General features: G+C 40.4%; 1 protein-coding gene across 1 annotated transcript; it reads right to left on the bottom strand.

Moving 5' to 3' along the window:
• Nucleotides 1-16666: 16666 nt before the first annotated feature.
• Nucleotides 16667-39056, bottom strand: PLEK (pleckstrin). Its single transcript, XM_084900842.1, has 9 exons — nucleotides 38891-39056; nucleotides 29048-29203; nucleotides 28608-28789; nucleotides 26990-27081; nucleotides 26223-26407; nucleotides 24463-24567; nucleotides 20863-20946; nucleotides 19965-20034; nucleotides 16667-18634 (listed from the first exon to the last, which is right to left on the bottom strand). The coding sequence occupies exons 1-9, from the start codon at nucleotides 38930-38932 to the stop codon at nucleotides 18495-18497; spliced, it is 1056 nt and encodes a 351-aa protein (XP_084756968.1). The 5' UTR covers nucleotides 38933-39056; the 3' UTR covers nucleotides 16667-18494.
• Nucleotides 39057-55863: the final 16807 nt, after the last annotated feature.

Genomic DNA, 55863 nt, shown 5'->3' with positions numbered 1-55863 from the left:
TAATGGAAGTGTCAGAGATGAAAGAAAATTAGTAAAATGTACGGTATATGAAAATCTCCCTCCTGTCAGAGTCTGGGGCGCACTGCTGGACCCACAGTCAAGTCCCTGCCTACCTGTGTGCGCCTCGAAATCATGCGAGACCCAGACCCAGCTGGCCCTACTCCATCATGCCCCTCAGTGTGGGGGCACGGCCTCAGGTCCCCCAGCCCTGGTGCGAGGGTGTGACGACCATTTGCATATTAGCTATATAGGATAATAGCTACCTTAATGTGAATGTTTATTAGATGGTATCCTTCCATTTCTGCAGCTGCTCCTTATTAACTATGTGAGCAATTTATCTGTGCTCCAGATTTTCAGCTGTAAAATGAAGATTATGGAAATATGTACGTCATGGAACTGTTATGAGAGTTAACAGTTATCCCCCTCTCCCCATCCCTTTAACCTGGGATTGAGAACCGAGACACTCCACCATTCAGAGATGAAGAGAAAGAAGAAGAGCCAGCCAAAGAGACTGAGAAATGAAATAGAGGGGAAACTAGAAAGTAAGTGAGATGCTTAAGGAGGCAGGAGGGACCTACCAATGGCACCTGACTTCTGGGACCACTGCTTTTAACAATGCGGATGGAAGTTATTTAATAAGTTTACAGGTACAATGTGTTACATTTCTAAATCTAATTGAAAATATTGCTGCTCAGGAGTTGAGAAAAGGCCTGAGAACTTTTAGAATGCACAGCATGGAAAATGTTACATATTTGTGGCATTTCCTGAAATGATCCCACATGACCTGGACTCCACTGCTGCTTTGGTCTTACCGTGCAGGCCCCTTCGCTCCCCCCCTCCCGCTCATACTTGCTTTTACCGCACTGGCATCCTTCATGTTCCTCAAGCCCAGCCCACCTCGGCCCTTCGCACTTGTGTCATCTGTCTGGATGATTTCCCCCCAGATATCAGCGTGACTCAGCTTCATCCTTCAACCTCATGTCACCTTATTAGAGAGGACTGCCCTGCCTTCCTTCCCTAAAAGTTATCTCACTTTTCATGTAATAGTTACCACCACATTAAAATGTCTATTTAAAAAGAATATAAACTCAACAAGATCAGTAGCAAAAACAGTGCCTGCCTGACATGTAGTGATTAATCAATAAATATTTTGAATAATATTAAATAAATAAATAAATAAATAAATAAATAAATAAATAAATAAATAAAATGGAAAACCAATGGCCAAGACATTTCCATGGTAACTAGATACCTCAGAATTATTAATGTCCCAAGAAGGGTAAAAACTCCATCTTTGATTAAGGGACATAGTTTTAGAATCTACAGACAAATATCTGCAAACAGCCCCCCTTCCTACACACACACACACATGCACACACTTACATACACTTTTATTTAACTAAACAAGAAAGGCTACCTGAGAGCATTCACTTCAAAACTGTAGTGTAGATTTTATTTCTAAAAACAGTTTCTAATGACAACTGTTTCTGAAGTTTCTGATTTCATGCGAATAAATTAAAAAATACATGCTGAATAGGATTCCCACAATAATATCAATGTGTATATATTACTTTAAATTTTCTTCTATTTAAAATAATAATTTGGTTTTTTATTAATTTATTGAGGAGACACTGGTTAATAAAATATCAAGACTCCTTCCATCACCATTTATCCTCCCTTTACCCTCTTCTGCCTCCCCTACCTACCCTTCCCTCTGGTAATCACCATATTGTTATTTGTGTCTATGAGTTTGGGGTGTGTGTGTGTGTGTGTGTGTGTGTGTAGTGGGGGAGAGGTTTGCTCAGTCCTTTCACCTTTTTCACCCAACCCCCAAACCCCTCCCTCTGATAAATGTCAGTCTATTCTGTCTTTTTGCATCTGTTTCTATTTTGTTTGTTTTGCTTATTAGATTCCACATGTAAGTGAAATCATATGGTATTTGTCTTTCTTAGACTGACTTAATTCATTTCAAATACTACTCTCCAGGTCTACTTATACTGTCACAAAAGATAAGATTTTTTTTTTATGGCCAAGTAAGTATTCCATATGTAATTGTACCACAGCTTTTTTATTCACTCATCTACTGATGGACACTTGGGCTGCTTCCAAATCTTGGCTATTGTAAATAACGCCACAGTGAGTATAGGGGTGCATATATTCTTTTGAATTAGTGTTTTGGGTTTCTTCAGACAAATTCCCAGAAGTGGAATAGCTGGGTCATAAGACAGATCCATTTTTAATTTTTTGAGGAAAGTCCATCCTGTTTTCCACAGTGGCTGCGCCAGTCTGCATTTCCACCAACAGTGTCTAAGTTAACTCTTTAATAAATTATATTTACTACATTTTGATTCCTCGCTTTTAAACTAACCCTTTCATTGATTTTAGAAATTTCAACTTTAAAAAAACCTTCAGGCTTTGAAAGAGAAAGTAGGCAAAGCATTCAACCAATTAGCATTTGTAACTAACATTCGGTGTCCAGATGGAGCAGAAAAGATAACTAACTAGACGCCTTTACGTACGTGCGCCATATGTGCCGACACCATAGACTTTGCAACCCTGGTTCCTTGGCTGCAGTACGACACTGAAGCACATGAAACAAGCCAAATAAGGGAACAGTTACATCTTTGCTGACTCATTTGACAAAGACAAGACATTCGTAGACAGATGCAAATAAAGAGTGAATGCAGGGGGAATCAACTGGAGAAGATTTTTCCGTTTCTGACGCCCTGAAGAAGCATCCACATGGGGAGAGAACACTGAGAACAGATGCATGAATGCAGAAGGGTGGCCATATGAATGTGTATAACATGTTCAGGTAACAGGATAGTGTTAACCACTTGCATGTGCCTGTCCTTGTGCCTTCCTGAGAATGAGAACTTGACCTTGACCTTGATCCGCACAGGAAGAATAGGGTAGAATTAGAAGTGCCACTGCATTGTAATAGAGGCCATAGGGGCTTACTTTTGTTATTTTCTCAGCCTGGCTAAACAGCGGCAATCAATAAGCAGCCATTGAAAGACTGAATGAGTAAGACAAGGAGAAAATCTTTCCATTGTTAGAAAGCAGGGAAAGGTCTTTCTATACCTAATTGCAGGTTACCCCAAAACAACAAGAAAAAAGAGAAACAGCAACATAAAGTGCATTTTTAATATGACTAAGGAGATGTGTAATTGAAACACAGTCTGAAAACAAAAAGTCGATGGAAGAATGAGAAATGATTTAGCAGAGGAAGAGAAAGGTCAATTATAGTACATGCAGGGAGAGATACAAAAAAGAATCTAAGTGAAGTGCATCGTGGAAACCCAGAATGGTCAGGAATTGAAGGAGCAATGCCTTTAAAAAGCCACATATAGACTTCCAGGTCAAAAATAAATTTTACTCAGAGTTTTGAAGGCAATGATCTATTCATTGATATTTCTATACCCCTCTCCCTCTCCCTTCCTTTCTGAAATCAATAAAAATAAATAAATAAAGCTTCCTTTTTTTTTCTGTCATAAGCTCTTTTCCTTCTTAAAGAAAAGTCTGAGTCAAATCCAAGCTTGGCATTTTTTCAGCCTTCACCCCACTGCTTTGTTTTTGATAAAACTTCATGTTGGTGTTCTACCTATATGTTGCACAGTTTGATTCTCCATCAACTCCGGTGTCATGACTGCAGAGCTTCACCAATGGAAAATAAGAGAGCATAAGTAGAAGTTAAGAGAATGAAGACTTACCAATCAATCTTCTTTAAAATTAAAAGCACTACGAACTATATGAACCTCCTTAATCATGTGCCTTGTCCTACCCAGAAAGTGGCTTTTACAAGAATTGTCTAAAAGTTTGGAATATGCCCCATGTACACTGGATCATTAACAGTTTATAATATTTGCTGGACTGTCTCACCAGGAGAACAGCATTAACTGGCCAAGTGCAGAATTTCTAGAAGTCAACAAACAGAGCCAGCCTTCTGGGTAGATGAAGCCGGCTGCTGCAGAGGTAGCATATATTTGTTGCTTCTGGAAAAGTCTTTCCCCATCAAAGGGAAAATTATTTTTTATAGTGAGAGGTGAGGTGACCTCTGTGTTTCTTGAGATAGAAGTCACAACTGATCTTTTTCTCTCTCTTAATATGCATTTTTCCATCTTCTCCCTAAAAACCAGTGTTTCATATTCATGATAGCTGAATTTTCTATTAGATTTCAGAGAATAGCCAGGACAGGAGACTGAAACATCGTAGGGCATGTTATAAACTTGTGAGCACTAGAGTAAGCAGATTCAGGAATATTAGAAAAAGCCCATCTGGGGAGATGCCACTTGAAAATGGGATGATGGTTTCATTGCAAATAGTTTTTAAACTTGTTTTTTTGTTGGGAAATGATCTTGAAAACTTTTATTATAAATTAAGAAACTATAACAGAATAATAATTGTGGTGAGCAGCCTTCTCCCAACCAAAAGACACTCATATCCTAGTTCCTGGAGACTGTAAATGTGTTAAATTACATGGTAAGGGAGAATAAAGGTTGCTAATCAACTAATCTTAAACCAGGGAGATTATACTGGATTATTCAGGTGGGACAAATACAATCACCAGGGTATTAAAATGGGTAAGAAGGAGGCAGAAGGGTCAGAACCTTAGAGATGTCAATACTTGGCCAATGTTGGCTTTGGAAATGGAAGGGGGGTCCAAGCCAAAGAACCTAGGAAACCTTTAGTAGCTCAAAAAGGCAAAACAAAGCACAGCCTGGGTTCTCTCCTACAGCCCCTGGAAAGGAACACAGCCCTGCCACACCTGGATTTTAGCCCAGGGAGACCCATTTTTTCAATGTTTATTATCTATAATAATAAAAGAGTAATATGCTAAGTAGACTGGACAGCCAAATGACCTTTCAGACAAAGCCAGGGCTGCGAAGGCCGAGGCAAGCCACCACAGATGCGAGGGCCAAGCTCCTTGCACAAATTTTGTGCATCTGGCCTCTAGTAAGATAATAAAGATGTGCTCTTTTAAGCCACTAAATTTGTGATGATTTATTACAACATCAATAGGAAACTAACAATACATTTTTATTGAAAGACAATATACAATTATATTTAAAAGCACACTAATCTTAAGTGTACAGATAACAACTTATCTTCCCCATATTAATACACAATTCCCAGATCAAGTTATAGAACATTCCAGCATCTTATGGGAGTTTCTCCTGCAGTTTCCCAGATGATATAGCATACCCCCAAAAGTATTCAATGTTCTGACTTTTACAAACTTTAGTTTTGCCTGATCTTAAACCTCCTGTAAAATAAATCATACATTATATTCTTTGGGAGACTGGTTCCTTTTATGCAACATGATATCTATGAGATAAATCAATGCAGCGTAATAATTTGAAATATTATTACAAGTACTTTTTATTTCTGGTAATTTTTATTACTCCCTTAGCCTCTTCAGAGGGGTGAGCAGAGCTAAGCTACAAAAAGGGGAAACAATATTCAGCTTTTAGTTCCAAACTAGAATTTTGATGTCCATTTTAGAGATAATAGTTATGCAAACCAGTGTTTTCATTAGTAAATGCCAAATTTTATTGGGAGAATAAAGGATTGTATTGTTCAATTGAGCCAAAGCTACAGGCCTAGAGTTCGTATGAAAGCTAACTAGACACTAGGGAGATCTAAGGGTGGGATCTATAAAAACCTTATCTGAAATACAGGAAAGGCTCTTTTTAAAGTCCATATGGACCAAATACCTCTGTTCTTAAGGAGTAAGTCATGGTGGAATAGGAGGACTTGGCCATTTCTCCTCACCGTGGGAACAGGCAATCTTTTCTCTGGAGCCTCCCAGGATGTGGACTGAGCCATTGTCCTACTTGCACCACAATGTGAGGTGCTCCCTGCCTAATCCTCCCACTTTTATCTTTCATACGTATTGCCTCCAATAAATACCTTACATTGCTAATTCTGTTTCAAGTTACTGACTCCACTTCTTGTGATCTGGTCCCAAGACACAAGGAATTCAACTTATAGTTTAGTGAGAACTTTGCTGTGTCCTCTAGCAAGAATGTGCTCCCTGGGGATAAAGACCTCTGACTTAACAGAGTCCAGAATTGCAAAGACCAGTAGCACCAAATCACCCATGGGTCATTGGGTATGGTGGTAAGTGAGACTACACCTGCTTTCACCCCTTGGGTCTCAGACACTGTGTCATATGGAAGTCTCTGATTCGGTTGACATACTGGATCCCAGATGCTGGTTCCCCTCTTTGCAGAGTATTGCCTGTGAACTGCCACTTCTGCTGTGCTTCCAGCAGGCCATTCCAATGTCCTACCACTCCAGCAGCTTCTGGATGTGACAGTGTGTCATATGACTAATGGATCACATGGTCATGGGCCCATTCCTTACAACCCTCATTGTGAAGTGGGTCCACTGGTTGAATGCTATGTTGTATAGGACCCTGTACCTCAAATCAGGCGCTCTGTAAACTTTCAGATAGTGATGCTGGCTGTGGGCTCCATGGACAGAAAGGGGAAACCAAGGCCCATAATTGATGTCTATTCTCATAAGAATAAATCATTGGCCCTTTCATGATGGAAGGTGTCCAGTGTAGTCAAGTTGGCCAGTGGCTATTTGGTCTCCTAAAAAATAGTGCCAGCTATGGCTGGCTTGGCTCAGAGGATAAGGTGTCAACTTGTGGTCCCGGATTCCAAAGGGTCCCGGGTTCCATTCCAGTCAAGTGTGTGTACCTTAGTTGTGGGCTCCTCACTGGCCCAGGCCCTGGTCAGGACATGTGCAGGAGACAACCAATCGATGTGTTTCTCTCACATCAATGTTTCTCTCTGTCTTTTCCTCTCTTTTCTACTCTCCCTAAAAATCAATGGAAAAATATCCTCGGATGAGGATTAACATAAAAATAAAATATAAAATAAGCCATACGGAGGCTCAACATTTATCTCTGTTGCTCACAGGTTGGCCATTCAGAGGTGACAGTAGATCAGCCTTGAAAAGTGGAAGTCAATAATGCTGGCACTATGCATAGCCTCCATCTCTGCCACCGTGACCACCCTATTGAGGTGCCCATGGTTCTAGAGTGACTGTACACAAGAACTGGCTAACTAATTTGCAGGGGGATGCTTTTGAGGAGTATTAGCATGTAATACAGACATCTTTATACATCCCCTTCTATACATCTATATGCCACTTAGATCTTGTTTCTGATTTTTCAGTCTTTTTCCCTATAGGACCTTGACTGTTTCTACAGGCCATTTGCCATTGTCCATGAGTCCAAATATATGATCACCTTGGGCACTTATTCTTCCACACAAATCTAAAAGCTCTGTCCCTTGAGAAGACTACCCTTTGCACTGTCTTTCAAGGCCACCACTGCCAGGTTTGCATTGTAGTCTGAAAGCTCTCTCTACCCAACTCAGCTTCTTCTTCTATCTTTCATGGACTTAACCTCTCTCTTTCCCAATAAACCCCTCCCATTTCTAATTCTGTCTCAATATCTGCGTTTTAGATGACCCAGTGGACATGTTATGCCTTCAGAGGAGTGGTATGTACTCTTTCTACCCTACATGGCACATTGAACGTTGCACGCAGCCTTACACGTCATTATGCTGAACACTTACCACGTTTCATCAGTGCTTATTTACATTTGTGGACAAGCCACAATGAGAAAGTGGGGGGTTTCCACCTTGCTTAACCCCAGGTCAGGGGCAGTTGAAGGCAGCTCATACATTTATTTCCTGATTTTCATGGTTTCAGTTTGAGCTATGTTACTACAAAAGCAGTTGCACTGCTGTGATGGACTTACATAGCTCAAATTGAAACCATGTAACTAAGAGAAAAGGACAATACCAAAAGTGGAAGAGGAGCATCTTCTAGTCCATCCCAAGACTTAGGCTTTTGCTCTGTTGCTTCGAACTCTCCACATCAAAGTCTCCACATCTTGTTTCCCTTTTCCTAGGCCCTGACATCCATCCCCTGACCATCTCCTTCAGATCAAGGTTGTATCTTGCCTCCTCAGTCCTCTAGGGCTCTCCCTCTGAAGTGTCATGGCTGGTGAGTACCTTCCAGACAGTAGTCTATACCCGAAGTAGTCCAAAGACCTCCAAGCAGGAGCAGCTATGACACTGTGGGAAAAGTTTGCTTTGCTTAGAGACTTCTCTCCCTGATATAGTCCTAATATTGTGTGTCAGGAATTGCCTTAAGGTATTTACATGTAATATAATCCTTACATTAACCCTGTGTACTATTATTTGCATACCCATCAGCTGATAGAGAAATAGAGGCTAAGTTAAGTAACTAGCTTAGAAGGTCATCTAACCAGGAAGTACTTGCCTCCCTTCGGTTATTCCTTGTGAGAAACGAAACTTCTGGGAGACCCTCACAGTTAGGATTCTGTTCCCGCTAACATTGTAAGACCTAAAAATATGCTAGAACATTGGTTTCTTCTTCAGACATATGTGTATTTTCCACTTCCAAGACAAGTGTTTTTTGTTTTGTTTTTTAAAATATATTTTATTGATTTTTTACAGAGAGGAAGGGAGAGAGACAGAGAGCTAGAAACGTCAATGAGAGAGAAACATCGACTAGCTGCCTCTTGCACACCCCCTACTGGGGATGTACCCGCAACCGATGTACATGCCCTTGACCGGAATCGAACCTGGGACCTTTCAGTCTGCAGGCTGACGCTCTACCACTGAGCCAAACCGGTTTCGGCTATATTCTTTTTTTAAATCAGAAAAATCAGCCCTAGCCAGTTTGGCTCAGAAGATAGAATCTAAAAGGTCCCAGGTTCAATTCCGGTCAAGGGCACAGCCCTGGTTTCAGGCTTGATCCCCAGTCGGGGGCATGCAGGAGGCAGCCAATCAATGATTCTCTCTCATCATTGATGCTTCTATCTCTCACTCCCTCTTTCTTCCTCTCTGAAATCAATAAAAAATATATATATTAAAAAATAAAATCAGAAAAATCATATAGATTTCAAAGTAAAATATATCAAACCAATCTATAAGAAAGATCCTCACATCTTCAGCAGAAATATACAAGGTTGTTGTGTGTTTTTTTTAACCTTTGAAAGCCTCATTCCCCAAAGCAGCCCATTCCAAATTTTAATATGCATAAAACATCACCCAGGAGTCTAGTTAAAATGCACACTCCTACTCAGAGATTTGGGCAGGAACCCAGCTTCTATATTTCTAACAGACTCCTGGGGACACTGCAGCTTCTGGGCTGTGAACCACACTTTAGCAGCACATCTCTCTTCTGCGGCAAACACACCCAGGACCCTAACCCATCAGCCTCACTCAGTAGCCCACACACACTTTTAGCCTAGTCTAACAACACTCCCCTCACCTACTGCTAGAGTTTGCACTCAACCTGTGTGCCCAATTCATTCCCACTGCATTCCTCATCCTTGCCTGAGGGTCATAAGGATTTCTGAGGTCAAGGGCTTTTCTCACTCCTGTACTACCGAGAGTGATGCTCTCTTCTCTCAACTGAGCCCCTACGAGGTCTATTCCTCACCTCTGTCCTCCAGCTCCGAACAATTCCTCTCCCTGGATTCCCCCTCAGCAGGGGACTTCCTCTCTTATTTAGAGAGATGGCAGAGGTCATTCCACATAAGCCCTACCCTCTTTCTTTCTCTCAACCTCTAAAGAACTCTATTTCTGCATCTGTCTTTATTTCCGTTTTCACTTCAGTAGAGTCCCTTCTGCTTTCTATGGCAAACCTCTGTCTGGGCCAGTGATCCAATCCTTCTTTCCCTCTTTCAAAACCTTCCTTCCTCATTTTCTGCCTGTCATCCCCTCTCCAGCATATTCCTACCCTCAATCTATAATTTACAAAATTCAGTTCTCCACTAAGAGAACAATCTTCCACTGGGTTCTAACCACTTCTCTGTACCCCACCTCTACTTAGATGACTCAAAACATGTCACACATGAGCAACCCCATCTACCCTACTACTCTTCCACACCTCACATCTGCACCTCCCCCAGTCTTCCTAGAGCAGCAAAAGATTCCACTGTTGATCCACTCACTCAGATAAAAAACCTGAGTCATCCTTCACTCGTCTTTTTCCCATATCCTAACATTTAGCAGGTCCTAACTGGTGATTCAGCTACCAAAACATATTCCAATCTGGCTCTTTCTCTCTGTTATCAGTGCTGCCAGCCTGGTCTAAGCCACCCTTCTCCCTTGCCTGAATTATTAATATTCAGCAGCTTCCTATCATGTGTCCAAGCTTCATCACTTGCCCACCTCAGTCCATTCTTCACAAAGCAGCCAAAGAGAATTCAATAGTTGTAAATCAGATCGTGTCATTTCTCTAAAATCTATAACGGTGTCCCCTTGTGTTTAAAAGAAAACCCAAAGTCCTTCCCAGTCTCTCTGATGTCTTCTGTTACTTCCCCTTTAGTTTATCAAGCTCCAAGCACAATGGCCTTTTTGTTCTTGAATATTTGGCACTTGGTCCTACCTCAGGACCTGTGTGCTTTCTCTTTCCATCCATAGACAGAAATGTGCCTGTTTTGTGTAAGCTGTGTAACAGTGGGAATCTGGCATGCCTTAATCACCTAGCAGTGGACAAGCACTTAGTGGGCTCTGGTACACAGGGGTTGAACAAGTAAGTGAATGAGTTATGCTATTACCCCTGAAAGCTGCAAACCAATTCTCTAAAATTCACTGGAACAAACTTCTAGACTGAATAGTTAGTCTATGTCCACAGCTTCCCCCTTTCACTACACCCACCATTTTTTCTGGGTTGCAACTTGTCGCCTCACCATTCTTCTGAAACTGCTCCCTTGAAAGTCACCATGGTGTTTTAGTGACCAAACCCAACTGCTTTTTTGAGGCCTCAGCCTCATTTGGCATTGCTGACCACTTCCTTTATGTTGTAAAATAATTCTCCCCAGGCTTCTGGGTCTCCTCTTGCTCTCTGGGCCTCTCTATGAAATGTTTATATTAGTGTTTTACAAGCAAATTCTAACCATAGTGTGGAGAGCATGTGGAGCAAGAGAGACAGGAAGGCAGGCATAACGGAAAGAGTGGGCTGCTCTTCCATCTGGGTCACGCACTGTGACAGAAAACAAATGACCAAACTGGGCAGTGAGTCTTTCAGCCTCATGTTGACATTATTTACTAATTCAAAGGCAAGACAACGAGAAACTTATCTTCCTTGTCTATCAAGACACTGACATAAAAGAAAAATCCACAGTGATATTGGATGTGCCATTCTTCTTCTGAATTATTACTAGACCAGAGTTCATTTAGAACAGTGGTTCTCAACCTTTCTAATGCCACAGCCCTTTCATACAGTTCCTTATGTTGTGGTGACCCCCAGCCATAAAATTATTTTTGCTGCTACTTCATAACTGTAATTTTGCTACTGTTATTAATCGTAATGGAAATATCTGTGTTTTCCGATGATTTCAACCTATGGGTTGAGAGCCAGTACTGTAGAGCCTACGACCATCGGAAAACACAGATATTCATTCACATTACGGTTCATTAACAGTAGCAAAATTACAGTTATGAAGTAGCAACGAAAATAATTTTATGGCTGGGGGTCACCACAACATGAGGAACTGTATTAAAGGGTCCGTGGCATTATAAAAGTCAAGAACCACTGATTTAGACAGACAAGGAAAATTGTAAAAGATTCTTACATGTCTGGTTGTAGCTCCTAGAGATGAGAAATCTAAAGAAGAAAAATTATTGATGGAAACTTCAGAGGGTAGGATAGTCTGGAAATTCCTCTTTCATGTTGACTCAACAGGTTAGTTAGGGTATTAATGCCACAGTAACCCCAAACCCCAATGGTTTAAAACAGCAAACACTTATTTCTTGCTCACATTACACAATGTGGGTTGGGTGTAAGATCTATTCCATATATTTGACATCCTTGTTTTAGAAACGATCCAGATAGAGGAACTACCATCTGGAACCACATTATCCAATAAAAACAAGATGCAGGCCACAGCCGAAACTGGTTTGGCTCAGTAGATAGAGCGTCAGCTTGCAGACTTACAGGTCCCAGGTTAGATTCCGGTCAAGGGAATGTACCTTGGTTGAGGGCACATCCCCAGTGGGGGGGTTGGGGGGTGCAGGAGGCAGCTGATCGATGTTTTTCTCTCATCGATGTTTCTAACTCTCTATCCCTCTCCCTCTCTGTAAAAAAATCAATAAAAATATATTTTTTTTAAAAAAAATGCAGGTCATATGCACAATGCTAAATTCTCTTATAGTCATATTTTAAGTAGTGAAAAGGAACAGATGAAATTACTTTTAATATCTTTTATTCAACCCACTGTATTCAAAATAGTGTCTTCACCAATAAGGTAATTAATGATGTTGATTTGCCATCTACATATCTTTTTCAGTAAAGTATCCCCCCCTTTTTATGATGTTGTTTGCTTTCTTATTATTGACAAAACAGGACCTGTGGTCACACAGCAATTTCTTTCCTGTGCATGGATGCAGTGATATCTGTAGAGCTAGGTAAAAAGGTTATAAATACATATACAAGTGCACGTGTGTATATATAGGCACACACACACACACACACACACACACACACACACACACTCATGAGCTCAGGAAAATGCTTTGGAACATATAGTGTTAGAGAATAAAATCGTCAGGAGCCTCCAAACCAATATCAGCAGGGCAGAGCTGTTGGCATAGATGTATCTCACCATGCAAGTTTCCCTTTAAACAAAGGAAAACCTAAAGCCTGTGACCGAACAGGAAATGTTGCTGCCGCTGATAGTGCATGAATAGTGGGTACAGTAAGCAGGGCGTTCCCACAGCAACGAGACACATGACCAGAAGGAGGTAAAACCCAAATGTATCCAGGGCAGAGTCGAGCACTTAAGCACGTGGCTTCAGAAGCCACGCAGACCTGGGTTTGAAGTTCCTTGGGCTACTGGCTCAGGGCTCTTGGGTAATCTTATTGACCTCATTTTCTTCATTTGCAAAATGGAGGTGAAGCTGCCTCCCATGATTGTTATAAAAATTAAGTGAAAAAGTGGTGTGGTATGTAACAAAGTTCTTGGCATCTATGATCACCACGTTAAATTCATCTCTTATTATTAAGAGAAAGTGGGTTTACCAGCCTGAACTCTGGGACTCTAGGGCCAGCCAGACTCTGACAATTCCTAGTTGTTACTTGGACAAGTAACTTCAGCTCTCTGTGCCAAAATTTCCTCATCCATAAAATGGAAATAATATAATATGAATTTCCTAAGGTTGCTATAAAAATTAACTGAGCTTATATCTGCCAAGTACTTAGGATGGTGGCAGCAGGCAGAAGTGTTTGCTCTCATGATTGCAGGACTTTCCCTAAGCTCATGCCAGTGTATAAAGAGCTTCCTACTTGTGACTGTAATTCCTTGGCTCACATCACTCAATCAATAGCTAATTATAGAGCATCTACTATGCACAAGCACTGAACTAGGTGCCAGAAGGGATCGGAAATATGTAAAAGACATACATTTTCCTGATCCCAAAGAACACAAATCCTAAAACAGGAAGCATGGTTCATAAGGTCAACCAACAGAGTATATAATTATTGCTATGAACTCTTCCTAGTATAAGTAGGAAATGACAGAGAAATTCAGAGACATAAGGTCTGCCATGGAAGTAGAGGGAATAACAAAGGGGGTGGGGGAGCTATGGCATTAAGAATGAGAGAGCCAGTCTAGCCTGTGTGGCTCAGTTGGTTGAGTGTTGTCCTGTGCACCAAAAGGTCACCCGTTGGATTCCTGGTCAGGGCACATGCCTAGGTTGCAGACTTGATTGCTTGTTGGGGTGCATACAGGAGGCAACCGATTGATGTTTCTCATATTCATGTTTCTCGCTCCTTCTTCTTTCCTCTATAAAATCAATAAAAATACAATATCTGAGAGAGAGAGAGAGAGAGAGAGAGAGAGATCTAGGCCTTGGGGTGCACGAGCAAGAGGAGGTTCTATTGTAGAAGCCTGATGGTCTTCCCAAGGACAAGTCTGGAGTGGATGGTGGGCAAAGGGGAAATCAGTTAGGAAAGGGAGGTGGGGGCCAGTTGGCAAAGAGCATTAAATGCTAGGCTATTCTTCAATGTTTAAACTGAAGGCAGTGGGAATTCAAGCAGTTTGTTGGTAGTTTTTACCTTTAATATTGATTTTAAAAAATTACATATATATATATATATATATATATATATATATATATATATATATATAGATATATATATATATAAAGGCCCTACTACACACTTATGAAATTAGAATTCCTGAAGCACAGGCTCAGGCATATGTTCAGTGAAAGAATTCCACAAGCCATTCCTACAGAGACCAAACGTTGAAACCCATTGACATAGAGCCTGTGGAGATTATGTTCTCAAAACCCAACACAGAGCAATTTATAATTGAGTAAATTAATACCTATGGAAAAAAATAACTCTCTCTCACACACACACAGACACACACACACACACACACACACACACATATATATATATATATATATATATATATATATATATATATATATATATTAATAAAAGAGAAAGATGCAAATTGACCATATCTTCACAACATCCACAAACCAATCAGGAGTGGATATGCAAATTAACCCAATAAAGATTAGTGGTTAATTTACATACACAGGTGCAAGTGCCTGGGGATGGGATGCTTGTTTCATTGCCATGGTGATGACACAGGCATTCCACACTGCCCCAGCCTGCCCCAGCCGGTCCAGCCTCTGGGCAGCTCCAGGCCAGAGCAAAGATGGTGCCAACAGCCAGAGGAAGGAAGGCCCATTTTTGCATGAATCTTTGTGTATCGGGCCACTATATATGTATAATTTCATTTGCAAAGTATATGTATATATTTACACATATATATACATATACTTTTCAAATGAAAAAATAATAGTATACAGTTCATTGCTGGCACATAGTAAATGTTCAATAAATATTTGTTAAATTTAGATAAAGTAAATCTGGATTAACATCAATGGCTTCTTGACAGAGAAGTCAGAAGAAAGAGAACTGGGATCTGTCTGGTGCCCACCCATGCCAGGTAACTTACAGGTAATATTTCATTTAGTCCTAAGAAGAGTCCTATGAGGGGGACATTATTATTCTCATTTTAAGGGCAAAGAAGTTGATACTCTTACATGGTGCAAGTGCAGTAAGTCACAGACTGGGCATTCAAACACAGGTTCCAGGCTCTCAACCAAGGCATTTCCCACTGCATCAAACAACCTTCCCATAAACACTGTTGCCTTGCATCTTAACTAGGCAGCAAATATTGTATCATAGACACTCTCCACTCATTCTCCTTTTTCTCCTCCGCTGGGGTCTGAATTTTACCTTCCCTCTGCCCTAAAACAGCCATAATCACTGAGAACTATCATATCAAGTTGTTGTGTGTTGTTGTTTTTTAAAGCAAGCTTCTCCTTTCGTTCTCTTTGTCCCACCCTTTACCCTCTGATGTCTCCTGATCCACTATTCTCAGCTGTGAAACTCCTTATTCAGAGAGCACAAAATAGAACCTGAAATCTCAAGGAATTCCTTTGGTGGTTTTCTTTGTACCCGAAGGCTGACGGGAGGTGGGGGGGGTGGGTGGGGGGGTTGAAGGCAGGAGGAAGAGGCTCATTTATAGTAGGCTCCCCCCAAAGGCAAAGGAAATGATGCCGGTGCTCTGTTTAGCACTGGGAAACAGTTCGTCATTTTAATCGAAGCAAGTTCCTCCTCCTGCTTCTGAAAGTCATCCTCTGCTGGAAGACTTTAGTCGCTGTCCATGTGTCTGTGTCTGTGTGTGTCTACAAGAGACACTGAACATCTCTCCTTAAGTCAGAACATTTCCCCACAGAGGTGTTAGATTTTTCAGATCGGATGCTTTATTTTTCTGTTGATCACATGATGCACAAAATTTTTCTCCTTTATATATACTTTCTTAATAATTATTCTACATTTGATTAAGGTGGAATCCTGGGTAAATGCCAAGCAGCCTTTCTTTTTTGGTTTTGAATGTCCTTCAAACGAAAGTGACAGTTTGTATATTCCTTCATCCACATAACTGAGGGAAATGTCTGTCACTCTGGGGCTAGGACCCATGTGGACAAACCTATTATTAGCCCGAAGGCCTGGGCAGACTTCTTAGCCAAAGAGGTTCAGATGTAACATCTATACCTAGACTCTAAATATCGACTTTGAAAAGTGACCCCTTCGTTCCACCAGGAAGAATTGCTGTGTGAGGAATCCATGATAACACTCTGCATTCTCTACAGAAAACTGTATCCAAATATGCAGAGTGTGTAATGAAAATCCTAGGGCGCCAGTCACCTAGACTCCAGTCTGAATTAGTGCTTCCTGGGGTTGAGAAGCTCACATCTGCTCAACCACACACAGCAACCCTCCAATAGGAAACTTATTTTCCCCTGATATAAATAGTTTCTGCATCCTTAACAGCTAATGGCCATTTGTGGACTCTTGTTTGCCTGAACATTATAATCAAGGTCTCATAAATTAAAAATTAGTGAATCAGGCTTATGGTTTATCTTTATTTCCCCCTATTTTTATTATTCCTAGAACAGACTGACTCCGTTTAGAATCATAAAGTCATCGAGATAACTTGATTGATTATAAATGGTGTTGTCCTCAGTAAATGGAAGTGGGTTGTAGAAAAGGAGAGTCATTAATGGGAGGCAAAACATCAGTTATCACAGTCATATTTATTTGAAAAGATAAAGTGGATTCCATATTAATAAATACTTTTAACACTGAATGTACAAAAACTACTGTGCTTGTTCTAAGAAAACAGTTTACTACAGAATCAGAGGAAAGATAGTCTTTTGCCCAAAGGCCATTGCTAAAGCAATCTGCGACTAGGAATAGCCTCATGGATATTGTGTGAAATTGGGGGAGGGAAGAGAGTTGATACAATTAGGAAGAATTTTCTACTCTCCCTTCTTCACTGGGGCCTTAGAATTAAAAATCTGAAATTGGGAAATACACCTTCGCACACATCCCTGGTTTATCTCTCAGTTTTGGATCAGAATCACCAGCTAGTGGACACAAACAAAAATTGGAAACCGGTCCCCGATTTGCATCGAGGTCAGATTAGTCTGGTTGAAAGTGGGTCCATCAGGCCCCTCGGAGGCCCAGCAGGAGCTGCTACAGCTTATGCTTAAAGCTCAGGCACGACCACAGTGTCATTCACCGGAGAACTGAAAGCACTAAACCATGTTGACGGCCACCTCCACCAGCTCTGTCCCTTCAGTGCTGTCTTTATATGAACCCATCACCCCGTCTGTCTGCCTGTGGTCCAGCCCCTGACCCTGGAGCTGGGGTCGGGGGGCACACATTACCAGGTTTCTGTCCAGGCCTTGCACCCATGGAGAGAAACCGTTTAGGGCAGTGGTCTGCAAACTCATTCGTCAACAGAGCCAAATATCAACAGTGTAACAATTGAAATTTGAGAACCAAATTTTTTAAACTACATTTCTTGTGAGAGCCAAATTTTTTAAACTTAAACTTATTCTAATGTCACTTCTTCAAAACAGACTCGCCCGGGCTGTGGTATTTTGTGGAAGAGCCACACTCAAGGGACCAAAGAGCTGCATGTGGCTCACGAGCTGCGGTTTGCTGACCACTGATTTAGGGAACCCATATGGTCACTTTTTTTCTTGCAAACACTCAAATGAAACAATCTCAAAGATTTGGAGTTCCCCATCCTAATGGTAATAAGTGATAGAGAAAGGCTCCCGAAAGGGACAAAGGCAGGCCCTCTCAGATCAGCCTCCAGTGGGAGTGGGAAACGCCTGAGAGACCTCGGCTACTCCAGGCCTCCTTGGGCCTTTTTCTCAGGAGACATGATAACCTTCCAGGCTCTGGTACGAGAACAAAGGCTTCACCCCGAAAGCCACCGCTGCACTGCGGGCTCTCAGGGCGTTTCTGGGTAGAGGGAGGGAGGAAGAAAAGAGGTCACCTTCATTTTGATACATGATCTAGTGGCCAAGGGCAGGGGAAGGAAGTGGAAAAGAACAAACACGGTTTATGCCTAGTCCTTTTAGTACAGATTGCAAAGATCTCTTAGTACAGATTGCAAAGATTATAAAGGGAGAGTTGTTTCAGGTTCTGAGGGCCAAGACTTAGTCAAGAAGGGACAGCAGCAGGGTGACGGTGGGCATTAGAATCATGGGGTTTTGGGGTTTTAAGCTAGGGAGGACCCCAAGGCTTTCACTTCGTTTTCCAGAAGAGGAACCAGGGGCCTGAGAGATTGAGCTGTGTGCCAACCCCACAGAGCTTGCTATATCTGCTTGGGGGACACGAAGAGAAGCAGAGACTGCGGTGAGCCATCTGGTGGGGGGCAGGTGGGCATCGCCTGGCATGTGGCTAGTTACATTGAGAACCCCCGCAGATGGAAAGTTCCCATCCCTGGGCCCTCTCTTGTCGATTGGTCTCCAGAAGTGAATGGACCCTGGACCGAGCTTATTGGGGGGGTTCCCTCTGGAGGGTGGTGAGGAGCTGCGGGTGTGTCCTCACTTCCCAGTCCGGGAGGCCACCTGGATGGCTTTGATCCACTCAGTGCGCTCCTTGGGGGTGGCCGCTTGCAAGAAATAATGAACTTCATCGGCCGTGATGATCTCAAAGAGGTTCTCTTCTTCGCTTTTCTTGGTTGCTGAAAAGAAAACATGAATGACAGTGCCCATGGGCATCAGAGAGGCCACCTCATTCACCCTCCTTCTGCAAGGAAGGAAATTCCAGCTTTCTGGGTGTTTTAAGAAAAGAAAACATGTGGTTTTCAAGCTTACCAACATTGTATGATCATATATATTTATTGTATAACTGTATATATTATTTCTATGAACAGGTACATAGTATGATTGTGTGTGTATGTGTGTGTATGTGTTTAAGAAATAAGTTGAAACACTCAAGGAGAAACATTTTCTTTTACAAACTAAATTTCTCACTTTTTCATACAAGTAGTGAGTAACCTCTAATAGTGTCTAATGAATATTCCCTCTACTCATAATATAAATCAAGGGCTGACTCTAATACATTTTCAAATTTATAAGTAATTAAGTAAGTAAATAAAGAAATAGATAGCCAAGCCCACTGCCAGTATCACCAGACTAGCCTGAACTTGTTTTTGTCAAGGGCTAAGTTAGAGTCTTTGCTGAAAGATTGGAGGCAGTAAATTGGCCAATACTGTGACAAGGCTTAACATCTCCACCTCAAAATTAAAGCAGAATTCTGTGAGGTGAAGGGAGTAAGTAGGGGTAGTAAAAAAAAAAAAATCTAGGCTTTTGCAATTGTTAGTGCTTTTCTGTTTATCTCTATAACATCACAAATTCCAAACAACCAGTTAAAATCAAGGTATGAATGTCTAAACCACACCTCCACAGTGATATCACCCACCCTCACACCTGAGAAGTCAATCTACACCAACCTGCTTATTCCATGCACCAAATCATAGACTTGTGATCTGGGACCTGGAGGTCATCTGGTGCAAATCCCTCATTCTCAGAGGAAGAGCTAAGATCCAGGTTAGTTAGGTGATTCACCCAAGGCCATGCTGCTAACCGACTAGCACAGACCTAACTATAACCCAGGTGCACCTTCCACAAACTGCAAATGTCCTTTGGGTTGTGGGAGATTTCCTGGGGTGTAAATGGCTCCCATTAAGGAATAATGTCATGGCTATTACATGCATCAGGAGGTAACAAGTTTCTCCACGTAAGCCAGGTCTAACGTGAAGAATTTTTCTCAGCATTGCTCAGAGATTTACCCAAGGCATCCACAAAGTCTTCCCAACTCCCCAAGACCCACAGAGTCAGGGCAGCAGTTGGGAAAGAATCACTCTTGGTTTTTCCCAGGTTTTTTAAACAGAAATTCATTCTTGCTTATGCCTGATTAATTGAATGATTGATAATTATTGGCTCAGGATGTCATGAGTGGAAAGGGAACCTAAGTAGATACACCGCCGTCAAACAAAAATGCATTCTTACCATCTGGGTTGCTCTCCACTGATGTTACCACACAACCTCGCAAATGAATTGCTCCCAGGGGATCTTCCCCCTAGAGGAGAGAGGAGTCCTTTGTTATGTTTCCAAAATACAGGATTTGGATATACCTTGTCCTGTTGATGCAAAGCCACACACTCATTCTGATATAGATCAGGGGCCCCCTAAAATAGATAAGAACAATAGGAAACTAAAAGGAACTCCTCCCAAGTCCCCCAGCCACCACCTCACCCAGGGAGGTGAGATGAGGAGATACAAGTCAATCTTAGCTTCTTATCTGGAGAAAGTGGGAGGGGAGGTGGAAAGGCTGAATCATCAAGTCCCACAAGAGAACTGCATGCTTCCGGAACTCTTTAACCTCATGTAACTAAACCTAATGGGAGGGAATCAAAGAGGCTGGGGACCCAATCCAGATGGAGTTGTCTTTACACTTCAGAGTTGGCTCATTTCATTGAGGAAAAACCCCCTTCTGAATACTCAACAGTCTAAGTGCCTACATTTAAACAATGCTTTCATCCAAGTTGGCCTGGAAGAGAAACTAACACTTGTTTGCATATTAAACCAGGAACAAAGTGTTGAACTGGTTGGATCCCTCTGAAAATATTAAATTAGGGAAAATAAAACAAATTCTGTTGAGTAGACCAATAAATGACAACTTAGATATTTTCTTCCATCCCTGAGCTTATGCCTTAAAGCCTAAGATCTCAAATCTTTGCAAACAAGAGAAGGTAGAAAACTGCAGAGACAGGTGGCAGAAAAATAAAAGTGGGAGGGTGAAGAGGGAAAGGGGATATTAGCAGAGCAGAAATGGGAGTGGAAAGCCCCATGAGCAGATGCAGTGGAAGCTCCCAGTAGAATGGGTTTATTGGCCATAGAATCTCACCCCAGCTGGGTCATAGTAGTGCAGATATGCAGGGTCTTCTCTCAGAATGAACTTCCTCACTTTCCAGTTCTTCCTCCGATGCCCCTATATCCAAGATCAACATAAGAAAAAGAAATGATGAGTTCTTGGCATCACTCTGTATATATAGCACCTGCAAAATCTTGGCTGAATTGGGGGGAAAAGATGAAATACTAATTCTAGGAGAACCAGGCCCCAACCCAGATCTTTGTCAGAGAGTTAGCACGGTGGCCCATGAACAATTTGGATGTCATTAAACTATAGATTAAATTATTTCTAGGATTGCCTTCCAACTTGATATTATACAAAACAGTACTCTATATGTTCAATGTACTATGTTAGGTAATGTGGGGGCTATAAAGAGATTTAATTTAAGACATGTCCCTTCTCTTCACAGAGTTTATAGTCCATGTGGGAAAATAAAATATCAAGTATCCAAATCAAATATTTGGTATAGATAATGAATTTGAAAAAAATTAAATGAGGGATATGTAATTTGGGGTTTGGATGTCAAATAAAGTTGTTTGCCTATCCATGTGGCTGAGAAAAAAGATAGATGAGAAGACAATTGACAACAAACCAGAGCAGTAGAGCAGTCAGACTAGAAGGCAAGGGTCGTGAGAAACAATCAAGTCAAGGTTGGAAAAGTGGAAAGAGACTTAGTAAAAATAAAAGGTGGGGTTGTTGCTGAGTCAGAAGTAAAAAGATTACAATCACATTTTAGGAAGCTCTATGTGCTGACAACATACAGAATAGATTAGCTGGTTAGATTAGAGATAAACCAGGGACAAGATAAGATAATAAGGTAAAAAGAAAGTTATTAAGAAATGATTACAACAATTCAGGCAGAAAATTGTCAGGGACTAACACCAGGTAGCAGCAAAGGAAATGGGAAGGAATGGTTGCTGTACCAGACAGGATGAGAAGGAAGAATAGGACTTGGCCTTGTCCAATAGAATCAAACACTGACACTGTTTGAACTGTGCGTTTTGAAGGCAGAATTGTTTGTCTCTGGTCCTCCAATGCCCAGCACTGTGCCTAGCACAGGGGAGTGCTCCATGTCTATTGCCTTGAATTACCCAGTTATTTCAATTAGCTTATAGCAGTTTATTAAAATGTCATGGTACAACTAATTGCATGCTTTCCCACAGAAATTCAAATGACTTAAATAACCCAGAAGCCAAAAAAATATTAGATTAAAAGATATGGAGCTTCTATCTTGCCAATATGAAGTATGTTGTTCTCTAACACTCCACACATTGACAGGCACATAAATGAATTTTCCAATATTTTTTCATTGTATGCGTATAGAAAGCAATGAAACATTTACAATTTTAGCAAACAGTGCCTCCTTTATAATTCCAGGTCAGAGGGACTTAAAGGTAGGCTTTCAAGAATGGGTCTTGCCAAAACCGGTTTGGCTCAGTAGCAGGTTGGATTCCGGTCAAGGGCATGTACCTTGGTTGCAGGCACATCCCCAGTAGGGGGTGTACAAGAGGCAGCTGATCGATGATTCTCTCTCATTGATGTTTCTAACTCTCTATCGCTCTCTCTTCCTCTCTGTAAAAAAATCAATAAGATATATTAAAGAAAAAAGAAAAAAGAATGGGTCTAAGTTATTTGACCAATCACTTGGTCAAGGAGCTCATCTCAAAAGAGTCTTTTACTTGCATGAAGGTTGAAGTCAGGAACTCTGGGAAGTCACATGGGAGAATACAGAATATTTCTATCTACAATATTTCATGTTCAGAATAACTTTTGCAAAGCATCAACTTCTAAAGTTCTAATGAATTTCTGCTCTTTGCCTTAGTAGATGTTGCCCATAAGATGTAGACACTAAAGTTATTCCGCCCACACCATTTTATCCTGATCTGTGTATGTGGCATATCCTCCTATGAAATAACTGGGTGAATACCAACTTCTCATGAGTCAATGGAAGAGGAAGGTATCAGGAAGATGTGAAATAAGCCAACCCTGGCCACCACCATAATGCCTTTAAGTGGTGTTTAAGTACGAGCTAAGGCTGACTGGTAGCTATCAAAGGCCGAGTAGAGGAAGGTGAAGGAAAACATGGAACACGCCTACTCTGGTCCCCACTGTCTTCAACAGGCACTCAGGCACCCATTACCCTCAGCCACTTTTTGACCAGCCAGGGCCTGCATTGGCGTACTTATGCAGTCCAGCTCAGACTTCGTTCAGCCCTTTTCAACCCTCACATTCAGTTTTCTCAGGGCTCCTCTCTAGACTAGGGCTTCTCAGGTCAACTAATTCAAGAACAGTCATTAATGGCAGATAACAATACAGAATTATGGAAGGAATCAACAACCTAAGAAAATAATGAAATTCCCTCCTAAGGAACTTTTGTCTTAACGGCCACCTCCCAGCACCTGTAGTCGAAGAGCCAGGATTAAACTAAAGAGGAAGCCAAAAATGGGCAAACTGTCCATCTTCCCTACATAAGGCTGGCCTTGCTCCTATGATTTTCCTTTGATCTAGTCACTGGCTACCCTGCCATAAAAGTCATTACAAGAGTCTGTGAAATCTTTCTAAATCCCTGCTGTACTCTTTCTTAGGACCCTGATGTTAAGGTGGTTTACCACACTAATGTCCCACTTCCCCTAGTAAAACTCAGAATCCACATCTGTACCTAATTTCAACTAGCCCAGATTTCTTCTTTCTAAAAGTAAACATATACTCAACATTGGTTCTCCCTTCTTTGCCCTGAAAGTTCAGGGGCCCATTATGAGGTAAGTCAAATCTCTCAGTCCCACAGGGCCTATAGAGGGTGCACAAAAATCTCCTTACAGCAACCAGATTCTCCCTGTTACATGCTGAGCAGTACCTGTAAGACAACTCACAGTACAACCAGAAGGGCAAAACCTTGGCTTCATAAAGCAGCTTTCGCTTCTGTGTCACCATGTGCTGATATCAGTTGATTTCATCCTGATATTCCCACGTCTTCCTGTTGCTTCTGCCTCTACCAGGAGCTGGCCCTGGCTTTCTCGCTCACCCCAGCCCTTAATTCTTGGCATCTCATGCCTTGGCACCTGGTAACTAACTTCAGCTCTTCAGCTCACCTAGCCCTTGCCTCCGAGTCTAATGCTAGACTATACCTGTGGACACTTGGGAACTGCACATGACTTCCCCCCAGGACTGGATTTGACCTCTTCTGGGTGTGACTTATTCCTGTTTCCTGGTTACTTTGGGGGGAAGTCGGGGAGGAGGGATAAGCAAATGGAAGTATTTTTATTATGAAATAGCTGCCTTTTCCATGCCATCTCTTAGCCAACTGATTTATTCCAGCTAATTAAAAGACCAATAATTTTCTTGAAACATCTCTTTTTTCCCATGATATTGATAAAAGAGTTTCCTTTCTTTGAGGCACATCTTCTGCCCTGCCTGCCTCGATCCTCCTTTCCTAATGCCTCTTTGATCATTTACCAAGCTATTTGTCCATCTCTCAATCTGCTGGTTTCATTTACTGGTTGACTATCAGCCAAATGAGATACCGTTTGGTGGTTTAGAAATGAAAAGAACCTGAGAAGAGGGAAAGGCTAAAAGGGAATAGTAGAGGCCACTCACCTGCTTCAGTAAGCATCCTTGCTTGATAATGACCCCTCTGAATTCTTCTTTCAGAATTACATCATCATCACTGGAATTCTCTTCACAGAAGAACCCACTGTCTGGCTATTGGGAAAGGAAATAGCAAGTTTATTTTATCAGTCTTAGGCATATTGATATGTGTACCATCTTTACACACACACACACACACACACACACACACACACACCCTTCACTACTTCCAGCCACTGGGGTAGGCTCCCTCTCTTCCAGTGGTTCATATACCAACCTGAACTTTAAAGGTTGTCCTTGGATCTCAGAGGGAAGGAGGTTGAGGGGGTAATCAACCAAAGACCTTGTATCCAATAATGCATAACCCATGGACACAGACAATCGAATGGTCAAGGCCTGGGGCAGAGGACGGGGACAGCTGGAGGGGGTCCATGGGGGAAAATGAGGACATACTTAATGCTTTCAACAATAAATATTTATTTAAAAAAATATATAGAAATAAATAAAATAAACAATAAAAAATAAAGGCTGTCCTTGGTTATCTCATTTCCCCTCCCCTTTAATCTTGTTTCTAGATGCTCTTCCTCTCTTTCCACTCATGCCATCTTATTGATATCCTTTCATTTCCTTGGGTTCTCCATGCTATACATATTTAAGTCTAGCTCAGCACATTTCTTCCTTCAAGGCCTTCCTTCTCTTCGGACCTCAAAGCCACATCCTAAAGAGCAGAGTTGGCTACTGTAGAAGACATTGCACAACAAGATCTCCATTATGATCTCTGCCACTCAGCCCTCTTCTGCTTCGAGAAGACCAAGAGCAGGTGCCCAGTCTCAGCCTCTGAGGTCAGCAGGGAGCTGGGACTTGCTCAGCTGTAAGAAAACAATGAACCATACAGAAAAAGAGGAGCCACTTTTTAAACCTCCAATGGGGAGGACTTAAGTTCTAGCCCAAAACCCTGGACTCAGTAACACATTTAACAGGAAATAAGCCTGACCTGGACCTTGTGGCTGGATATTTTTAGAATCCCACATTTAAATGGCTATAAGTAGCCAAATTAGATGTCTTAAAATATGTAAACTGACAGCGGAACTTCCCCCAAAGTGAAATGAAACTCTCTATGGGACATTCCCGTCATTTTTGTAAAAGGCTCTTAAGTCGCTTCCTAACTTGTGGGCTCTGACCCCAAATAGGAACAAAACTGCCAAAACTCCCCTAGAAATTCACTGTTGCAGGATTTCTCACGTGGCCCAGGTTTAGATCCACATTGTGTAATATCACGTGTTTCCCCATCTGTGGTAAGCAAGCCATGGGAGGTACACAGATGATTCGGGGAGGGAATGCAATGCGTACATTTTGCATAAAATTGAATATTTTAATGTAAATTTGAGAAGAAAAAAATACAATCAGCATAATGTGATTTTATGGATTTCCTCTAGAAAGGCAACTCCAAGCAGGCTGCAATTTTTTTTTTAAAATTGCTATACCTTCCTTGTTTTTATAAATGAATTATTACTTAGAGTAAGAATAGATGTAAAGCTTTAAAAGTCCTTTTAAAGAAAACTACTCAAGTAAACAATATTTTCCTTTAAACTGACTCATGTGGATGTGGCAGGCATTGAGCTGGGGGACAGCTGTCAAGTCAAGAAGAGCTAACAGTTCTGGGTAGAGGATTGGGCCTCTCTTTCACACATGTGGGTGGCCCAGCCCCAGAACCTGCCCAGAGCAGTCTCCATTACAGGAAGAGTAACTAAGTAGCTTCCCTCACTTACAAAGTAGTAGAAGGCATCAGGGTTGTCCAGGAAAGGGTTTTCAGCAGTCCCATCCGCTGCGTTCTTGGACAGGTCTCCCGCAGGCTGCAGGTACCCTTCGTTGAGCAGTGAGGAGGCGATCATGAGGCCTTCCTGGCGGTTCCGAACAGACTTGCTGGAAAGCAGCCAGTCGATGACACAGTTACCTGGATGGGGCCATCGGAGGGAAGGTTAACTCTCCTAATTAAAGAACAAACCACTCTGGAAATCCCCAGAGCGCCCACGTGCCTGACTTGTCTCCTCTTCCCAGTTATTCCAGGAAGGAAAAACAAAATCAGTGGGATAGATACCCGGAAACAAAAGGAACTGCGTAAAGGGTTTTGTTTTGTTTTCCTTTTCTTAAATCTACAAGTTCTTTAAGAAGCAATCCATCATTAAAGAGATAGTTCTTTACCCACTTGCACTGAAGTCTTATGTATCTTGATTCCTGTCTATTCTTTTATTCAACTCTGTGTCTATTTTAACATAATGCCATTTATTGGGAGAAAAACGACTCTTTGATGGATATAGCTGGCATTTCCAAAACAATATCTTGGACAACAAAGTTCTTTTCTAACCTCAATTTTATGTCCATGATGGAGAAGTTCAATCCTCATGTTCACCAGTCATCCTCCTATGACCCCGTCTACCCAGCTTGCTACACACACCCCACCCCACACATAAGACTGAGCGAGAGCTTCATATTGCCTTCCCCAGCTGCCCCATTTCAGAGTTTCAAGACCTTTTACCTGTGAAGCAGTGATTAAAAATCTTCTTGTCCTTCTCTAGGGTCAGCTCTTTTATTCCTTTTTCCGGGTCTTTCATGGACAAATACAGAGCCCTGCACAGAGATGAAAACAGATGGATGAGTGGGGAGCATTTCAGAATGACAAGTCCTTGCAGGGACTTTGAGGGGCTGGCCAAGAGCACAAGCTTCTCCCTCCCTCCCAGGTGCTCCCTGCGCCTAATCTCCCCACCAGAACACAAATAGTTCAAGGACATAAGTCTGTGTCCGGCATGGCATTCAACAGAATGCAGTAGGGAGATAATTATTAGTTCTTAAATTCATTAAGCTCTTTGCTGATTTAAGTTCCAATGCCTGAGAGCGAAAGTTAGGTGGCAGGGAATAAGGTTCTCAGGGCCAGTTTTCCATACATACTCTGATCTTCAAGGTCCCTTGATTTTCGCATCCCAGACCATTAAGTGTTGTGAAGAGACCATCTAGACTAGACATTGCCTCCAAGAAAGCGAATGTTTTAGCCAAGCTTATCTCTTATTCTAAACTTATGAGACAAGGAAAAATAGTAAGTTCGCATTTTTGTCCTTGAAGTAATAAACTCAAGATGGCTTCATAAGAGAAACTGCCAGCAAGTAACCAGAAAGCCTCTTTCATGTATCATGTGGTTCCATGTAGAACAAACACCATTCCCACTTAGCTCTGACAGCCATGGCTAGAAATGTGGTCACTTGATGCCCCAGCCAGCAGCTGCACTAGACCAGGAGCCTTGCTCTTGGGTCTTTACCCAAAAGCTTTGCTGGTGAGAGAAGAGTCTAAATCTCCCAAGCTCATTCTACAAACTTAATTAAACTCCTGTGACATGCCAAGTCCTGTGTTAGGCTGCTGAAAGGGTTTGTCTTCAGTGCCTCTCAGGGACAACCACATTGTGTAAACAGAACCGGTCTTAAACATTTTTAGCAGCCAACATGGAATTCTTTCTGACTGGGCTCCTGTTTCAGGTTATACTCAACATAAATGCAAAATTATCAGGAAGCAATGTGATAGAGGGATATATGAAACATGCAGGAAGGAAAGAGCCCTGTTTTCAGTCCTCAGGGACTTAATTTTCCTGTGAACCTCTAACAACCTATAGACAACAACTATCACCTGCAATTCCAAGGACATTAAATGTCATAGGACATTAAACCAGGCCAGGGTTTCTGCCCAGGATGGGTGTTCACCTTGGCTGGTCCTTGCTGACAGTATACCTTGCGTACTTGCATACATACCCCCTGCCTTTTCCTCCCTCCTAGAAATCCTGGAGCATTCATTAAAGACTAGCTTATTATGGCTACTTCACAAATGCAATAAGTTCTATCTCTTTGTCCCTCTTTATCTCTTTGGGTCTCTTTCTCTGCCAAGGTTTTCCAAAATGAGGGAATGTATATTCCAGTAGCTTCCTCTCCTCAGCTGCTAGGCTTGCAGAAGCCATGATCACTCCTCCAGGTAAACATCTTAGTACACCTAGAGCCAGCATTGATGTGAAAGGGTGAATACAGCCTTCAGAGGTGACCAAAGCAAGCCCTGGAACATCTCCTCAAAGGGGGAAAAAAAAGAAGGTGTAGAAGGAAGCAAACACAGAAAATCACCCTAAGTCAACAGTCTCTGGCAGTCGAATAGATCTCCTGGTGGATTTCCTCGCGAACTTCTGGCCTCCTTCAATGCACTTAATGGCCTTCCTGATGTCTCGAACCCAGCCATCTCTCTCTTCCAGGAAGGCTGCCTGGAAGAAGTTGTCCTGCTGTTTGGTTGTAGTGATCTTAAACACAAACTAAAAATAAAAATACATGCCATTAGGGATCATTCTTTTCAAGGGGCTGAGGTCCCTTAATAAAGCACAGCAATTGAGCCAGCCTTGTCCTGGAAGTACTTGGCCAAGAGAGACCCAGATGCTCAGGGGGGAGTAGTGGAAAGCAGGTGGTGGTAAGGGAGCTAGTGCAGGGGGGAACCAACCATACTGTCAGGCTATGCACAGACTCGAAGGTCAGTGTCTGACCAACCATTCATGTGGCTATTCATGTCAACTCACCATCCTTTTGCCGAAGTCCTGACAGGGACTAGTCAGAGTGCTTCCTTTCAGGGGAATCATTCCTTTGGGGCTGTTGTCACTTTTCTTCTTATAGAATTCAATTCCATCTTCTAACAATACAACCCACATGGGTTTCCAGGTGTTGAACACACTCCCCTGTATTGACAACAAAAAGTCATGTAACAATATTTTCTGAAATTGAATTGAAGTAGGACTTGGTAAACAGCCTACTGTTGACCAGTGTGGGCTCAGGTGACCCACATTTGTGTGACCAGGGTGTTAGGCAAGCAGCCTTCAAGGGAGAAGGGACTGCCATTCTTCTGGAACTTTAAAAATATATATTTTAAAGATAAAGTGTATGCATATCCATAATCAGCCATAGGCCCCTCATGGGTCATTACCAACGGAATATGGGATGGATCTCTACTCTTCTTGTGCATTTCAGGCTGGCTTTCTGCTCCACTCCTGCCCACTGTGTTCAGTTCAACTCAAGGATGGCAAATAGATTCTATCTTAAGTGCCAAGGCAGACTGAATAGTAGCCGATGCCTGAGGCTGGACTCATGGGGAAAGTGACATGACCCAACAGCTGTGTTTCTCAGGTGTGGAGGCCATGAAGGTGGCGAGCTAGCTGCAGTTTCTTCCATCCTGTGGTCTAAGATTTTATCTGAATGTGGATGTCAAGAAGAAACTCAGGCAACAGCTTTGCATTCAGGATGGCTAAGTTGTATGAAAATCCCTTGCAAAAAAAATGGTCTGTAATGCCTGAGTGTTGCTATCCATGCTTTTAGGAAAATCCTTATTAGAAAAGTTTTCAGTTTGGGCTAATCTCAACTGCCCCTGTAGCAGTATATTAACTGTTCTCACTAAATCAAAGAAGTCTCTCTTTTTTGTCTATATTTTGGGAGAGTTTGGGAAAATAAGGTTCTTCGCCTCTCACCGTTGGACCCATGAGGCCACCCAGTCATGACTTTCACAAAATAGAATTATCATCCAGTTCCCAGAAGACTCTGCGGCTTATCTTAAAATGCAAAGAGCCTCTATATCAAGGTCAGTTGCCCAAAAGGAAGTCTATTTATGCAAAAAGGTTAAGTACTTGCAGGACTATCTTTTTGCTTGTCCAAGTGTTTCCGTTATTTAGTTACTAAAAAAACTTTTGAAATTAGAACCCACTATCTCTTTGTTCCACAGGCAGAATGACTATCCATACTAGCACTAGACTGCTGTTTTTTCTTTAAAAATGGGCAAGGTCAGGCACTGCAAACACAGGAAATAATTTCAGTTAAATGCCTTCCTATTTTACATCTATCTGAGAGAAACTTATATTCAGAATATAAAGAGTTCCTGCAAACCAATAAGGAAAATAAAATCTATTTTTTAAATGGGAAAAAGACTGGACGAGGCATTTCACTAAAAAAAGTTATCCAACCCAGCTCAGTGGTTGTGTGTCAGCCTATGAACCAGAAGGTCATGGTTCAATTCCCGGTTAGGGCACATGCCCGGGTTGCAGGCTTGATCCCTAGTAGGGGGCATGCAGGAGGCATCACTGATGTCTTTCTCTCTCTTTCTCTACCCCTCCTTCATCTCTGAAATCAATAATATATACACATCTATATTTAAAAAGAGGTTATCTGGTGGTGGGCGGGGTGTCAATGGGGGGATAAGGGCACATATGTAATACCTTAATCAATAAAGAAAAAATTAAAAATAAAAATAAAAACTTAAATTTTAAAAAGGAGCTTATCAAAAAAGTATCTGAAAGGTTGTTTAACATCATTATTCACCAGGAAAATGCAGACTAAAAGCACAGTGAGATACCTCTACACACCATCAGAGCATCTAACATTTACAGAAATTAAGAAGAGCAAGACTTGGCAAGGATGGTAACTGGAATCCCCATATGTGGTGGGCAGGAGTGCAAAATGGCACATCAAACTGGAAAAGAATGTCCTAATTCTTAGGAGATGTATGTTGAAGTACTGAGGAGTGAAGTAGCATGATGTCCGCAGCTTATTCTCATGAAATCTGAGTGTATACTTACATAGAAATACAGAGACATGAGAGACTTACATAGAAATACAGAGATATGAGAGATAAAGCAAGTGTGGACATGTGTTAACCATTGATAAATCCAGGTAAATAGTATACAGGTAGTCGTACTCGTTTTCTCATTTCTCTGTGGGTTTGACATTTTTCAAAATAATTGGGGGAAATTAATAAATAAATGAACAACATGGGACACTACTATATACTAGAACCTAGGCTATACTTTCAGGGAAACATAGAAACAGGTCTATAAAATACTAAAAATAATAAAAGTGATACTCACAGAGCTAGGAGCAAAATGTTGGACTAAATGACCCTGAATACCTTTCAAAAATTATATATATATTCTACCTCAGGCCCCTCAAAGAGGAGTAACTGCCACAATCACTCAGCAGTTTTGACCTTAGTATTGGGATAAATTGGGAGAGGTCAGCCAGCACTGCATTCCTCCTGTGAGCAATTAAGGTAAAAGCTACTCCTCATTCAAATGTAGCCTCGGGGGCTGTCAGCTCTCAGAGCAGGAAGTGTCATTTGGGATTCAGGGCCATTATGCACTTTGGGAAGGCTGATCTTTTGTAAAACAAGAGAAATGAGACTGGCCTCGCAGAGTGGAAACTTTCTTCCAGGCTTGGTAGGGGTTAGCCCGGTTAGGATGATGCAATTATGGGTGATCTCTCTTCTCCTAGAGGCCATTGCTACAGCCACCAGCTTCTCACTGCAGTACACTGACAGCACCTCCTCCCCACTGCAACTGTACGTACCCCTTCCTGTTCCCAACCCTCTTGGTACTCACCCAAGAGCAAACTGGGAATTGTGATCCTGGAATGTCCAGGACACATGACACCTGGCCAGTACATGTGGAACTGGAACTAGAATCCAGGTCTCATCATTCTCAATTTTATGGTCTTTCTACTTCCCCTCAGATGCCATCTTTATTTTGGTTCCTATGTGCCTTTGAGTAATTCTGGAATCTAAATCAATTTTTTTCAGGCTGCTTAACTAGCTATACATATGATCTCATAAAATCATGATTATAATTTTAGATAATCATAATATATAATATGTTTTATATATATTATATAGATAGCATATGTCTGAAGTATTGAGGGATGAGGTATTGTTTGTATTTTTCTGTAATGCCTTTTTTCATTATAGAAGAAAACCTATACAATATACAATAGGTGGATTTTAGTTGCTGAATCAGGTTTCCCAGTGAATAGCTGTTGATCATCATGGGACGGGTATAATTTAGTGTGCAAGAGTCTGCCATTGCATAACACCAAAATAAGAAATCTCAAAGGACAAAATATTAAAAAAATAATATTCATATTTTTAAAAAATGAACTTCTGCACATTAAAAAAACAGCAAAATCAAATATGGATATTTGTAATATATCATATAATTAAAAGTTAACATATGCTTTTAAGAACTCTTTAGAATCATTAAAAATTCATAGAAGCACCCCTTAAATGGGAAAACAATATGAATAGGCCATTCTCAAGAGAAGAAATACTCAGGCTCAATAGACATAAAAATGTCCTGCTTTAATAGTACTCAAAGGGACAAAAATTAAATAAGATATAATTCTGTTCATCGATAAGATTTTTTAAAAAGATTTTATGAAATATATTGGTGACGATTTGGGGAACTGGGCATGAAAAGACAAAAAGGAGCATTATGAGCAACAGTTGGATGTGGGCTATTTAAAAAAAAAAAAAAGCCTAAAAACTAATAATAATAAAATTTTAAAAAGGCTAAAGTGCCCTGGCTGGTTTGGCTCAGTGGATAGATTATCGGCCTGCAGACTGAAGGATCCCTAGTTCAATTCCAGCCAAGGGCACATGCCCAGGTCATGGGTTCGATCCACAGTGTGGGATGTGCAGGAGGCAGCTGATCAATGATTCTCTCTCATCATTAATGTTTCTATCTCTCTTTCCCTCCTCTTTCCTCTCTGAAATCTGAAATCAATAAAGATTGTGTATATCTTTCATATATACACATATATATAGGCATCTATATATATGCCTAAAGTCATTGTAGGCCATATAGAAGGATAAGATCTAAAGTGAGGACAGTAATACTCTGACTTTAAGTGGCACATAACCAGCAGGTGACCATGGCTCTGGAGCTGGGTGGTCCAGGCTCAAATCCCAGTTCTGCCACATTCTGCCACTGGGATCTTGAGCAAATTCTTATACCTTATTTTCTATAATATCCGGCAAAGAGGGACAATGTTACTATTTTTCAGCATTATTGGGAGATTAAATAAAACAATTCATGTAGATGGCCAATGGCAGTATCTAGAACATAGTAAGCCTCAATAAGTAATACCTCGTCCTGTGACTCTGTGCCTATCAGGTGCACCTGGAGAATGACCTTGCATTTAGGAAACTTCAAGGCTGCAGGTAAACCAGAACCTGCTCAAAAGAGAGTGATAGGATGGCATCTCTTTTGGGAAATTGGTGAAGAAACTGGGTAGGTTTTAGCCCAAAAAGGAACAAGCAGAACTGATGAGGACTGACTTCAAAGGTGTCAAACATTGTCATAGATCATGGAGGTTTCAGAAGAAAAAAACAAACAAACAAACAAACAAAAAACAGTTTACACATAACTTAAGAGAGAAAGTTAAATTAGTGAGTTCTCTGACACAAGAGGCATTCAAGCATGCTTGGTAACAGAATAGCAAAAGAAATGCGGCCTCAGGTGGAAAATTCAGTTAAAAGTTACTTTAATACTTAATACTCCTTTCAACCCTCGCATTCTACACATCTATTCCAAACAGACTGTGGTCCTTACTCTCCTTGTGGATATCCTCAATTTTAAGATATCTCTTTGGGTCTCTCCTATAAGCCAAAAATAAATAAAGCTTTAAAACATATTTAACATAATCATCTAAAAATGAATGCTCCATTGGAAAATTTTTCATACATTAAAAGTTACTGTACTATGGACCCCCGATTCCTTGGTTTCTATGATTTAGACAAGTTTCTTTCTCTGAGACATGTTCATTCAACCAATAATGATAGAGCAACTCCTGTGCTTCAGACATTGGCCTGGGTGTTGGGGTGGAGAAATGAGTAAGACACAGTCTCTGCTCTTCAATGATTCACCATCCAACAGTGGGGGAGAGTGACCTTGAACGACACCCCCAGTTCAATGTGAAGGATGCAGAGTCTGAGCAGCGTCACTGAAAAAAGCCACGACTCACTGCTGTGGGTTGGGGTGACTTTATTATGTTGTTTAGAACCCCTCCCAAGTCACTTCCCACAGAGTGAGGACACCTCCTTTAACTTCCCCTTTCCCTCAAACTTCTCTTTTCATTTGTTGACGTATAGCTGGAATTCAAGGAAAATTACCTTTTCCTCAAAACTACGTGTGTAACGAAAACAGAACTGTGAGTTGGCATGACCTATTCTCCCACATTCGTGGGCGTGTTGCATCAAATTACATCCTTATTTCTGCTGCATTGTAAATTGTATCTTCTGGTTTTCCAACCTGACCCATGAAATCACTTGCATAAAATCTCAGATACATGGTTGGTTTGTGCCTATTTAAATTATCTGAAGGCAAGGAAACCAATCTATTACCTAATATGTTTTTAACATATTTTATTAATTTTTTTTTTCTACAGAGAGAAAGGGAGAGGGATAGAGAGTTAGAAATATTGATGAGAGAAAAACATAGATCAGTTGCCTCCTGAACACTCCCTATTGGGTATGTCCGCGCAACTAAGGTACATGCCCTTGACCAGAATCGAACCTGGGACTCTTGAGTCCACAGGCCAACACTCTATCCACTGAGCCAAACCAGTTAGGGCCCTAATATGTTTTTTTACATTAATAAAAATCTTCCAGGTTGGACAATTTCTCAATAAAATCATACTGGGTAAGCAATAAAGAAATGGTACCAAGTGCTTAACAGCATGATTTCTGTCTTAGGAATTTGAGTTCAAATTTGAAGACAGTGCTCATAGGCAAGTTACTTAATATTTCCAAACATTAGTCTCCTCATCTATAAAATAAAGATAATATTGTACTACTCTTCACTGTTATAAACATTAAATGGGATATAAATTAAGAGCTTGGTATTTGTGGCTAGCTTGTAGCAGGTGCTCAAAAGTGGTTAGCAGATGAGATTACACAGTATTATAGGCAATTCTGTGAAATGATTCTGGCATAAGGTTATCCTGGGTACCAGCCATCACCACAACAGCTCTTTGAAATCTAAATCACTGCAATCCAAGCCCAAGAGGACTGCATGTAACACGATTAGGCACAGATCTCTGTGTCACTGAGGCCACGCTGCTAGATTCCAGTCCAGCTATGCCACCTAATAGCTGTGTGACCTTGGGCAAGCCTCTTTGCTTCTCTGTGCCTTAGTTTCATCGTCTGTCAAATAAGGCTAACAGTTGTACCACTTTGTAGGGTTGTTAGATGTATGAAGTGCATTGATGCTTTAAATCTGTCCCTGCTGCAAGGTAAGCACCACATCTATTAGTTATTAAGATGATGGGAATCACTGGGTACAAATCACTGGAAACCATTTCATGGCATTGTGTCCAGAAGACAATGTAGCTGTGAGAAAAAAAATTCCTAGCCCAGTGGTCAGCAAACTCATTAGCCAACAGAGCCAAATATCAACAGTACAACGATTGAAATTTCTCTTGAGAGAGAAATTTTTTAAACTTAAGCTTCTTCTAACGCCACTTCTTCAAATTGACTTGCTCAGGCCATGGTATTTTGTGGAAGAGCTACACTCAAGGGCCAAAGAGCGCATGTGAATTCCTGTGCACATGCATTAAAATTTTATTTTCTCCCGTCAATCTGTCTCTGTTGATCTGATTATTAACTTAAAGGGTGAGAGAAAAAGTATTAATTGCTTTTAGGCCCCATAGTAGCTTCTAAGTATTTTTGTATTTGTAAGTTTGGTTTTTAGTGACAAGATTCTGAGGTAAGGAAATCCAGGTCTTTCTTAGAATGAAAAAGTTGCAAAATGACAGAATTATGTATTTTCCTTCCTTTCCTTAACCACCATCTCTATTTAAAGATCTGAGCCGATGCAAAGGAGGAAACCTGAATGATGAAATGTGGGAAGTTTCCTTGCACAAAAGAAAAGCAGAAACATTCCATTGATTACCGATCCCAAAATTTCTGACTTGACAAAATCCTGGCACCAGAGTTTTCCTAGTGTTGTAGTCTTTTACCCCAAACATCTTTATCTCCAATAAAGTTATTTCATAAAAGAATAAGGAGAAAGATAGTTTTATTACCATCTATAAATCTGAAACTGCATGAGTAAAACAAAAAAAAAAAAGTGCCTGGTGAGAGTTTCATACATTATTGTCTGTCATGCTTTAATGTCAAAAACTATAGTCAAGGATTTGCACAGCCTTGCCAGAGAAAGATTTTTCTTGGCCCTTGCTTCACTATTAACTTGGCAACCAAGTACATATGAAATGAGTACATATCCCATTTTATATATATATATATATATATATATTTTAAATCTATATATAAGGTACCTAAATGAAACTTAACATCTAAAGAAGTTAAGAACTTCCCAGGAAATTCTGGCTTCAGGTGTAATTCTATAGCCAACAAGAGAATATTTCTGAAGCAAGCATTTCTTAAAAATGACAAATTATGGGATCTTAATACATTACAACAAAGAGTGTTCAAAAGGTCCCAGAGAAAAATGCGAAAATTACTGAAGATGTAAATATTAATACGAAATTTCACTATTTTTCTTTCTTGTTGCATTTTCTAGATTGCCTTGTACAGGCCATGATCTGAAAAAAATTAAAAACTAAGTATTTATTAACTTAAGTTCATAATCCTAACTCTATCATTCCCATTTTCTAATGGGGCAAACTCACTTACTAAAGATTTAGTCTTCTTTTCTTTTAATTTATAGAGTTTAAAATATGAAAATACACACTTAAAACGGTTTTTTTATTACAAGATGTTTCAGTTATTTTTGAACAACAACAAAAAAAAAAAACTGCAGAAAATGTTTCCATTTACCCACTCATCTCAGGATACTAGCCAAAGCAATCATGAAAGAAGTTAAGTCAACATTAATTATTTTTGCTTCTCAAGAAGAGTATTGGTGCCTATTGCAAAAAATCTATATACACCTTTGTGTACATGTGTGTGTCTTTTCCCCAAAGGATGTTTCAAAATATGGCTAGCTAGAGAAAATACAAACTGAGCGTATATGTAGTCTCCCTCATCCACTCATACCTCTCACTCCCATAGATGCATTACAAATCTTAGCTTATATTAAGTTAACTTTAAGAAAATCCTGGTGGACTGGACTGAGCTCAGGACCACAAATCAGAAACTCAGGTCTCAAAAGAGTGGGCTGCTGGCCCCAACTCTGTCACAGCCATGTGACAGTGGGCAGCCACCAGCTTCCGGGTCTCAATTTCCTCTTCTCTTAAATGAGGGAATGAGGTATGATAATCTAGGGCAGCGTTTTTCAACCGCTGTTCCGCGGCACACTAGTGTGCCGCGAGATGTTGCCTGGTGTGCCGTAGGTGCAGACAAGACAAGAATTTTATAATTTTTCACTATTTTGTTTACTTAATATTTCATAATAAAGTAATTATAAAATACTTTCTTTGTGTTTGATTCCTATTCAAGAGAATTACTTTATATATAGTCAATATAGGCACAGAGTTAAATTTTTTAACATTTTCTAATGGTGGTGTGCCTCGTGATTTTTTTCATGAAACAAGTGTGCCTTTGCCCAAAAAAGGTTGAAAAACACTGATCTAGGGTCCCTCCCAGCTTTAAATTAAAAGAGAATCAGGCAGCAATGTGCCCTGTTTAACCTCCTTGTAAGCAGAACATTTTGGCTAAAATGTTAAACCAACAAACAACCTAAAAGAGTCACAGTAGGCATTCATTCCATTAAAAAGCTGGGCATCTGAAGGGGCGTGTTGAATTCAGTTCATTTCCGACATGCTTAGCTCACTTGGAACAGTCTGAGTGTACTTATTTATATGGGTATTGCCCACAGGATGCTAATAAGCCCTGAGTGTGAACTCAACATCTTGGGGAGTGTCACAGTGACAGGGCACACGCTCACCAGCAAAAGAAAAGCCAACAGTACTAACAAAATCCAAACTCCTGATGCCACACCCGTGAGACTAAGCATTGTTGAGTGCACTTGCATCCTTATTTTCCAATCCTTAAAAAGGTGCTCTACCTACCACTTTAACGGCACATTATATAAATTCACTAAGAATTGTGAATGATCTCAGGCCAATAAAACAAAAAAAGAGTTTTAATGTACCGATTCTAAGAAGAAAGCCCAAGTAATAAAGTACATCTGGAGTACTATTATAACAGCTCATCTTTAACCATTTTTTGCTCTCTCTCCTCAAAAAAATAAAAATAAAAAGGAGGGGAATTGGAATTTAAATAATAACTGAATAGTCTCTCCAAATAACCTCTACAGCAAAAGAGTTTGAGTCATAACAGGCATTTGTGGCTCTTGAAAAGCACCTTAGACCTTTGCCTTCCAGACTCTGTAGCCTGGAGTTCTCAGTCCCATGAGATCAATCTCTGCTGACACCTGTGCTGGATAAGCTCACCTTTAAGAACCAGAAAGAAGTGGAACCTGTACTGGCTTCCTCCTGAACATTTACATGCTGTAATGCTCTCCTAGTTCAACCCATTAGGTTCAGCATTCAACATTTCTAAAGTGAGTACACAGAGAGAGCAGACTGGACTCTAATCCTCCCCAGCCCTCTCTCCAGTGACAGCCTGGCAGGTGGCACGTCTTGCTTACCTTTTTCACCAGGTAGCCCTCCCTGATCCGCTTTGGTTCCATGTTGGATGGATGAATACGTCTGGGTCCAGTCTCAGACAAGTCCTCTCAGACGCTCAGCCTCCTCTGAGAGCTGAGGCACTTGTGGGCTGCTTTTCTATGGTGAGGTCCCTTTCACAATTTCCCGTTGGCTGGCGATCGCATGATCACATCCTCTTCCCCTCACTGGGGTGGAAGATCAGAATAAGGAACTGCAGAGAGAAACAACCCCTGCTGTGCTAATGCCGGAGACTGTTACACGCACAGCTGTGAATTTCTATAACCATAAGGAAAACCATTCTCCTAAATAGAAGAAAAATGGTCAGAGGAAGAGGGGGAAATGACCAAGAAAACCTTAGTAGAAATAGTCCTGGCTTTGAAATTATTCTTGAGATCCTAGAAACGCTTCATAAAAATTCCAAGAAATTTACAACCAACAGGTTAGCATAACAAAGACAGCTACTGTTAAATGAATGCCCACTTCTATGCCAAGTACTCTACCAGCTATTTTTTTCAGCCAGTCTCATTTAGTGTAGTCATTACAAGAAAACCACAGGGGAGGTTAACTATTGTCTCTATCTGAGCTACCAATAAACTCATGCTCAGAAAATAAGTGTTTGTCTCAAGGTGACAGAGCAGGAAGAGGTAGAACCAGAAAAGAAGAGATCTTACCAGGGGACTGCTGCCTCCCATCAGCCTGAGGACCATTTGACACACAGAATGCTAACCCTACAGTGAGGTGGGGAAAAAAAAGCAATCCTTACATTATAGTCTCAGCTTATGGACTGGCCTTTATTTATTTTTATTTTTTTATTTTTTTTTATTAAATTATTATCTGTGTACATATACCATTCCTCCCCCCCCATACATGCCCTCCCTCCCCAAAGTTTTGTGTCCATTGGTTGTACTTATATGCATGTGTACAAGTCCTTCGGTTGATCTCTTATCTTCCCCAGATCTCCCAAACCTCCCCGCTGTAATTTGACAGTCTGCTTGTTGCTTTACTGTCTCTATGCTGAGTGAAATAAGCCAGTCAATGAAAGAGAAACACCACATGACCTCACTCATTTATGGATAATAAAGAACATTATAAACTGATGAACCAAAAGATAGATATGGACTGGCCTTTAGATGAACAAATTCAAGCACTAGCTGACAGTCTTCTTGTAGTGGTGTTTAACCTTGTGTTTCCCAAATTTATTTGATCCGGAATTCTTTTTGAGCGATGTCTATTAACATTCTTGTTGTAGGTTGAATTGTATCCTCCCTCCAAAGAAGTCCTAACCCCCAGTACCTTAGAACATGATCTTATTTGGAAATAGGATATGGGGGCATGAAGTTAGTTTAGCTAAAATGAGGTCATACTGGAGGAGGTGGGCCCTTAATCCAATATGACTAATGATCTTATTAGAAGAGGAGTGGAACACACAGAGAGTAGACAGCCACATGACACCAGAGGCAGCGATTAGAGTGATACATCTGCAAGCCCAGGAATACTGAAGACTACCTTCAAGCACCAGAAGCTAAAAGAAGCAAGCAAGAGTCTCCCCTAGAACAGTCATAGAGAACATGGCCCTGCCAACGCCTGGACTTGTAACCCCCAGAACTGTAAGACAATAAACTTCTGCTGCTTTACGCTACCCAGTTGGTGGTACTCTGTTACAGAAGCCACAGGAAACAAAACCAGTATTCTATGCAGCAACCCATGAGTGCTTATCTGGCCGTGTGAAAATGGGCAGGTTCTTTAATCCCTCTGTGCCTCAGTTTTCTCATTTGTAAGAGGGGGATGATAACATCTATTCAATGTGGTCATTCTGAAGTTTAAGTAAGGCAATATTTGTAAATGTTTAGAAAAGTGTCTGGGACATTTAGTAAGTGTCCGTAAATGTTTGTGATTTCTCATTTTCAAAGAGTCTCCATTATTCTGGGGCTGATCCATTTTTAAATATATATATTAGTATATTTTTTATTTCAGAGAGGAAGGAAAAGGGAGAGGGAGATAGAAACATCAATGATGAGGGAGAATCATTCATTGGATGCCTTCTGCACGCCCCCTACTGGAGATCAAGCCCACAACCCAAGCATGTGTCCACCAGGATTGAACCACGGCCTGTTTCATAGGTTGACAATCAACCACTGAGCCACATTTTTATAAAACATGAAAAGAATTACTTAATGCAGAGATACACCAAAGCATACATTTTCACATGTGTATTTTAGTTTTAAGGTACCAAACATCACTTCATAGGATATTTACAAACTAAGGTAGTCATCAAACAGACTGACAGGGAAATTATCTTTGCACAAATTGTGGGGCTGATTCTTTTCAATGATAAGTTCAACGAAGATTATAGAAATAATCATAGGACTAGATTTTTGACTAGTTCCCACTCCTCATTATATTAGCAGTTTTGGGCTGCAATCAATAAAAACGAACTCTGACTAACATAGGCAAAAAAGAAAAAAGAAAAAAAAAGTGTGAAGTGGCTAACTTATTCAAAGAAAAATACTCAGGTCTTTGTGTGTGTGTATGTGTGTGTGTGTGTGTGTGTGTGTGTTTTAATCTTTATGTTGAAAGTATTACGTATGTCCCCTTCCTCCCCTCCCCCCCCATAACCCTCTCTAGCCTGCCCCCGCCCCATGCCTCAGGCCTTCACCACCTTATTATCTGTATTCATGGGTTATGCATATAGAAATACAAAGAAGACTCAGGTCTTTGAAAGGACAGAAATCAGGGCAGCTGTGGGGTTCCAGGAAGAAAGAACTAGTAGGTGGTGTCTTTGAGACACAAACTAAGAGACTTTCAGTTGTTTCTAGGCTCTACAATAATTTCCAGGGACCCCGCCTTTGATCAGACTAGACTGCCTCAGTGCTTCCCTCTCAGCCATCTGGACAGTGCGTGGTGGAGGTGGGCTCATCCCCCTAAGGAAAATCAGGGCATGTTTAGTAGTAGATGAGTGAAAGGCCCTTGCATAGGCAACACCCCAAAAAATTCAGGGACAGGAAGGTCTGTTCTTGAGATTTTCTAACAGCCTCCTGACTTACTCTCCTCCTTTCTTCCAACTCCGTGTCCAACCAGCAGTCACTGCCCCTCTACTTTCCACTTTTCATTTTAGGCTCGTGTAGATTACGTAACTATAGATGGCTCGCCGTCCACTTCTCGTTGCGCCAAAATTAGTTGGGAATTATTAGAAAGCTTGGGGGCGTAGGAGTGGAAAAAATAAAAATTAGATGGCAAAAAAATATATAAAAAAGGATGGTTACCCTGTCTTCATTGAAACAAATATTTTGCCTTGTCTGTATTTTTACAGGCAGTGGAAACAGTTCATAGATTTACCAAGTCTCGTTTCATGGCTAAATTTACTTCGTTTTGTTTCTTTAGCCAAGTGACTTCCAAATGTAACGTTTTCTCTCTTTGCCCAATTATGACCAGAGTTCGTAAAGAACCCTTACTCCAAAATGTCACATTTCTAGGATGCCTACAGTATAAAAGCAACCCTCTGTGTTGCCAACAAGTCCAAGTAGCTTCTTTAGGGGATTCATCAGCTGAACATTAGCAGGGATGAATCAGAGGCGACATTCCTGCTTCTCCTCCAGCCACGGGTCACCATGCCTGCTTAGCAACACCTAGTGGTCAGTAGAGGGAACTGTCTGAATGAGCGAAGTATTTAGTACTTTCACAAGAGTTGAAGCAAATGCTCTTTCCCCAATGTCAGATCCCGTCTCCAGATCAGATAATTAGAACCTCTTTGAATATCTTTTTTTAATTTATGTGTGTCTAGGCTTACTTTTTTAAATCTCTATCTGTCCTACTTCTAATTCTCCACATTAGATCAATACTTTGGAAACATTCTTATAGTACATTTTATTGGTGTAAGGAAAATGTAAGACTTTAGAATAAGCAAAAAAAAATTACTGAAAGAGGAAACAGAGAGGGCCAGAGACCGGGATGCCAGGACACAGGCTTTATTGAAGAGAAGAGTACTACTGCCGGCTGCTTCCAGAGAAAGAGAGGAAGAGAGTGAGGGCCAGGATAAAAACACCTTTTAAGGGGAGGAAAGAGAGGGGACGGGGCTTAGGGCACTCAGCACACGCTGATTGGTGGTTTCATGTAAGGCACATGACTAGGGACTTAGGAATGGGGGGGAAAAGGGGACCTGGGGTATTTGGCAGGTGTTGATTGGTGGTTCAGTGCTCAGGAATGCCCAGCTGCAGGTGGAGTTTACATCATTCTCCGTCCATCAGTTGGAGGAAGGAAGGATCTATCAATTACTGCATATCTCCAGTGGAAAATTATGCTTCATTTACAGGTTATTTGATTCTATGGAGTTTGTGTTTTTCCTTTTATTTGAATTATTTTACATCTCCGTAAATTCTGTCTGATGGAGGTTCAACAGACTCTAGTCCACTCTACTACCCCACCCAATTCCACCCCACCCAGGAAAAAAAAAAAAAAGGTCTTGCCTATCTATAAATTGATTTTAACAATTCTTTCACTCCATATAAACTTGTCTTTGACTTCTCCTTCTCCGTTGTATTTTATGTGAATTGTGATTTTATTTTTAGAATATAATAAAAATCATTCAATAGAAATGAATGGGAAAAGCAGGACACAAACCAGTTGGAGACTTTGTGTACTATTTTTTAAGCAGTACACACAGATCTTTGATTAGGCTGAAAAGGTGTCGGGTCCTGTGATGATCTAGGTGTGGTGAACTTGTCAAGTTTTTAGTAAGATCGTGTTTAATAATGGTCCACGAATGTTTCACTCGTAACAGGTTTAGAGTGCTGGAGATTTTATGCTATCGCTTTGGTGTCTAATTAAGAGGTAAATGGCATTTACCAATGCCAACGTGTCCCCCGCTTTGGTGTAGCTTTAGCACCCTGAAGGCTCCAGAAGACTAAGCACAGCTTTTCCCATCAGCACTTCTGCTGGGGGCAGCACCTTCCCGTGGTCTCTGCAACAAGGCACGTGCCCCAGTGTAGACATAAGCGCTCTAGGAGTCAGGCATCCACAGCCTGGATGCCCAGACCGCAGGGGGCATCACTGCTACGGTGGCCACATGGGCTGCAAGAGAGAATCATAAGGAGGGCCAATAGGAACTGATAGGACCATGTCCATGAGTCCACGGAGTCACGTGTACACAGATAATAATTTAATAAAAACATGTAAAAGAAAAAGAAAAGAAAAAAACAAAAAAACAAAATACAAAGCGAACCAGGAAGGGGGCCGGAGCTCCCACCGCAGAATGTATGTGTGGAGCTCAAGAAATAGCATGTGCAGCCCTAGCTGGTTTGGCTCAGTGGATAGAGCGTCAGCCTGTGGACTCAAGGGTCCCAGGTTCGATTCCGGTCAAGGGCATGTACCTTGGTTGAGGGCACATCCCCAGTAGGGGGTGTGCAGGAGGCAGCTGATCGATGTTTCTCTCTCATCAATGTTTTGCTTCCTTCCTCTTTGTAAAAAATCAATAAAGTATATTTTTTTTTAAAAAAGCAAGAAAGCAAGAAAGCAAGAAAGCAAGAAAGCAAGAAAGCAAGGAAGCAAGAAAGAAAGAAAGAAAGAAAGAAAGAAAGAAAGAAAGAAAGAAAGAAAGAAAGAAAGAAAGAAAGAAAGAAAGAAAAGAAATGGCCTGTGCAACTGCTGTAGGGAGGCAGGATTTCTCCCCAGGCTTGCAGGGCCAGGGGCCACGCGGGTTCCATATCTACATCGTGGCCACTGGGTACCAAGGGCATCTTCACTCTTCAACTTGTTCAGTCCAGTTCTTTCCTAAAATGGGCCTCTGCAGGTACAGCTGCTTGGAGTTCCAGTTGTCACCCATCCTTCTTACATTTCCCGCCCACATCTAGATGAGCCCAGTGGCATCACGTGTAGCTGAGGTCACTGCAGAGAGTTTTAAATAAGCTAGCTGAAAAGCTACTGATATCATCCGCTCAGAGCTGTTATTCCTAAATCAGCACAACGTATTCTCCGCAGCAGCAGATGTCCTCGCTGATTCCCGCCTGACTATCAAGGACACAGTGGGGGACCAGAGCTGGGGGCGGGGCCAGAGCTTGGGGGGTACCAGGAGCTAGGGAGATCACAGGCCCTCTAGCAGCCAACCTACCATAAAAGGAAAAAGGAATTGCTTCCCAAACAGAACTTATACCAAGTGAAATATCAGATCGTAACTTGGTTCTGAAAATATTTAAACACTTTAGTGTTTAGAAACGTGTGTATATTTCACTCTGATTCAAACAGACTTCCCATTTCTTTAAAAGACACCTTAGTCTCATTTACAAGGGAAAAGTTAAATTTGGGGGTCTATTTTAATATTTACCAAATAACTCTTGGAGGGGAAACTAGGCCAGATACTACCGGTCCACACCTCCAACACCTCTATTCTGCAATTCTACGAAATGAATAGGATTCAGTCACATTTGGTTTGTTTGCTTTTTTTTTTTTTTTTTTTTAAATTGTTGGGTCTTTTTTAAGGCCTTAGTTTCCAGGATATTAAAAGCAATAACAGCCTTAGCCGGTTTTGGCTCAGTGAATGGAGCATCGGCCTGTGGAACAAAGGTTCCCGGGTTTGATTCTGGTCAAGGCTTCCAGTCAAGGGCATGTACCTTGGTTGCAAGCTCCTTCCCTGCCCCGCACTGGTCAGGCACTTGTGGGAGGCAACCAATTGATGTGTTTCTCTCACATGGATATTTCTCTCTGTCTTTCCCTCTCTCTTCCACTCTCTCTGAAAATCAATGGAAAAATACCTTAGAATGAGGATTTAAAAACACAACAACTCTCTGTCTTTTACAGAACGGAAGGGAGAGGGATAGAGAGTTAGAAACATCGATCAGTTCAGCTGCCTCTTGCACACCGCCTGCTGGGGATGTGCCTGCCACCCAGATACATGTCCTTGACCAGAATCGAACCTGGGACCTTTCAGTCCGCAGACCGATGCTCTATCCACTGAGCCAAACCGGTTTCGGCACAACTCTCTGTCTTAATGCAGAAATAAAACATAGAAAAAATACACACTGATAATTAAAATTCTCAGATGAATATCCTTTTAAGCAGTCCTCCATGTAAATCATCTTTCCTTTTTCTTTATTGTTTAAGGTATTACAAATGTATCCTTATCCTCCTAATGTCCCCCCATCTCCCCTCACTCATACCCTCATCCTCACCCCATTGTCTGCATCCATCGTTTATGCTTATATGCATGCATACAAGTCCTTTGGTTGATCTCTTCCCCTTACCTTTACCCTCCCCTACCTTCCCTCTGAGGTTTGAGCATCTGGTCCATGCTTCTCTGTGTAAATCATCTTTTATCACAGTTGAGCAACACAAAGTTTGAGGTTGCAGTCTTTAGCAAAACCCAAAAGTATGTATATTCTAGGTTACCAATTAAAGTAGATAGATAAGTTCTGAAATATTATCAAGTTGTTATTCAATAAATCATGGTGGTGTAATGGATAGCATATAGAAAAAAATAAATTTTAGATTCTATATCTCACACTTTGTATCAAAATTAATTTCAGGTAGGTAATAAATGTAAATATTAAAAATTATATCAGGAAAATCCTATCAGAAAACATAATATAAAATTATTTTTATAATCCCAGAATGGAGATGTCCTAATAAATTAAATTCCATGAAAGTAAAAAATAGTGTATTAGAAAAACACCACAAAGCAAAAAGCTAAATTTCAAATTACGTATTTCAGGCAAAAGGTTTATTTTTTTAATGCAATAAGAATTTATACAAGAAAATAGAATCACAAAAGAAAATGAGTAAAGGACATGAATTAATAGTTCTCAGAAAAGGGGGGTAAGTGGTTTTAAAGTTATGAAAAAAATGTGTAAACCAATTCATAATAAAAGGAATCACAAAAGAATGATGAGATCCTATTCTTTACATATCAGATGGCTCAGACTCCAAACTTATGCACCCTATGTTGACAAAGGTGTAGGTATAAAGTTGAGCAAACTCTACAGAAAGAAATTTGATTATATATATCAAAATTACAAAAAGTGCATGTTCTTTGATGCAGCAAATCTGCTCCTGAGCAAGAATCCTCTGGATATACTTACCTGTGTACAAATGATAAATATACAAGGACTCCCCTCGCTGTGGTATAAAGGAGCATCTTCGGTCATCTCTCGTTCTTTCTCCTTTATTGGTCATCATCGCATTTACCAATACTGTCTTTAGGGCATACTTACTGGTTTTGTCTGTCTCCCCTCAAGAGAGTGCCTGTATGTGAGTAAAGGGAGAGCAGCACTTCCACTTGGGGAGGTAATCCTGGATTTGCCTTCTCACAGCACCACTTCCTTGCATAAATGTGGACGACTGCATACCACAAATCGGTTACATGTCTTGCTTACTGGGAGAGCAATGAATTGGCATACACACCTTGGGTCTACATAACTAGAATCATATAAAGTGACAGGTAGAGAACTAGGACAGTACATTCTCTGTTTCAAGATGAATCCCATATACCTTGACCTCATTCATGAAAACTATTATATGTTGGCACTCCCCGTGCAAAGTTGCTGGATCTCCAATGATAACAAAGATGTGTTGTGTGCTGTTTTCCTCAGTCTTTCTCTGTCTATCGAGTAAACTCAGGGTGAGACTCAATCTCATTGGGTCCTACTAATTGGATTTTCAGTCTGAACCTGTAAGTACTGCTGATGTCAGGGCAATGCACCCCAAAGACGGGCTGCATCCCCAGCACTAGAATGGGCCTGGCATTTATTAGGAGCTCTACAAATAATGTTAAGTGATAAATTAATGGGTGAGTGCATATCATTAAGTGATTAAGAGCAAGGTGCACAATGGTAGCACTGCATGTTACCATTTGTGTAAAATAACATTGCTCTATTTGCACAGGCTAACTCCAATAGAATGAACAAGTAATTCACACCTCAACAGATGAATATATCATTTCTGTATTGGTGGCTATAGAATTTATTTTTAAAGCTAGAACACAGATCTTTCTCAGAAAACAATTATGGGCTGCTCTATTATATGTGTAAATATTTGATTAGCCAAGGTTGAATATCATAATGTTTTTATATTGTAATAAAGATTTTTGAACTGGAAAATTATTAAAGTGGACATTAATGGGATATCTTCATTATATATTTGCTTCCAGAGGTATAGTGTTCTAGGTGCTCTAAGGGGCATGCCACACACACACACACACACACGCCCTGAATAGGAGCAGAAGCTGGGTGAGGTGTGCAGTAGATAATCAGGACAGATTGTTTTTGTGATTTTGTGAAATCTCACTCTCTAAAATAAGGACCAAGCAGTCACAGCAGCAGTTACATGCGTTGGGCAGAGTTTCTCTCAGCCACATGGTAAGTACAGAACCCACGGTCTCACAGTTCTACTTTGCCTGAGTTTCACTGTTTGAAAAATAGTTGTTATGTAATAACTATTTTGTAGAATTGCAAAAACAATCTGTCCTGATTATTTACTGCACACCACACCCAGATTCTATCTGATCCCCCCAAAACAGAGAGGTTGGAAAATAATACAGCAAAAGTACTTATTCTAGTCCTCTCAGGTCTCACAGTTCCACATTGCCTGAGTTTCACTGTTTGAAAATAGTTGTTATGTAAGTTTTGTTCATTTTGCTAGTTGTTTATCACAAAGTGGAAATTCTTGTTGCAAGGAAAAAGTACAGGTCAATTTTATTCTTTATAACTTATCAAAGAGAAATATATCCAAGATCAACTTAAATAGTACTGTAGTCATTTTAAACACACACAAACAACAATTCTTACCTTTTAAAGGTTCTGTTAAAACCTTTATGCCCATGGACACAGACAACAATGTAATGAGGGCAAAGGGGAGGGCAGGAATGAGTAAAGGGGGAAAATAGGGGACATCTATTATAGTGTCAACAATAAAAAAATATTTATGGATCCAGTGACAATTTCTGGGACGTGTGGCAAAAAAAATACAGGTGAGGATGAAATATATGTACATTTTTAAAAAATATATTTTATTGATTTTTTTACAGAGAGGAAGAGAGAGGGATAGAGAATTAGAAACATCGATGAGAGAGAATCATCCATCAGCTGCCCCTTGCACACCCCCTACTGGGGATGTGCCCACAACCAAGGTACATGCCCTTGACCAGAATTGAACCTGGGACCTTTCAGTCCGAAGGCCGATGCTCTATCCACTGAGGCAAACCGGTTTTGCTATATGTACATATTGATGTATATACAAAGATATATATCTTTGTGTGTGTTTATATATATATTTATGGCTAATATGCAAAGTGTCCCCTCGGGAGTTCAACTGGGAGACCAGGAGTTCAATGGCTCGCTATGACATGTGCTGACCACCAGGGGGTGATACAGAACTAAGGAAGACCCTGGCAAGCAGCCAGCAGCAGGGAAGGAAGGCTCCAGCCGGCTCCTGATTGCCGGCCAGGGGGACCCTACCTGGGTACAAATTTTGTGTACCAGGCCACTAATATGTGTGTGTGTGTGTGTGTATATATATATATATATATATATATATATATATATATATATATATATATATATATATATATATTTATACATGCCATGAATTCATAATTATTGAAGTTGGGTGATGAGTACTAAAAAAATTCTAGTAAATTTTTTACTAAATTAAAAAAATGATAATTTACTAAATTAATTTACTAAACATTTTTTATAGTAAAAGGTTTTCTGAAATCAATTCTAAGAATCTGTTTTTCTTTTTTCTTTTTTGTTGTCAATTTTATTTTTATTTTTTCATTTTTTTCATTTTTCTATTAAGGTATTATATGTGTAAATATCTTATCATTGCCCCCCCACCTCACTCCCATACATGCCCTCACCCCCCAGTGTTTTGTGTCCATTGGTTATGCTTCTATGCATGCATACAAGTCTTTTGGTTGATCTCTTATCTCCCCCACCTCTTCCTAACTTTCACACTGTAATTTGACAGTCTGTTTGATGCTTTACTGTATCTATATTTTTTATATAGATATACAAATATATCTCTGTATCTATATTTTTTATCAGTTTATAATGTTCTTTATTATCCATAAATAAGTAAGATCATGTGGTATTTTTCTTTCATTGACTGGCTTATTTCACTTAGCATAATGTTCACCAATTCCATCCAGGTTGCTGCAAATGGTAAGAATTCCTTCTTTTTTTGCAGCATAGTATTCCATTGTATAGATGTACTATAGTTTTCTGATCCAGTCATCTGTTGATGAGCACCTAGGTTAGGCAAAGTTTTTTAGATAAAAAGCAAATTCATAATGCATAAGAAAAACAAATAGATGAGTTGGAATTCTTTAAAATTAACAACTCCTGCTTCTCCAAAGGTATCACTAAGAAAATGAAAGAACAGATTGGAAGAAAATATTTGTTTCCAAATGTTAGCTATTGTAAATTTTGCTGCTATGAACATAGGGGTGCATATATCCTTTCTGGTTGGTGTTCTAAGAATCTGTTTTAATGCCCACTTCTGCGTGTCAACTCAGATGACCTGAGAGCAGATGTCTGAAGGCAGAAAGGGCAGAACATGGAGGCATGTGGCACAGAAAAGACACTGAAGGGAAGGGAAACTGAAAAGCCAACGGCAATCTTCAACTGCTGCATCTTATCAGTTCAGATGACTGTCTCCCCATCACCCGGATACCAGGACCCGGAGCCAGGCTGACCACGTGCTGAGAGGAACTCTGCCCAGCACATGTAACTGCTGCCGTGACTGCCTGGTCCTTATTTTAGAGAGTGAGATTTCACAAAATGCAAAAACAATCTGTCCTATCACTAACGCCTGCTAAATAGAACCTGGATCACCATGGTAACAGCAAAGGCAGGCAGTGGGGGAGAGATACGTTCTTTGCCAGAGCAATAAAAAAGCAGGTGAGAAGGAAACGTCAGAGGAAGCATCCTATCCTCCCCTCAGGATCCAGTTCAGACTCTGCCTGTCTCCTCTCAATCCCCTGGGTCCCCTCTATCTAGCTATGTTTATAAAAAACCTAGTCTATGCATCCAAGGCAGGAAAAATTCTCTCCATTTTGTAGAAGGGAAACGTGAGGCTCAGAGAGACTAAGAAACTCTCTAAAATCTATTAAGTGCCAAAGCTAAGAGTGAAACCCAGGTTCACCTAGTGTCAAGGCCCAGGTTCTCTTACCTCTGATCCTGCATTTAGCATTTGCAAGTGCTCATTCAGACATTACCCATGTAAGCCTGCATGTCATCACTTATAAACACATGGACAACATCATAAAGGCAAAGGTAAACATAAAAATAATTTTTAAAGGTCCAGAGTGCTTTTGAGAGTGCACATTTCATTCCCCTCTCCCAAATTTCAACCAAATAAGAGCATAAATCTCTCTCTGTTATGGAAACCTGAGAAGAGACACATAAACAAAGAGCTGCTTTAGGGAGGGACCAAACAAGCAATATTCTAGGACATCAATCTCTGTATCAAAATACAATTAGGATAAATAAAGATTATACTGTTCATTTCAGGTGTATTTGTACAACTCTTCAAACAAGCAGTGAAATGTAAATCAATCTTCTTCTGGCTATAATAAATCCTGTGTTTAAAATTTTTAAATGTGGTAAAGAAAAGGATATGTATTATCTCATATTTGCTTCTAAGTAAGGGGTGTGTGGGCGGGGGGGTTGTTGGTAATGTTATTTGGGGATATTGTTTATTTGGGAATTTTTATATTTTGTTGAACACAAATACAACTTTATCTTCAATGCAACTGCCTTGTCATACTCAAAGACAGAAATGAAGGGGGCTCTGGTCAAGAGGTTGCTGCTGATATAGAACATCCATCACTAAATACCACTGCAACTGATGAATTCTAGCTACATTTTAGTCTTTGCATCATAATTCATTCAAGAATTAAAAATCCTAAAAGGACCCATACCTCCAATGCTATACAAAAATTAGCTCAATAGCTCTAAATGTACAAGCAAACCTAGAAAAACTTGCAGAAGAAATATAGGGGTAAAAACTCATTGAAACCCTAGGTTAGGCAAAGTTTTTTAGATACAAGAGCAAATTCATAATGCATAAGAAACACAAATTGATGAGTCGGAATTTTTTAAATTAACAACTCCTGCTCCTCCAGAGGTATCACTAAGAAAATGAGAGGACAGATTGGAAGAAAATATTTGCAGAACAGATTTCTGTACTGTACTGGAATATATGAAGAACTCAAAGTTCAGTAATGAAAACCAAACAACACAATACAAACATTGTAAACAAACAAAAACACTTGCTGGTTGGCTGGATGAGGGCCTCCCAAAGATGCCCACGTCCGAATCCCTAGAATATGTGTGAATATGTTAGATAAGGTATTACATGGCAAAAAAGACTTTGCAAATAGAATGAAATTAAGGACTTTGAGATGAGGAGATTATCCTGGGTTATTCGGTTGGGCCCTATGTAATCACAATGGTTTTCAGAAAAGGGAGACAAGGTCAGAATCGGGAAAAGGAGATGTGATGACAGAAGCAGAGAGACAGATTGGAAGACGCTGTGCTGCTGGTTTTGAAGATGGAGACTTCTTCGAAAGGCACCACACTATGAGCCGCGAATGCAGGTGGGCTTTAGAACCTAGAAAAGACAAGGAAAGCTTTTTCCCCAAAGCTGTCCAAAGAAATGCTATCCTGCCAATGCCTTATTTTAGAACTTTTGACCTCCAAACTGCAAGATAATGTGTGTTGTAATTTGTTACAACTATATATTTTTTTCTTCATAATTTTCTTCAAACTGTTTTATGCAGTTTAACTGATATATATATATATATATATATATATATATATATATATATATATATATATATACCGTGTTTCCCCGAAAATAAGACATCCTCCAAAAATGAGACCTAGCTCATGGAAAGATAAGATATCCCCTGAAAATAAGACCTAGCGCAACTTTGGGAGAAAAAAACTGTCTTATTTTTTGGGAAACAGGGTATAGATATAGATATAGATATAGATATAGATATAGATATAGATATAGATATAGATATATAAAACATAAAGAGTTTAAAGAAAAATTATAAGTTGAATATGGGCAACCACCACCCAAGTCAAGAAACAGAACATTTCCAGCATTCTACAAAACCTATGTGTCCTTCCCTGTCGTATATTCTCCCTCCTCCCAGAAATCACCACTATCTGGACTGCATGATAATTACGTTTCATTTTTCTTTGTAATTAAAATGCACATATTGAAGTGTATCTCTGACCAGTATAGTCATTTTGCTCATTCCTCACAATTTTTAACTGTGGTAAAGACACATAACATACAAATTTCCATCTTGATTATTTTTAAGTGCACAGCTCCATAGCAATAGATACATTCACATTGTTGTGCAACAGCGCTCCAGAATTTTTCATCTTGCAAAATGAAATTTTACACCCATTAAACAACTCCCATATCCCCCTTCACTTCCCTTGGTACCCATCATACTTTCTGTTTCTTCGAGTGAGTGAAATCATCTAATATTTGTCTTTTTGCAACTAGCTTATTTCTCACATACCATAATGTCCTCTAGTTACATCTATGGTGTCAAATGTGTCAGAGTTTTCTTCCTTTTTAAGGACAAACAATATCCCTTTTAATAAATATATCACATGTTATTTGTCTGTTTGTCAATGTACATTTGGGTTGCTTCCACCTTTTGGCTATTGTGAATAATACTGCTATGAACATTATTGTACAATTATCTCTTTAAGATGCTGTTTTCAGTTCTTTTATATATATACTCATAAGTAATATTGTTGGACCATATGGTAATTCTATTATTTTTAGGAAGCACCAAGCTGTTTTCCATAGCGAGTGCACCATTGTACATTCCCGCCAACAGTACACAAAAGTTCCAATTTTTTCACATCCTCACCAACACTTGTTACTTTCTGTGTTGTTGTTTGTCATACCGACCATCATATTGGATGTGAGGTGATGCCTCCTTATGGTTCTGATTTGCATTTCCATAATGATTAGTAATGTTGAGCATCTTTTCATGTGTTTGTTGGTCATTTATATATTTTCTCTGGAGAAATGTCTATTTGAGTCCTTTGTCCATTTTTGAATAGTTATTTGGCTTTTTGTTGTTGAGTTGTAGAAATTAGTTATGTATTTTGGATATTAACCCTTACCAGATATAGGGCTTACAAACAGTTTCTCCCATTCCATAGGTTGCCTTTTTACACTATTGATTGTGCCCTTTGATGCAGAGAAGTTTTGGATTTTGATGTAGTCCAATTTATCTGTTTACTTTTGTAGCCTGTGCTTTTGGTATTACATCCAAGAAATCATTGCCAAACCCAATGTCATAAAGCTTCCCCCCTATGTTTTTTTCTAAGACTTGTATACGTTTAGTCTTTTCATTTAGGCCTTTGATCCATTTTCAGTTTTTATTGCTGTTGTTGTTTTTGTTTTGCATGTGGATACCAGTATTTCCAACACCCTTTGGTGTTGGCATAAAGGCAGACATATAGACAAATGAAATAGAATAGAGCCCCAAAATAAACGCTTGCATAGATGGTCAAATGATTTCAACAAAGGTGCAAAGACCCTTTCTATCTCTCTCTCTCCTCTCCCTTCTCTGAAATTATATATATATATAAAAGTAATTTTACTTAAAAAAAAAATTCTGCTCCATCAGGACCAGATTCCAACAACAGTGAATGGGAAGAAGAGCTCCCCACCACATGGAAGAGATAGTACTAATGAAGGCTCACTTCGAAGGCAACATCTGCCTTCTGGTACAGATGTTTATTTGTTCCCAAGAGATGATAGATAGTCTACTAAAGACAGCTATTCACACAGATTATCCAAATTCTTGTGATACAAGAGATTATGCAGGACCACTGAGAGATTATACTTATCATGATTATGGTCATTCCAGTTCATGTGATGACTATGTATCAAGAGGCTACTATAGCGATAGAGATGGCTACGTTTGTGGTCATGACTATTCATATAATTTAAGGGGTGGTTCCTACAGGGATCCACATGACAGTTATGATAGCTCCACCTACAGGAGGGCCCCATCATTTTATGGTGGGAAGCAGTCACTGTGATGACTGCAGCAGCTATGGTGAAGTTTGAGACAGTTACTTAAGCAGCCAAAATGATCTCCGCTCACATGATCATGATCAGGTTGGCAGACAAGACAGCGGGCTTCCCCCTTCAATGGGAAGGGGGAACCCTTCTCCACCTGATGCCTACAGCATTTCAAGCTCCCGAGCGCCAACTGATGGTGGCCCTGCCGGAAGCCGATCTGACAGAGGGCAAGGCAGAAGCAAATATTAAAAACAAAACTTTGCGGTAAAATCCCTGCTCAGTGAAACAAACAAAAAGTGGAACCTATCTATCATAACCACCCCAGGGCTACTAAAAGAAAAAAATTGTTACCTTTTAAAATTTCCTGTTAAGTTCCCCTTCCATAATTTTTATGTCCTTGTGAGAAAAAAAAAAAAAGAAGAAGAAAAAAAACATGTTTAATCTTTTTAAAAAAATATATTTTATTGATTTTTTACAGAGAGGAAGGAAGAGGGATAGAGAGTTAGAAACATCGATGAGAGAGAATCATCAATCAGCTGCCTCTTGCACACCCCCTACTGGGGATGTGCCCACAACCCAGGTACATGCCCTTGACCGGAATCGAACCTGGGACCTTTCAGTCCGCAAGCCAATGCTCTATCCACTGAGCCAAACCGGTTTCGGCAAAAAAACATGTTTAATCTTATGACATTGCTTTAAACAAGCAAATATTAAGCGTGTTAAGGCTTGACTTGTGTACTAGTGTTGTAATTTTCCGAGTAAAAAGTGTCCCTAAAGGCAAGCATTCTAAGATCTACAAACATCAAGCCATCTAAAATGGGGAGATGAATTCCTCTGCCTATACAAAGAAGCTAGCTATTTGAGGGTGGTTGGGGTATGCTACTCATAGGACCTC

This window comes from Pipistrellus hanaki (genome assembly GCF_964339955.1).
Source record: "Pipistrellus hanaki genome assembly, chromosome: 12".
NCBI lineage: Eukaryota > Metazoa > Chordata > Mammalia > Chiroptera > Vespertilionidae > Pipistrellus > Pipistrellus hanaki.
Note: the sequence above shows the minus strand (reverse complement) of the source record. Positions and strands in the feature narration are given on the sequence as shown.

Coding starts and splice junctions, on each gene's coding strand:
- PLEK (XM_084900842.1), bottom strand. CDS start 38,932: ATGGAACCAAAGCGGATCAGGGAGGGCTACCTGGTGAAAAAG. Junction 28,790..29,047: donor AGGACTTCGGCAAAAGGATG/GTGAGTTGACAT, acceptor TTTTATTTTTAG/TTTGTGTTTAAGATCACTAC. Junction 20,947..24,462: donor AAGGATGCTTACTGAAGCAG/GTGAGTGGCCTC, acceptor TCTTGGATATAG/GGGCATCGGAGGAAGAACTG.